This window comes from Hoplias malabaricus, chromosome 14, assembly GCF_029633855.1.
Source record: "Hoplias malabaricus isolate fHopMal1 chromosome 14, fHopMal1.hap1, whole genome shotgun sequence".
NCBI lineage: Eukaryota > Metazoa > Chordata > Actinopteri > Characiformes > Erythrinidae > Hoplias > Hoplias malabaricus.
Genome location: NC_089813.1, coordinates 39,055,139 through 39,125,138, shown reverse-complemented (window position 1 = coordinate 39,125,138; position 70,000 = coordinate 39,055,139). Strand labels below are relative to the sequence as shown.

The following is a 70,000-nucleotide window of genomic DNA, read 5'->3' as shown; positions in this document are numbered from 1 at the left end:
GTGTTTTTAGAGCAAAGAGAAATGATTTTACCTCTGTTCAGCAATGGTGGGACGTAGCCAAAGCCAGTGTTAAATTATTCTGTCAACAGTACACTCTCAATGTCACGAGGGACATTGCTAGGTCACTTAAAGCTCTGGAGATTGGAATAGTGGGGCTCCAGGGTCTTGCGGAGACCACAGGAGATTTAGAGCATATTAGAGCTCTAAACAAAAAGAAGGCTGCTCTGGCTGATATACTGGGTATAACAGCACAGGGGGCGCTGGTCCGCTCACGCTTTCAGTGCGTGAATGAACTGGATGCTCCTTCTAAGTTCTTCTTTAGTCTTGAGCGTAGAAATGGACAGAAGCGGTACACACACGCTGTGCGATCAGAATCAGGGGATCTCCTTAATGATCCTGCTGACATTCGCAAGCGAACAGTCAGCTTTTTCTCAAAGCTGTATGAGAGCGAGCGCACGGCGACGCAGGAGGTGGAGGACAGGTTCTTCAGGAATATGACCAGACTGACACAGTCGGCAGCGGCGCAGCTGGATGCTGAACTCTCTTTGGAGGAGCTGCACGAGGCCCTCAATGGTATGGAGAATGGTCGCGCTCCTGGCATTGATGGCCTACCAGTAGAGTTCTACAAGACTTTCTGGTCGGTCATCGGCCAGGATGTGTTGGAGGTCCTCAGGTGCAGCATACGCGATGGAAAGCTTCCTTTGAGTTGCAGGAGGGCGGTGCTGACGCTGCTGCCGAAAAAGGGGGACCTGTCCGAACTGAAGAACTGGCGCCCCGTGTCTCTGCTGTGCGCCGATTGTAAACTGCTCTCGAAAGCATTGGCCTCGAGACTGGCGAAGGTGATGGAGCAGGTGGTTCACTTTGACCAGTCGTACTGTGTACCCGGTAGGTCTGTCTTTGACAACGTTTTTTTAATTCGTGATGTTTTGGACGTCTCCAGACTATTGGGGTTAAAGACTGGTCTCGTATTTCTAGACCAGGAAAAGGCTTTTGACCGGGTTGAACACGGGTATCTCTGGAAGGTCCTGGAGAGCTTTGGGTTCAACCCTGGTTTTATTGCCATGATCAAGGTTCTGTACGGTGACATTGAGAGTGTGCTGAAAGTTAACGGTGGTTTATGTGCTCCTTTTAAAGTTTTTAGAGGGATCCGACAGGGCTGTTTACTGTCAGGTATGTTGTACTCACTCTCCATTGAGCCCCTGCTCTGTAAGCTGAGGGAGGGACTGGAGGGTTTTTATATTCCAAACTGTACTGCCCCAATACGTGTCTCAGCTTACGCAGATGACCTTGTTGTACTTATCAGTGCTCAAGATGATGTAAATGTTTTAGTTGATGTTTTACATGATTTTAACATTTTATCCTCTGCAAAGGTAAACTGGGCCAAGAGCGAAGCAGTTTTACTCGGGGACTGGGAAGGTGAAGAACCCAGATTCCCTGATGGACTGGCCTGGGGGACGGGCGGGTTTAAATACCTCGGCGTGCATTTGGGGGACAGTGGTGTTGAAGAAAGAAACTGGGATGGTGTGATGGAAAAGGTGAAGGGGAGACTCAACAGATGGATGTGGCTGGTCCCTCAAATGTCATACCGAGGTAGGGTTCTCATTATCAACAACCTGGCTGCGTCCTCCCTATGGCACAAACTGGCGTGTGTCGATCCCCCACCAGGCCTGCTGGCCAGTCTTCAAGCTCTGCTGGTGGATTTTTTTTGGGATCGACTTCACTGGGTTCCTCAGGGAGTCCTTCATCTTCCTAAGGATGAGGGAGGGCAGGGGCTCATTCATTTAGCCAGTAGGGTGGCTGCCTTCCGCCTCCAGTTTATACAAAGACTGCTTACTGGCCCTAAGGAACTGGTTTGGAGGGAGGTAGCCTACAGGATCCTGTATACAGTGGGAGGCCTGGGGATGGACAGGACCCTGTTTTTAATGAACCCAAAGTTACTGGACACTGCTGGTTTACCTGCATTTTATCGTGGGCTTTTTAAAATATGGAGTTTTTTTAAAGTTAAAGGACCAGAGAGTACAACGCTGCACTGGCTGCTGGAGGAACCTCTGCTTCACGGCGCCCGGATGGACATATCAGGCCTGTCGACTCCTGCACTGACCAGAGTCTTGGTTTCTTCGGGGGTCACCACGCTGCGTCAACTGGTGGACACAGCGGGACCTGATCTTTCCGGTGCAGAGCGACTGACTGCACGGTTAGGTCTGAGGTCTCTGCGCATGGTATCTCGATCTCTGAGCAAGTGGAGGACAGTGCTGACCCCTGAGGAACTTAGGATGTTGATAGACTACGGTGCAGGGGTGATTAGATCTGCAGAGGACGACCCCTTTCCTGCTCTCATCCTGGCCCCTGACCTGGAGGACTGCGAGGGGCCCCTGCTGGAGTGTAAGGGGGAGTCCTGCATGAAGTTGGACAGTGCATCTGGGAAGCTGCTGTACAGAGCATGCGTGAAAGCTCTAAACAAAAAGAGACTGAATGGGAGGGTGGACACGCCGTGGAGGGAGGTTCTATCTCTGTGTGATGATGTAAAGCCTGAGTGGAGAGCGTTGTACAAGCCACCGTTAACAAAAAGAGCTGCTGACCTCCAGTGGAGGGTTTTACATGGGATTTTACCTGTCAACTCTTTTATCTCTGTTTTAAACCCTGAGGTTGCACCAGTTTGCCCTTTTTGCACACAGAGGGAAACTGTCTTTCACGCTTTTATGAGATGTTTTAGGCTACGTCCCCTTTTTGATTTTTTACAGACAGTTTTTATGGCTTTTAATGAGATTTTTACCGTGCACACTTTTATCCTGGGTTTTAAATACAAAAAGAAAGATCGGGCCAAGTGCCAATTGTTGAATTTTATCCTTGGTCAAGCGAAACTGGCCATTTACATCAGTCGAAAAAACAAGGTGGAACAGGACACTGACAGTGAGGTCATAAGGGTTTTTATCAGACTGGTGAGATCAAGGATTTTTATTGATTTTAATTTTTATAAGTGCATGAAAACTCTGGAGGTGTTTGAGGAGGTGTGGTGCTGTGGGGGAGGGGTGTGTTCTGTATGTGATGGAGAACTAATTTTTAATCCAGTTTTCATTTAAATGCACTTTTTTTATATATACCCAGGTTTTATAGTGTGAGTGTTGTTTACAAGTAGTTTTTATGTTTCAAAATTGAACTTGGACGAGTCAGTTGAGTCCAGTTGTTGATAATAAAGGACCCTAAAAGTCAAAAGTCTCTCTCTCTCTCTCTCTCTTTCTCTCTCTCTCTCTCTCTCTCTCTCTCTCTCTCTCTCTCTCTCTCTCTCTCTCTCATTTCAGACACCGGAGAGAACTCCAAACGTTTAAAAGCGTGAATCGAAGTGAGGATGTTGGTCTATTCCTCCTCCACAGGTGGCTAATATTGACTTATTTTTGGTGTTTCACTTAATTATCTCCAAACTCGGGAGACCGCTAACTGCATCACAGACAAACTAAACAACTCGAGCTACAAATTAGTTTCTGTGGTAATTCAAACAGTGAATAAAAAACCTCACAGACAAGTTACACCTCAACCACAAACAAACAACAGTCATTATTCTCCCTCAGACACACCGTTCCACCTTAAAACACGCTTAGCTCCAGAATGTAAACAGCCAGAGAGACCAGTGATTGCCCACAAATGTAGACGTTTCCTTTAAATGTAACTGTTGATGCAATGTTTTTATTTCAGCTGCAGCTGAATAACTCTAATGTAGTTATGAGTGTGTTATTTATAGCTTGCTGTTTTACTAATGTTCCCTGTTCATTATGTTGCCTTTAATGAGGACTGTGCTCTTAAAACAGGCACAAAATCGCAGACGATGAATCAGTGGTGCAGTTTTTAACCTGAGAGTGAAGAGAAAGGGCTGGGACTCTTCCTCAGACAAAGCCAAAAGGTAAGCGCCCGTTTCCCGTTATCGTGAGAGGAACAGAGCCACTGCACACTTACAGGAATTTCTATATGAAACACGAGCGAGGCCCTGAGAAATTGAGCTTTAAATAACACTGTGGATGGTCAGCATGGTCGGGAGCCATGAGAGCCCTAAATGTCAAGTTTCTGTTTATAAGCGAGAGAGGGACATGTACTAGAGACTAGCTGTAATTACACAATCTGTGGAGGACGCTGCTGGGCCTGCTCCAGCTCTGAAAAGCAACAGGGAGCAGCAGACCACTGGGAGAACGGGGACGGGACATGTGGGCCGCAGCCAGCTGCTTCTGATAACCACCCTGACTGAAGGAAAATGTAGGGAATTCTGCCTCAATCCAGAACCTGATCCGGAGCGGGTTGGACACGGATCCGGAGTGATTCTGAACTTAAGGAAGGCCTGGGAAATGATTGCATATTTATTTGGAAAACAGCTTTCTTGAGGTTTGTCCTGAATGACCTTAAATCGGGCTCAGATTAAAACCAGCTGATACAGTCCACAGGTGTGTGTGTGTATGACTGGGTGAGTGTGTGTGTGTGTGTGAGTGAGTGAGTGAGTGAGTGAGTGTGTGTGTGAGTGACTCAGTGAGTGTGTGACACTGTCCACAGGTGTGTGTGTGTGAGTGTGTATGTGTGTGTGTGTGTGTGTGTGAGTGAGTGAGTGAATGAGTGAGTGAGTGAGTGTGTTTGTGTGTGTGTGTGTGTGTGTGAGTGACTGTCCACAGGTGAATGACTGGGTGAGTGTGTGAAACTGTGCACAGGTGTGAATGACTGGGTGAGTGCGTGAAACTGTGCACAGGTGTGAATGACTGGGTGAGTGCGTGAAACTGTGCACAGGTGTGATGAATGGGTGAGTGTGTGAAACTGTCCACAGGTGTGAATGACTGGGTGAGTGTGTGAAACTGTGCACAGTTGTGAATGACTGGGTGAGTGCGTGAAACTGTGCACAGTTGTGAATGACTGGGTGAGTGCGTGAAACTGTGCACAGTTGTAAATGACTGGGTGAGTGTGTGACACTGTCCACAGGTGTGAATAACTGGGTGATTGCGTGAAACTGTCCACAGGTGTGAATGACTGGGTGAGTGTGTGAAACTGTCCACAGGTGTAAATGACTGGGTGAGTGTGTGAAACTGTGCACAGGTGTGAATGACTGGGTGAGTGCGTGAAACTGTCCACAGGTGTGAATGACTGGGTGAGTGTGTGAAACTGTCCACAGATGTGAATGACTGGGTGAGTGCGTAAAACTGTGCACAGGTGTGAATGACTGGGTGAGTGTGTGAAACTGTCCACAGATGTGAATGACTGGGTGAGTGCGTAAAACTGTGCACAGGTGTGAATGACTGGGTAAGTGCGTGAAACTGTCCACAGTTGTGAATGACTGGGTGAATGCGTGAAACTCTGCACAGGTGTGAATGACTGGGTGAGTGCGTGAAACTGTGCACAGGTGTGAATGACTGGGTGAGTGTGTGAAACTGTGCACAGGTTTGAATGACTGGGTGAGTGCGTGAAACTGTGCACAGGTGTGAATGACTGGGTGAGTGCGTGAAACTGTGCACAGGTGTGAATGCCTGTGTGAGTGTGTGAAACTCTGCACAGGTGTGAATGACTGGGTGAGTGTGTGAAACTGTGCACAGGTTTGAATGACTGGGTGAGTGTGTGAAACTGTGCACAGGTGTGAATGACTGGGTGAGTGTGTGAAACTGTGCACAGGTGTGAATGACTGGGTGAGTGCGTGAAACTGTGCACAGGTGTGAATGACTGGGTGAGTGCGTGAAACTGTGCACAGGTGTGAATGACTGAGTGAGTGCGTGAAACTGTTCACAGGTGTGAATGACTGGGTGAGTGTGTGAAACTGTGCACAGGTGTGAATGACTGGGTGAGTGTGTGAAACTGTGCACAGGTGTGAATGACTGGGTGAGTGTGTGACACTGTCCACAGGTGTGAATGACTGGGTGAGTGCGTGACATTGCCCACAGGTGTGAATGACTGGGTGAGTGTGTGAAACTGTCCACAGGTGTGAGTTACTGGGTGAGTGTGTGACATTGCCCACAGGTGTGAATTACTGGGTGAGTGCGTGAAACTGTGCACAGGTGTGAATGACTGGGTGAGTGTGTGAAACTGTCCACAGTTGTGAGTGACTGGGTGAGTGTGTGAAACTGTCCACAGGTGTGAATAACTGGGTGAGTGTGTGAAACTGTCCACAGGTGTGAAACTGTCTACAGGTGTGAATGACTGGGTGAGTGTGTGACATTGCCCACAGGTGTGAATGACTGGGTGAGTGTGTGAAACTGTCCACAGGTGTGAATAACTGGGTGAGTGTGTGACATTGCCCACAGGTGTGAATGACTGGGTGAGTGCGTGAAACTGTGCACAGGTGTGAATGACTGGGTGAGTGCGTGAAACTGTCTACAGATGTGAATGACTGGGTGAGTGTGTGAAACTGTCCACAGGTGTGAATGACTGGGTGAGTGTGTGAAACTGTCCACAGGTGTGAATGACTGGGTGAGTGCGTGAAACTGTCCACAGGTGTGAATGACTGGGTGAGTGCGTGAAACTGTCCACAGGTGTGAATGACTGGGTGAGTGCGTGAAACTGTCCACAGGTGTGAATGACTGGGTGAGTGTGTGAAACTGTCTACAGGTGTGAATGACTGGGTGAGTGTGTGAAACTGTCCACAGGTGTGAATGACTGGGTGAGTGTGTGAAACTGTCCACAGGTGTGAATGACTGGGTGAGTGTGTGAAACTGTGCACAGGTGTGAATGACTGGGTGAGTGTGTGAAACTGTGCACAGGTGTGAATGACTGGGTGAGTGTGTGAAACTGTCCACAGGTGTGAATGACTGGGTGAGTGTGTGACATTGCCCACAGGTGTGAATGACTGGGTGAGTGTGTGACATTGCCCACAGGTGTGAATGACTGGGTGAGTGTGTGACATTGCCCACAGGTGTGAATGACTGGGTGAGTGTGTGAAACTGTGCACAGGTGTGAATGACTGGGTGAGTGTGAGAAACTGTCCACAGGTGTGAATGACTGGGTGAGTGCATGAAACTGTGCACAGGTGTGAATGACTGGGTGAGTGTGTGACATTGCCCACAGGTGTGAATGACTGGGTGAATGTGTGACACTGTCCACAGGTGTGAATGACTGAGTGAGTGCGTGAAACTGTCCACAGGTGTGAATGACTGGGTGAGTGTGTGAAACTGTGCACAGGTGTGAATGACTGGGTGAGTGTGTGACACTGTCCACAGTTGTGAGTGACTGGGTGAGTGTGTGACACGGTCCACAGGTGTGAGTGACTGGGTGAGTGTGTGACACTGTCCACAGTTGTGAGTGACTGGGTGAGTGTGTGACACTGTCCCCAGGTATGAGTTTGTTCTTGCCTTGTGCCTAGTGATTTCACGTGGACTGATCAGAAAGAATCATTCACAGAAAATGAATGAATGAATGAATGAATAGATGAAATGTCTACATTAACATGGTGCATAAACATTTCATATTCGCTACTTTTCTCAGTAAGCTGACCTCTGTAAGTAAGTGGACGGTGGGCAGGACGATGTAAACAGTCCAGTTCCCTGCAGAGGATGTGTTCGCTTGTTTTCAAGTTAAAAATCAACATATAATTTGACCTACTTTTGCTTAAAGCTGGAGTCGCATTGTACACAGCCTGTATCCAACAGTAAACCACCGTCCCCTAGGAGGCTGTTCACATGGTCCCTGTTAATAAATACCTGTGTGAGGTGGTGGGCTGTGTGCTGGGGTCAGTGAGTGGTCATTCTCCTTATGTCCATCAAGCTGAACTGCTATCGGAAAATGCGGCCCCAGTTGTAAATTACGGCTCCGCGGCGGTACGTGGAAATGAGTATGTGCCACTGGCCGTGTGATTACCTTAACGTCCCCAACACCGTCCCCAGCGTCTCCACGCTGCTGTGCCCTGGGTGGCAGCCCCAGGCCTGGGCTCTCTCTCGGCTTAACGAGGTAATGGCAGACCACTCGCAGACCCCACCTCCGTCCAACTACAGGCCCCGGCCCAGACGCCAATTAGTGGCCTCGCTAACGGGCAGTGATTACGCCCGCTCTTCAAATTAGGCCGGACCGCAGCTGTAAACGCCGCCGGGGGGCTAACGGCAGCTCCGTGGGCCGCTGGGCTAATTAAAGACCGCCGCTGCGTTTGTTTCTGCCTGATTATGTTTCAGAAAGTTCTGGTGGACTTTTTCGTGGAAACCGAATGCCGCCCATGGACCAGAGTGAGTCAACATGGTCAGGTATCGAGTGACTTCAGGAGGAGCGAAGGCAGAAGGTCCAGCCTCTTCTCCAGATGTGGAGGGCAGGACGTCCAGCTGTGCCTCACCTCTGGAGCAGCAGAAGGATCTGGAGAGGTGAAGAGGAACGAGGATGTCTTCTGTGCTGTTTCGACACAAAGCACCTCATGGAACTGGCTTGTAAATCATTCACTCACTCACTCATTCATTCATTCATAGACATTCTCACTCAAACATAAAAATCTCACTCACCATCTCACTATAACTCACTCACAAACACACAGTGATACTCATTCATTCATATACACACTCACATACTCACCTATTCACTCATACACCCTCGCATACTTGGTCACTCATTCACTCACATATATACAGTATATATTCATTCGGTCACTCACTAATTCACTCACTTGCTCACTCACTCCCTCACATATGTACTTGTTTGGTCACTCATTCTCCTCATTTATATATGGTCATTCACACTATATGTAAATGAGCTGTGTTCTGATTGGCTGCCCTGTTTTGCGTCACATTCAAATGCAGCACGGACTTAAACACTCCTCACAAGGTTGGGCCGGGCACTGCTGTAAGATGAACGGGTGAATATATGCACACGTGTTGCTTGTTTTGTGACATCACATGCCCCAGTGATGTCAAAACATGATGGGGTGAATGTGGGTGTTTCTGATAAAATGGCCAGTGGCTGCGGACCCAGTGTATGTGTTTCCAATAAATCGGCCACTCCCCCCTTAGGCCTGAACTGTCTCCCTCTAGTGGAGGACAGAGGAAATGCCCGGACTCTGCCGTTGCCATGGCTCCTGTACTGGAGTGCATGCACTTGAAGAGATCTAAGGAGCTTCTACTGACCGCAGCGTGAATCAGAGACCACCAAAGTCCTCATGAATATGAAGTTACCACATACTCTCTGCATTTACAAAAATAATAATAAAACCACACAGACTCCATCACAACTCCATCACAAACAAGATTTAATACACACTATATAACAGCAACACTACACTCTCAAAAACACTGTGGTGGGGCCCACTTGGGGAGATTCACTTGCTGTTAACTACGTGTCCGCGTACGCATCATGGATGCCTCGCGTATCCTGCATCCGTTTGCGTGCAGGTGGGGCACATCCTCAAAAAATAAATGCTATACGAAAACAAGGAGCAGTACACGGTACGCAAACACTGCATCAAAGTGGCGGGAACCTTTGTCGAAGGCCATGTCAGAGCCAAATCTGCAAACACCTGCGTCTTTCTCTGGTCTGCCCTCTAGTGGAAGCCTCCAGTTACAACTGTAGTAGCACCTAGGCAAGTATGTGAGCAGTTACGATCTTGACACAGACGGTTATGTACGACCAAACAGCAGGTATACCCTTTACCCTTAGGGTGCTTTCACACATGTATTGTTTGGTCCAGATCTCTGGATTTTCTGTGTGGTTCAAACCAACATAGCACATGTGAAAAGATGACTCAGACTGCGGTCTGAACCCAACACCAAACTGTGGTCCGACTAAAAGAAGTGGTCTATTCCAGTGTGTGTCTATTCACCTTAAAATTACAGCTTCAGAATCATTGTGATGCTCCACTGAGCTGGAAGAGTGAGAACGGGGCCTCTGTCACTGCTATTGATGGCTCAGCACTATGTCACTTTTAGAGTAGAGTAGGAAACATCCTCCCCTCGCTCCCACATTCCCCTTGATCCCCAGTGCTGTAGAAGTGAACTCCACTCTCTAGCTGTAGGGGGAGCCCAAGAGCTAAAATACCAAATCTGACCTAGTGTTCCTTTAAAATGGGCTGCGGATCTGCGTTTTAATGTTTAATGTTATGCTGTGTCACTATAGTAGACATAACAAATAAACAAACACACAAATTAACAAACAAAACTATCAAACCGTCCGCTCACTCCGTTATCTGTAGCTCATTTCACTGGCGCTTTTCCAACAATATGGGCATGTAAGGACACCAACGAAAGGTGTTCAAGAGCCTCTGTAACATGGAGGTAAACAGGGTAAGGACACTCACTTCGCCAGTTTTAGTTGGTGTTAGTTAACGTTAGCTTGACTCGCTAAACTCGGTGTCTCAGATTATACTCGGCTACGTAGCTGCATTACGGAGGTTTATAGTGTCGGATGAATTCGAGTTCGACTTCGATCACATTTACAAGAATAACGGTACCTCTACATTTGAGTTTAGCTTATTGCTAGGCTATTGTCATGAATAATGTTGGTTATTTAGCTAGATACTGTCATAACGGTCAGTCATAACGGTGTTTTACCGCGGCGTTGTTCAGCTGTTGTCCACCAGTGACGTCACGGTCGCGTTCGAGAATTTCCGTAGAGAGCTCGGGTTTTTCCGTCAATTTAATAAAATTGTCAGTTTTAAAGCAAATTAAGCTGTTTTCATTTTAATTCATACTTATATCTGTCAGTAACTACAATAATGTGGAATATTCATGGAGGACCATTAAATGGTGCTTAGCCTTTAAGCGCAGCAGTCAGGAGAGAATGTGCAGAAGAGGAACGTTCACAGCAAATCAGACACAAGGAAACATCTGCAGATGAATCCTCACATAACATCCAGCTGTTTCTAAAATGCAACCGATACAGATTGATTCACAATAACCCATCTGTGTTAACAGGGTACAGAGTGTTTGTGGCTGTGGGAACCAGCAGCGCCTCCTACAGGTTAGTTCCACTGTGAGTTGTGGCACATTGAGAATGATGCTGAATTTTTTCTTTTGAGAAATGTTTTTACATTATTTTGGGTTGTAGTGGGCGGGGCGAGATGTGACATCAGCATTAGCAATACATTTACATACCTCACCTTCATAAAGACACTGCCTTCGGCCCCTGAACTCACCCTCGCTGGGGTTCGAGCCTCTAGAACAGAGATTTTCAAACCGTGACCCACTGATGAGGGAGGGGTAGGAGGTCTCAGATCTTGTTGGGAAATAAATAAATAAAAATGACAGTATTTCCACCTTTAAAAACTGTGATATGTTTATTACCTTAGTTGCAGTTCAAATGTATTATGACCCTTTTCTTCATAACAAGCGTACAACATCACTAGAAGCACACTGCTATCTCAGTAGGAAGCTAGTTCATTTCCAGTTCCACCTTAAATGGCGAATCAATGATATTCTTGCACCTGACATCAGTGCAACATTTAAGGTGGCACTGGAAGTTAAAAAAAAATAGCTGCAGAAAAAGCAGGTGACATTCATTTCATGTCGCAGAAGACTTAGGAGTGGATGAAAACATATGATTATTGAACACTTCAGAAAGTGTATGACGCCTTAAATTTCTCCTATCCCTTCAGACCAGTGCTCTGCCTCATAGAGCAGTGGATCAGACACAGCAGTGCCACTGGAGTTTTTAAACCCTGTGTCCACTCTCTGTCCACTCTGTGAGACACTCCTCCCTCGTTGGTCCACCTTGTAGATGTAGAGTCAGAGACAGTAGCTCATCTGTCGCTGCACAGTGTGTGTCGCTCCTCCTCACAGGACGCTGTCGGCTGGATGTTTTTGGTCGGTGGACTGTTCTCGGTCCAGACACTGAGGGGTTTAAAAACTCCAGCAGCACTGCTGTGTCTGATCCACTCTACACCACCACGTCAGTGTCACTGCAGCGCTGAGAACGATCCACCACCACATCACACCTGCTCTGTGGGGATCCTGAGCGCTGAAGAACAGGGGGAAAGTGAGATGCGAAAGTATGCAGAGCAACAGACGGACTACAGTCTGTAAATGTAGATCTACAAAGTGCTCCTGTGTGGACAGTGGAGCTGAGAGAATGGACAGTGAGTGTCCTGTGGCATATTTTTAAGATTCATTTTTATAAACTTAAAAAAAAGGAGTGAACAGCTGGATTTAAAAGGGGGGGGGGGGTCACATGTGGCAGTGGGATGCTGGCGAAAGCCACTGAGGAGGACAACAGCAGATCATCTTCTGTTCTGGTCTGAAGCAAAGAAACCAAGCTAGAACCGACGTTTAAACACCCCCTGCTGGACAAACGTCAGGCTGCAACACATGCTCCACTACAGCAGCCAGGTCCGGCCCGCGTGCTGATGTTCTGTACCCAGTCTGTAGCTGATTCGATATTAAAGCTAAGCCGTGTTCGGTTTGTCCATTAACGATGTTCGTATGCAGCAGAAGCAGATGTTGTTGAGGACGGAGAACAAAGAGTGAGTGCGCAGAAAAAGCTGGACGTGAATAAAGTGCTGAGGCAGGACTCTTTGCTGACCACAGTGCTCAGCTTCCTCATACTTCTCCATTAGAGTTCATGTCCACAAAGTGTCCTCTGTCCTCTGTCCACTGGCCGGTGAGAGAATGTGCTGTTTCTGACCACAGTGATGCTTGTGTTCTCCATCTTCTCACATCCCTGCGGTCAGCCTCGGACCTGCCCCACAAACACACACGGCGTCAGAACGCCACCATCAGCACAACAACATCCCCTCTCTCCTTCTCTCTCTCTGTGTCTTTCTCTCTCTCTTACCCTTTCTCTCTCTCTCTCTATCTTACTCTCTCCGTCTCTTTATCTCTCTCTGTCTGTCTTTCCCTCTGTTTCACTCTCTCTTGCTCTCTCCCTCTTACCATCTCTCTCTCTCACCCTGTTACCCTCTCTCTCTCTTGCTCTCTCTCTCTCTCTCTCTCTCTTACCCTCTCTCTCTCTCTCTTTCTCTCTCTCTCTCTTACCTTCTCTCTCTCTCTCTCTTGCTCTCACCCTCTCTCTCTCTCTCTCTCTCTATCTTACCCTCTCCCTCTCTCTTACTCTCTCCCTCTCTCTTACCCTCCCTCTCTCTTACCCTCCCTCTCACCCTTCCATCTTTTTTCTCTCTCTCACCCTTCCATCTCTTTCCCTGTCTCTCTCTCTCTCTCTGTTTCTCTCTCTCTCTCTCTCTCTCTCTCTCTCTCTCTCTCCCTCTGTCTCCCTGTCTTTCCCTCTGTCTCTCTCTCTCTCTCTCCCTCTGTCTCCCTGTCTTTCCCTCTGTCTCTCTCTCTCTCTCTTGCTCTCTCTCTCTCTCTCTCTCTCTCTCGTTTTCTCTCTCTCTCTCGCTATTTCTCTCTCTCTCTGTTTCTCTCTCTCTCTCTCTCTGTTTCTCTCTCTCTCTCTCTGTTTCTCTCTCTCTCTCTCTGTTTCTCTCTCTCTCTCTCTCTCTCTCTGTCTGTTTCTCTCTCTCTCTCTCTCTCTCTCTCTCTCTCTCTCTCTCTCTCTCTCTCTCTCTCCTCTTGTACATATATAATTTCTCCTCTGTTTCATTCTCCTAAAGTTTACACTTCACCTTTCCACAGAGTGAAGACCTCCTGCTGTTAACCCCACGCTCCTCAGTCTGAAACAGAGACAAACACAAACACACAATGAGCCACACCTCCGCAAACACACACACACACACACACACACACACACACACACCAATCAGCTAAAACATTAAAATTACCTCCCTGTGTAAACCCTCACTGTCCATTCTCTCAGCACCACTGACCACACAGGGGCACGTTGTAGTTCTGCTGTTACACACTGTAGTCTGTCTGTTGCTCTGCATACTTTTAGTGCTTTTCCACTGCATGGAACCAACTCGACCCCACTCTGCTCCGCTCTGCTCTTTTGTTCTTCCACCGGCCAAATCTGGTCCTGGTCCTGGAACTGGTTACTTTTATAGTCCCTGCTCGTGCCTGGTGTGACACAAGCTGAAGGTACTAAATGGAGACGTGTAAACACTGCAGAGCGCTGATTGGCCAGAGACACCTGTCAGTCACCAGGAAACGCAGAGCTCCAGCACATCTTTCAAGCTTCAGGAGCGATCACGTTTACTTTTCTCCCACTCACAGCGGCAGCTCATAACATTACCGCAAGGTTTTTTGAAGAGGTTCTAACGCGCCTTGGGTCGGTGGCACCGAAAATCTCCTGCCAAAGTCGTGAGGCATGGAGCGGTGTTCAGTCCAAAAAACAACAACACACCAACACACAACGAGTAAACAGCGCCTGACGTTACCTGGCTTTGGGTTTTTAACGCATGTGGATCCTATTAGAGATTCCTATTTAAATGGTAAAGACCCAAACTGGGGAGGTGTGATATGGTGGGGGTTCATTCTCAGTGCTGCAGTGACACTTCAACAACAGCCACACACACACACACACACACACACACACACACACACAGATGTTTCATAGTGAACTAAAACTCACGTCGACGTATCCTGATTGGCCAGAAGATCATGGTGCAGAGACAGAGCCCGGCAATGAGAGCCACGCCCCCTGTTACCGTTACCATGACAACATGGTAGAACCACAAACAGGCAGGGCAGCAAGCCACAGTGCTGTAAATAATAATAATAATAATAATAACAGTTACATTTCATTTATAAAGTACTTTAATGTACAAAACATCTCTGAGATCTTTACAATAAAGGAATACAATTAAACAATAAAAGCAAAGACACATAAGAAAAAGTATTTTTATTAATGACTAGGTCAAAATGCATGGGTTTCCTCCGGGTGACTGTCTGTGAGGAGTGTGATGTGTTCTCCCTGTGTCTGCGTGGGTTTCCTCCGGGTGACTGTCTGTGAGGAGTGTGATGTGTTCTCCCTGTGTCTGCGTGGGTTTCCTCCGGGTGACTGTCTGTGAGGAGTGTGATGTGTTCTCCCTGTGTCTGCGTGGGTTTCCTCCGGGTGACTGTCTGTGAGGAGTGTGGTGTGTTCTCTCTGTATCTGCGTGGGTTTCCTCCGGGTGACTGTCCGTGAGGAGTGTGGTGTGTTCTCTCTGTATCTGCGTGGGTTTCCTCCGGGTGACTGTGAGGAGTGTGGTGTGTTCTCTCTGTATCTGCGTGGGTTTCCTCCGGGTGACTGTCTGTGAGGAGTGTGGTGTGTTCTCTCTGTATCTGCGTGGGTTTCCTCCGGGTGACTGTCCGTGAGGAGTGTGGTGTGTTCTCTCTGTATCTGCGTGGGTTTCCTCCGGGTGACTGTGAGGAGTGTGGTGTGTTCTCTCTGTGTCTGCGTGGGTTTCCTCCGCGTGACTGTCTGTGAGGAGTGTGGTGTGTTCTCCCTGTGTCTGCGTGGGTTTCCTCCGGGTGACTGTCTGTGAGGAGTGTGGTGTGTTCTCCCTTTGTCTGCGTGGGTTTCCTCCGGGTGACTGTCTGTGAGGAGTGTGGTGTGTTCTCCCTGTGTCTGCGTGGGTTTCCTCCGGGTGACTGTCTGTGAGGAGTGTGGTGTGTTCTCTCTGTGTCTGCGTGGGTTTCCTCCAGGTGACTGTCTGTGAGGAGTGTGGTGTGTTCTCTCTGTATCTGCGTGGGTTTCCTCCGGGTGACTGTCTGTGAGGAGTGTGATGTGTTCTCCCTGTGTCTGCGTGGGTTTCCTCCGGGTGACTGTCTGTGAGGAGTGTGGTGTGTTCTCTCTGTATCTGCGTGGGTTTCCTCCGGGTGACTGTCCGTGAGGAGTGTGGTGTGTTCTCTCTGTATCTGCGTGGGTTTCCTCCGGGTGACTGTCTGTGAGGAGTGTGGTGTGTTCTCTCTGTATCTGCGTGGGTTTCCTCCGGGTGACTGTCTGTGAGGAGTGTGGTATGTTCTCTCTGTATCTGCGTGGGTTTCCTCCGGGTGACTGTCTGTGAGGAGTGTGGTGTGTTCTCTCTGTATCTGCGTGGGTTTCCTCCGGGTGACTGTCTGTGAGGAGTGTGGTGTGTTCTCTCTGTATCTGCGTGGGTTTCCTCCGGGTGACTGTCTGTGGGGAGTGTGGTATGTTCTCTCTGTGTCTGCGTGGGTTTCCTCCGGGTGACTGTCTGTGAGGAGTGTGGTGTGTTCTCCCTGTGTCTGCGTGGGTTTCCTCCGGGTGACTGTCTGTGAGGAGTGTGGTGTGTTCTCCCTTTGTCTGCGTGGGTTTCCTCCGGGTGACTGTCTGTGAGGAGTGTGGTGTGTTCTCCCTGTGTCTGCGTGGGTTTCCTCCGGGTGACTGTCTGTGAGGAGTGTGGTGTGTTCTCCCTGTGTCTGCGTGGGTTTCCTCCGGGTGACTGTCTGTGAGGAGTGTGGTGTGTTCTCTCTGTGTCTGCGTGGGTTTCCTCCAGGTGACTGTCTGTGAGGAGTGTGGTGTGTTCTCTCTGTATCTGCGTGGGTTTCCTCCGGGTGACTGTCTGTGAGGAGTGTGATGTGTTCTCCCTGTGTCTGCGTGGGTTTCCTCCGGGTGACTGTCTGTGAGGAGTGTGGTGTGTTCTCTCTGTATCTGCGTGGGTTTCCTCCGGGTGACTGTCTGTGAGGAGTGTGGTGTGTTCTCTCTGTATCTGCGTGGGTTTCCTCCGGGTGACTGTCTGTGAGGAGTGTGGTATGTTCTCTCTGTATCTGCGTGGGTTTCCTCCGGGTGACTGTCTGTGAGGAGTGTGGTGTGTTCTCTCTGTATCTGCGTGGGTTTCCTCCGGGTGACTGTCTGTGAGGAGTGTGGTGTGTTCTCTCTGTATCTGCGTGGGTTTCCTCCGGGTGACTGTCTGTGAGGAGTGTGGTGTGTTCTCCCTGTGTCTGCGTGGGTTTCCTCCGGGTGACTGTCTGTGAGGAGTGTGGTGTGTTCTCCCTTTGTCTGCGTGGGTTTCCTCCGGGTGACTGTCTGTGAGGAGTGTGGTGTGTTCTCCCCGTGTCTGCGTGGGTTTCCTCCGGGTGACTGTCTGTGAGGAGTGTGGTGTGTTCTCCCTGTGTCTGCAAGGGTTTCCTCCGGGTGCTCCAGTTTCCTCCCACACTCCAAAAACACACGTTGGTAGTTGGATTGAAGACTCAAAAGTGTCCGTAGGTGTGAATGTTTGTGTGTGTGTGTCTGTGTTGCCCTGAGAAGGACTGGCGCCCCCTCCAGGGTGTATTCCCGCCTTGTACCCAATGATTCCAGGTAGGCTCTGGACCCACCGCAACCCTGAACTGGATAAGTGCTTACAGATAATGAGTGAATGAATACTACAATATACAATGGACCCCACACATATACACACACACACACACACACACATCCCTGTCCAGTCATCCATAAACACAAAGATGCATCACATTCTAGAGCAGCCACACCACATTTCTGAAATTCAGCGATAATTCCAAGTCTGAATGTCCTTGTCTCCTTGTCAATAAGCTTGTAGTGTGTGTGTGTGTGTGTGTGTGTGTTAAATGTGTGTTACAGCATGTATTATGTATTGTGCATTGTTCACCTGCAGGGATACAGGCCCTGGATCAGCATCACCGCCAGGCCATTCGCCACTTTATCTGTAAAACTCATCGCTCCGTACACAAATGCTCCACTTTGCTGCAAAGAGAGGAAGAAGGTTCTTTCCCGTTACACCCTATGTTTGTACTAACTGTGTAATTACACATTAATAACACGTGTAACAACAGTGCAACTGATGATGTATTCACAGTTAAAGAGAGATCACAGTATTCTTCTGTGCTTCTGTGAGGGCACATATGCTCCAGCTTTATTCTTCCCAAAAGGTGTAAAAACCCCAGAACCATTCCCTACCGTCTGATCTCCGATGAGGTTGGCCGTCATGGACAGAGACATGACCAGGATCACCGCAGAACCGGAGCCCAGCAGAATGGCCGCTCCATAAACCCGACCGCCCATGTGCAGGTCCAGCAGGACCCAGGCGGCGAAGCCCAGGATCGGCACCAGGCCCAGGCAGTACGTCATCTGAGGAAACGACACAAAGACTTCACACCTCTGACACTCACAAACACACGCAGAGACACGTGGGCTGTCCCCGGCACCAAGAAACACAAAGGATGGACTTGTCTTGTCTAGTGAGACGTCACTTCACAAAGAGCAAACTCAGAATGATGGGACTTTCAGGTCGCTCTCACTGCTACGTCATGAACGGACACCTCAGAGTCAAGAGTAAATCTTAGGACTGAAAGGTCGTTCAGGTTCAATTCCCAGGAAAACTGGGGCGGTGGGAATGAAGGAACAGCACTGTCCCTCTCCCTCTGCTCCCAGGGCGCTGTGGATGGCAGCCTGCCGCTCTGGGAGTGTGTTCACAGCCCCTGGTGCACTAGTGTGTGTATGTGTTCACTGCCACAGGGGGGTAATGACAGAATACGAGGATGTGGTTAAATGATAAACACCACATCAGCGCAGTCAGAACAACTGTCGCTGTGGTGGTATTCTACATTTTAAATAGGGATTAATTAAAAAACATTTCCGAGGCTATTTCCCCGCCCTTTGTTTGCTCTCTGGTCAGTTTGCACGCTGGAAACCCTCCCGTGTTTACACACAAAATCTGTACATTTGAAAACCAATCAAGTGGCTCGCTCCGACACTGTGTCACTGCTCTGTGCATCGCTCTCTGAACCACGACAAACCGCCTGGTCCACGGAGGAGCTCTGAACTTTGAAAGGGATCTAAAGAGATGAGAATGTTGGTCTATTTCTGCTCCTTAGGTGGGTACAACTGACTTCCATCCATCCATTATCTGTAACCGCTTATACAATTCAGGGTCACGGTGGGCCCAGAGCCTACCTGGAATCATTGGGTGCAAGGCGGGAATACACCCTGGAGGGGGCGCCAGTCCTTCACAGGGCAACACACACTCACACAGTCACTCACACCCACACATTCACAGGAAACCCACGCAGACACAGGGAGAACACATCAACTCCTCACAGACAGTCACCCGGAGGAAACCCATGCAGACACAGGGAGAACACACCACACTCCTCACAGACAGTCACCTGGAGGAAACCCACGCAGACACAGGGAGAATACACCACACTCCTCACAGACAGTCACCTGGAGGAAACCCACGCAGACACAGGGAGAACACACCACACTCCTCACAGACAGTCACCTGGAGGAAACCCACGCAGACACAGAGAGAACACAGCAACTCCTCACAGACAGTCACCCGGAGGAAACCCACACAGACACAGGGAGAACACACCACACTCCTCACAGACAGTCACCCGGAGGAAACCCACACGGACACAGAGAGAACACACCACACTCCTCACAGACAGTCACCTGGAGGAAACCCACGCAGACACAGAGAGAACACAGCAACTCCTCACAGACAGTCACCCGGAGGAAACCCACACAGACACAGGGAGAACACACCACACTCCTCACAGACAGTCACCCGGAGGAAACCCACGCAGACACAGAGAGAACACAGCAACTCCTCACAGACAGTCACCCAGAGGAAACCCACGCAGACACAGAGAGAACACTGCAACTCCTCACAGACAGTCACCCGGAGGAAACCCACGCAGACACAGAGAGAACACTGCAACTCCTCACAGACAGTCACCCGGGGGAAACCGACACAGACACAGGGAGAACACACCAACACCTCACAGACAGTCACCCGGAGGAAACCCACGCAGACACAGAGAGAATACACCACACTCCTCACAGACAGTCACCCGGAGGAAACCCACGCAGACACAGAGAGAACACAGCAACTCCTCACAGACAGTCACCCGGAGGAAACCCACGCAGACACAGAGAGAACACTGCAACTCCTCACAGACAGTCACCCGGAGGAAACCCACGCAGACACAGAGAGAACACTGCAACTCCTCACAGACAGTCACCCGGGGGAAACCCACACAGACACAGAGAGAACACAGCAACTCCTCACAGACAGTCACCCGGAGGAAACCCACGCAGACACAGAGAGAACACAGCAACTCCTCACAGACAGTCACCCGGAGGAAACCCACACAGACACAGAGAGAACACACCACACTCCTCACAGACAGTCACCTGGAAGAAAACCCACACAGACACAGGGAGAACACACCACAGTCCTCACAGACAGTCACCCGGAGGAAACCCACGCAGACACAGAGAGAACACAGCAACTCCTCACAGACAGTCACCCAGAGGAAACCCACGCAGACACAGAGAGAACACTGCAACTCCTCACAGACAGTCACCCGGAGGAAACCCACGCAGACACAGAGAGAACACTGCAACTCCTCACAGACAGTCACCCGGGGGAAACCCACACAGACACAGAGAGAACACAGCAACTCCTCACAGACAGTCACCCGGAGGAAACCCACGCAGACACAGAGAGAACACAGCAACTCCTCACAGACAGTCACCCGGAGGAAACCCACACAGACACAGAGAGAACACACCACACTCCTCACAGACAGTCACCTGGAAGAAAACCCACACAGACACAGGGAGAACACACCACAGTCCTCACAGACAGTCACCCGGAGGAAACCCACGCAGACACAGGGAGAACACACCACACTCCTCACAGACAGTCACCCGGAGGAAACCCACGCAGACACAGAGAGAACACAGCAACTCCTCACAGACAGTCACCCAGAGGAAACCCACGCAGACACAGAGAGAACACTGCAACTCCTCACAGACAGTCACCCGGAGGAAACCCACGCAGACACAGAGAGAACACTGCAACTCCTCACAGACAGTCACCCGGGGGAAACCGACACAGACACAGGGAGAACACACCAACACCTCACAGACAGTCACCCGGAGGAAACCCACGCAGACACAGAGAGAACACAGCAACTCCTCACAGACAGTCACCCGGAGGAAACCCACGCAGACACAGAGAGAACACTGCAACTCCTCACAGACAGTCACCCGGGGGAAACCCACACAGACACAGAGAGAACACAGCAACTCCTCACAGACAGTCACCCGGAGGAAACCCACGCAGACACAGAGAGAACACAGCAACTCCTCACAGACAGTCACCCGGAGGAAACCCACACAGACACAGAGAGAACACACCACACTCCTCACAGACAGTCACCTGGAAGAAAACCCACACAGACACAGGGAGAACACACCACACTCCTCACAGACAGTCACCCGGAGGAAACCCACGCAGACACAGAGAGAACACAGCAACTCCTCACAGACAGTCACCCAGAGGAAACCCACGCAGACACAGAGAGAACACTGCAACTCCTCACAGACAGTCACCCGGAGGAAACCCACGCAGACACAGAGAGAACACTGCAACTCCTCACAGACAGTCACCCGGGGGAAACCCACACAGACACAGAGAGAACACAGCAACTCCTCACAGACAGTCACCCGGAGGAAACCCACGCAGACACAGAGAGAACACAGCAACTCCTCACAGACAGTCACCCGGAGGAAACCCACACAGACACAGAGAGAACACACCACACTCCTCACAGACAGTCACCTGGAAGAAAACCCACACAGACACAGGGAGAACACACCACAGTCCTCACAGACAGTCACCCGGAGGAAACCCACGCAGACACAGGGAGAACACACCACACTCCTCACAGACAGTCACCCGGAGGAAACCCACGCAGACACAGGGAGAACACACCACACTCCTCACAGACAGTCACCCGGAGCGGGAATCGAACACACAACCTCCAGGCCCCTGGAGCTGTGTGACTGCGACACCTACCTGCTGCGCCACTGTGTCGCCCCTGACTTATCTTTACTGTAGTTATTATTTAAAGTGAAAATGACTCAAATAAGGAAAGGGCAAACTGTATGAAGGTAAACACAGAGCGAAAGTACTACAAAATATAAGAGTTACAAATGAGTTTCTGTAGTGATTCAAACAGTGAATAAAAACTTACAGAAAAGTTATGTTTCAGCCGCAAACAACAGGCGCTTTTTTTCCTTAAAAACACTGTTCCACCTTAAAAGACACAGAGCTATGTTTGTTTTTTTTAACGCAGTTCTATAATGAAAGCTCACAAATATCCCCCTCTCCTTCTGGAGAAGAGAATGAAACACAGCTGGACGTTAACACCACTGCTGTACCTTTTTTTCTGGGAGTGTACCTAGGACATGGGCTTCTGGGGGTTAGGTGTTGAGAGGTAAAGCAGTGTGTGGGTGTGGAGTGTGTTGAGGAGTGTGGCTGTGTCGGAGTGTGTGGACTCACTGTGACTCCGATGTATTTACTGGCCGGTTTCATGGTCAGAGAGGAAAGAAACCCACTGACGTACATCACCAGAGGAATAGTGGCGATGTACCTCTGCAGAAACAGGAGAGAGTTCGGGTCGACAGCCCGGGAGCAAAGGGATGGAGAAACAAGGACGAAAGGGAGGAATGAAAGGAGGGAAGATTTAAAACAAATACAGATCACATTCAATCACCTCATCAGCTTTAATCAGGCATCATTCGTTCATCTTCTGTAACCACTTCATTCAGATGAGGGTCACAGTGGGTCTGGAGCCCACCCAGAAACATTGTGTAGGAACCCACTCTGGACAGAGCACCACACACACATCCAGACCCACACCCTGACACACACACACTCACACCTGTGGACAGCTACACACACTCACCCTGTCACTCACACACTCACCCAGTCACTCACACACTCACCCAGTGGACAGTTTCACACACTCACCCAGTCACTCACACACTCACCCAGTGGATAGTTTCACACACTCACCCAGTCACTCACACACTCACGCACACTCACCCAGTCACTCACACACTCAACCATTCACTCACAAACTCACACCTGTGGACAGTTTCACACACTCACCCAGTCACTCACACACTCACACCTGTGGACAGTTTCACACACTCACCCAGTCACACACACTCTCACACCTGTGGACAGTCACACACTCACCCAGTCACACACACACTCACACCTGTGGACAGTTTAACACACTCACCCATTCACTCACACACTCACCCAGTCACTCACACACTCACCCAGTCACTCACACCTGTGGACAGTTTCACACACTCACCCTGTCACTCAGACATTCACACCTGTGGACAGTTTCACACACTCACCCAGTCACTCACAAACTCACACCTGTGGACAGTTTCACACACTCACCCAGTCACTCACACACTCACCCAGTCACTCACACCTGTGGACAGTCACACACTCACCCAGTCAAACACACACTCACACCTGTGGACAGTTTAACACACTCACCCATTCACTCACAAACTCACACCTGTGGACAGTTTCACACACTCACCCAGTCACTCACACACTCACACCCGTGGATAATTTCACACACTCACCCAGTCACTCACACACTCACACCCGTGGATAATTTCACACACTCACCCAGTCACTCACACACTCACCCAGTCACTCATACCTGTGGACAGTTTCACACACTCACCCAGTCACACACACAATCACCCAGTCACACACACACTCACACCTGTGGACAGTTTCACACACTCACCCAGTCACTCACATACTCATCCAGTCACTCACACACTCACCCAGTGGACAGTTTCACACACTCACCCAGTCACTCACACACTCACCCAGTGGACAGTTTCACACACTCACCCATTCACTCACAAACTCACACCTGTGGACAGTCACACATTCACCCAGTCACACACACACTCACACCTGTGGACAGTTTCACACACTCACCCAGTCACTCACATACTCATCCAGTCACTCACACACTCACCCAGTGGACAGTTTCACACACTCACCCAGTCACTCACACACTCACCCAGTGGACAGTTTCACACACTCACCCATTCACTCACAAACTCACACCTGTGGACAGTCACACACTCACCCTGTCACTCACACACTCACACCCGTGGATAATTTCACACACTCACCCAGTCACACACACAATCAGTTTCACTCAGTCACCAAGTAACCGCCTGTTGTACCACTGTGCTGTGCTTGTTTATATCACACTGAAATTTCAACAATCATGAGCCGTAACAATGAAACCAGACGGACTGATTCAGCTCTGCTCACCTTGGGCAGTAATAAGGAGTTGATCAGGAACATGGCGATGTAGGTCTGAGAGAGGTTGACGATGAGACGTGTGCACATGTACAGAGCAGCCACCTGCAGAACCAAGACAAATCAAAACTGGTGCACTTCCTCCATCTCCTCCTCCTCCTCCTTATCCACCACCTCCTCCTCATCCTCCACCACCTTGTCCAACTCCCCCTCCTCCTCTCCTTTCTCCTCCACTTCCTCCACCACTACCTCCTCCTCTCCTTCTTCCACCTCCTCGTCCTCCACCACCTCATCCACCTCCCCCTCCTCCTCTCCCTTCTCCTCCACCTCCTCCTCCTCCTTATCCACCACCACCCCATCTTACCCTCCTCCTCCACCTCCCCTCTCCTTCTACCTCCACCTCCTCCTCCTTATCCACTAAAACCTCCTCCTCCACCACTTCCTCTCCTTCCTCTTCCACCTCCACCTCATCCACCACCCCTTTCTCCTCATCTTCCACCACTTCCTCTCCTTTCTCTTCCACCTCCACCTCATCCACCACCACTTCCTCCTCATCCTCCACCTCCTCCTCCCTCTTCATCCTCCAACACCACCTCATCCTGAGGAGCAGAAACCTGATAAATTAGTGGAGTAACCTGATAAAAGGACGGCTCTGTGAACCAGTGTTTCCACTGCAGCTGTGTCCTGGTGCTGGAGCTGAGCTCGGGCAGCAGAGGGTGGCGCTCTCCGGTCTCTTCCTGATACTGACTCCTCTCCTTCGTCAGCAGGTGGAAGATGAGTGAGAAAATAGCTCCGATACCCAAAACAATCAGAGCCATGTCCTGAAACGGAGGCAAGAAAAAGTAGAGGGTCAGAGTAGTGGATAACTCCACTTCACACAGCTGTTAGACAAGCTGGTTATGTTACTGTCCCTTTAAAGGAACCCTACGTAAAATGTGTACCTTTAAACTACAGTTTCAAAATCATTGTGATGCTCCACTGAGCTGTTATAGGCAGAATAGAGACTGCACTATGTCATTTTGGAGGCGGATAGGAAAACAGTCATAACAATTATGGAGAAGTTGTGGAGCACATGGAACATGGAAAGAGAACCGAGTGAAAATGGCTAAAAACCAGAGCTTCTGCTCCTCGCTCCTCACTGCTGTGCGCTCGGGGTCGGGGTGAACAGCGAGCGGCTCTTTATCATTTAAAGGAACAGGTGCTGAAAGCGGGCGTTCTGAACAGGGGCTGTTTACACAGGGGGAGAAGGCTGCTGTAGGGGTTTGATCCTTGTGGTGTTTTGATCACTGTGTGCCCTTGTGGAGAATGGGGAGAGTCTCTGGACACAGGCCTTCAACACACTTCTGTTTTGACCAAAGCCAGTTGTCTAAACTCAATGGAAAATGACACGATGTTTACAAACACAAACAAATAAATATGAGTGACTTAAAAGGCCAGGGCACGGAGCTGATCCTGTAATCAGATCACTGGAGAAGGGCAGGAGGCGGAGAGACCCCTCTGGGTCCAGGCCAAGCAGATTTAGGCACTTAATCCAGGTTTTGGCTTTGTGACTAAATTCTTGATGAACTCTGTACGTTCAGAAATCTGGATGAGCCAGGACTACTGCAAATCACACTAATGGAAGGAAGCAGCATTAAACATAGTTTAAATGAAACAAATTCTTCCCCTTCTCCCCAACACAGTTCTCTGACCTGCTTTGGTCAAAACACCACAAGGATTAAACCCCACAGCAGCGTTCTCCCCCTGTGTAAACAGCCTTGTTCAGAAGGGCCAGTTTCAGCACCTGTTCCTTTAAATGATAACGAGCCGCTCGCTGTTCACCCCGACCCCGAGCGCACAGCAGTGAGGAGCGAGGAGCAGAAGCTCTGGTTTTTAGCTGTTTTCGCTCTGTTCTCTTTCTTCTCCATTCTCGTTTTCTCCGTTTTTACCCAGTGCTCTTATTTCTCCGCGCTGGTGTTGATGTGCAGTGCTGTGCTGTTGTAGAGATGCTCTCACCCTGAATATGGGGATGTCCACCTGAGTGAGGTGGTCTGCTATAGAGGGGTCCGCTTGGTGCTGGTAGTGGAAGAGCAGCCAGGCCACGCCGTACACTGTGATATTAGCCACCACGGTGAAAGCGTACCTGACCCACAGAGAAACATCTTTCACTATGTGATCAACAGTCAACAAATACGGCATAACAACACGGTCAGATCAAAACCTCATCTCCACTACTGACACTGTTCTTTTACACCAGACTTTAACACAGAGCCATAATGTCATGACGAATGACCCAATAGAAATAGCCCAAAGTGACTCCGCCCATTAACTTTTCCTCCTGGAGTTTATTTGGAGATACAAGGTTTTGTATCAACCACACGCAGAGACCTCACATGAATATCAACCAAAATACACACCTGGACCCGTCTGTAGTTTTTAATATATATTTACCTCCAAGTTTTTCTTTACGGCAGAGATTCCCAAGTTGACGTATTTGCGCAGTGCATGTTGGGTAATGTAGTCAGAGAGCAACTGTGCCTAAATTATGTATTTGGGAACAATAATATGTACTAAATCACCATTAACATGTAATTTAGATTATGTTAAAGTATTAGGGGAGGGTGATAATTGAATTTGGTGATTACGATATTATTGGCGATATGAACGAAACACGGAAATGGCTATCAATCATATTAAATAAAATATATTTTTACACAATATGATTGGTTATTTTATAACCAAACCACCTCCATATGACTACGGCTCTGCCAACCGCTCCAGGCATGTGTGCTTACTGCCCCCCTAGTGTTCACTAGTGTGTGTGTGTGTAAATGTGTGTTTCACTGCACGGATTGGGTTAAATGCAGAGAACACATTCCTCTGTGTGCAGCACAGTGGCCGATAAAGTGACTCTAATTTTAATTCTGTGCTTAAATTCATTCATTCATTCATTATCTGTAACCCTTATCCAGTTCAGGGTCGCGGTGGGTCCAGAGCCTACCTGGAATCATGCGCCACCATGCTGCCCTTCTGTGCTTAAATGATAAACTAAAAATGGAATAAAATGGATATGTTTTTATTAAAGCGTGACAATTCCATACTCAGTATATATTAAAGGGACTATAATATGATATAAATTACATATTAGATGCGGTTTAGAGACTAAACCATCACTCATTCTATTAAACCTGCTGCCGCTGCGGGGTGCAGGGCTGTGTTACTGAATAAATAATGTCACAAACACTGGTTTTAGGCCAGAACTCTCCTCTAATATCCCCCTTAGTCTCAAAATAATCTCAGTGAAGTTTGAGCCGAGGCTCTGGGCGTTACGCAAGACTGAAGTGGTCCAGCACTGAGGGTCCACGAAGCCAAATCAGGACTTTGTAAAAAGTACATTTGCAAATAAAACGTGGATACACTCCGAACAAAACCCAAATCACACACACGGCCTCAGGCTGGAGGCAGGAAAACGCTGAGGATTTGGCCCAGAACTGCAGTATTACTGTACTAATACCACACTTATATAAATATACAGCACGGTGCAAAAGTTTTAGGTGCCAGAGATTACGAGATTTAAAAGCTATTTACCTGAGCAGTAAATGTTTAAATGCAAAAACAAACAAACAAAATAAACAACAAATAACACCCACCATTAGAATAAACCCAATAACATTACTGCAGTGTGATACTCTCTGTGTGAATGTGTTGGTTTAACGTTTTCTCGTGGAGTCCGTATTATTTGAGGTTATCACTTCCAGTACCTAGTTTTAGTGGTGAATAAATAATAACTTTAAATAACGTGTGCTGCTGATTTAACAAATTCATACAAATCAAGAAGAATCTGAACAAAATATTGTTCTTCAAACTCACGCTCACCTACTCATTCATTCATTATCTGTAACCCTTATCCAGTTCAGGGTCACAGTGGGTCCAGAGCCTACCTGGAAACATTGGGCGCAAGGCGATAAAACACCCTGGAGGGGGCGCCAGTCCTTCACAGGGCAACACAGACACACACACACACCCACACATTCATCACACACTCACACCTACTGACACTTCTGAGTCACCAATCCACCTACCAACGTGTGTTTTTGGACTGTGGGAGGAAACCGGAGCACCCGGAGGAAACCCACACAGACACAGGGAGAACACACCACACTCCTCACAGACAGTTACCCGGAGGAAACCCACACAGACACAGGGAGAACACACCACACTCCTCACAGACAGTCACCCTGAGGAAACCCACACAGACACAGGGAGAACACACCACATTCCTCACAGACAGTCACCCGGAGGAAACCCACACAGACACAGGGAGAACACACCACACTCCTCACAGACAGTCACCCGGAGGAAACCCACGCAGACACAGGAAGAACACACCAACTCCTCACAGACAGTCACCCGGAGGAAACCCACGCAGACACAGGGAGAACACACCAACTCCTCACAGACAGTCACCCGGAGGAAACCCACGCAGACACAGGGAGAACACACCAAGCTCCTCACAGACAGTCACCCGGAGGAAACCCACGCAGACACAGGGAGAACACACCAACTCCTCACAGACAGTCACCCGGAGGAAACCCACGCAGACAAAGGGAGAACACAACAAACTCCTCACAGACAGTCACCCGGAGAAACCCATGCGGACACGGGGAGAACACACCACACTCCTCACAGACAGTCACCCGGAGGAAACCCACGCAGACACAGGGAGAACACACCACACTCCTCACAGACAGTTACCCGGAGGAAACCCACACAGACACAGGGAGAACACACCACACTCCTCACAGACAGTCACCCGGAGGAAACCCACACAGACACAGGGAGAACACACCACACTCCTCACAGACAGTCACCCGGAGGAAACCCACGCAGACACAGGAAGAACACACCAACTCCTCACAGACAGTCACCCGGAGGAAACCCACGCAGACACAGGGAGAACACACCAACTCCTCACAGACAGTCACCCGGACGAAACCCACGCAGACACAGGGAGAACACACCAAACTCCTCACAGACAGTCACCCGGAGGAAACCCACGCAGACACAGGGAGAACACACCAACTCCTCACAGACAGTCACCCGGAGGAAACCCACGCAGACACAGGGAGAACACACCAAACTCCTCACAGACAGTCACCCGGAGAAACCCATGCGGACACAGGGAGAACACACCACACTCCTCACAGACAGTCACCCGGAGAAACCCATGCAGACACAGAGAGAACACACCACACTCCTCACAGACAGTCACCTGGAGGAAACCCACACAGACAAAGGGAGAACACACCACACTCCTCACAGACAGTCACCCGGAGGAAACCCATGTAGACACAGGGAGAACACACCACACTCCTCACAGACAGTCACCCGGAGAAACCCATGCAGACACAGGGAGAACACACCACACTCCTCACAGACAGTCACCCGGAGGAAACCCACACAGACACAGGGAGAACACACCACACTCCTCACAGACACCTGGAGGAAACCCACGCAGACACAGGGAGAACACACCACACTCCTCACAGACAGTCACCCAGAGGAAACCCATGCAGACACAGGGAGAACACACCACACTCCTCACAGACACCTGGAGGAAACCCATGCAGACACAGGGAGAACACACCACACTCCTCACAGACACCTGGAGGAAACCCATGCAGACACAGGGAGAACACACCACACTCCTCACAGACAGTCACCGGGAGAAAACCCATGCAGACACAGGGAGAACACACCACACTCCTCACAGACAGTCACCCGGAGGAAACCCACGCAGACACAGGGAGAACACACCACACTCCTCACAGACAGTCACCCGGAGGAAACCCACGCAGACACAGGGAGAACACCCCACACTCCTCACAGGCAGTCACCAGGAGGAAACCCACGCAGACACAGGGAGAACACACCACACTCCTCACAGACAGTCACCCGGAGGAAACCCACGCAGACACAGGGAGAACACACCACACTCCTCACAGACAGTCACCCGGAGGAAACCCACGCAGACACAGGGAGAACACACCACACTCCTCACAGACAGTTACCCGGAGGAAACCCACACAGACACAGAGAGAACACACCACACTCCTCACAGACAGTCACCCGGAGGAAATCCACGCAGACACAGAGAGAACACACCACACTCCTCACAGACAGTCACCTGGAGGAAACCCACACAGACACAGGGAGAACACACCAACTCCTCACAGACAGTCACCCGGAGGAAACCCACGCAGACACAGGGAGAACACACCAAACTCCTCACAGACACCTGGAGTAAACCCACGCAGACACAGGGAGAACACACCACACTCCTCACAGACAGTCACCCAGAGGAAACCCATGCAGACACAGGGAGAACACACCACACTCCTCACAGACACCTGGAGGAAACCCATGCAGACACAGGGAGAACACACCACACTCCTCACAGACAGTCACCGGGAGGAAACCCACACAGACACAGGGAGAACACACCACACTCCTCACAGACAGTCACCCGGAGGAAACCCACGCAGACACAGAAAGAACACACCAACTCCTCACAGACAGTCACCCGGAGAAAACCCACGCAGACACAGGGAGAACACACCAACTCCTCACAGACAGTTACTGGGACGAAACCCACGCAGACACAGGGAGAACACACCAAACTCCTCACAGACAGTCACCCGGAGGAAACCCACGCAGACACAGGGAGAACACACCAACTCCTCACAGACAGTCACCCGGAGGAAACCCACGCGGACACAGGGAGAACACACCAAACTCCTCACAGACAGTCACCCGGAGAAACCCATGCGGACACAGGGAGAACACACCACACTCCTCACAGACAGTCACCCGGAGAAACCCATGCAGACACAGAGAGAACACACCACACTCCTCACAGACAGTCACCTGGAGGAAACCCACACAGACAAAGGGAGAACACCTCACACTCCTCACAGACAGTCACCCGGAGGAAACCCATGTAGACACAGGGAGAACACACCACACTCCTCACAGACAGTCACCCGGAGAAACCCATGCAGACACAGGGAGAACACACCACACTCCTCACAGACAGTCACCCGGAGGAAACCCACACAGACACAGGGAGAACACACCACACTCCTCACAGACACCTGGAGGAAACCCACGCAGACACAGGGAGAACACACCACACTCCTCACAGACAGTCACCCAGAGGAAACCCATGCAGACACAGGGAGAACACACCACACTCCTCACAGACACCTGGAGGAAACCCATGCAGACACAGGGAGAACACACCACACTCCTCACAGACACCTGGAGGAAACCCATGCAGACACAGGGAGAACACACCACACTCCTCACAGACAGTCACCGGGAGGAAACCCATGCAGACACAGGGAGAACACACCACACTCCTCACAGACAGTCACCCGGAGGAAACCCACGCAGACACAGGGAGAACACACCACACTCCTCACAGACAGTCACCCGGAGGAAACCCACGCAGACACAGGGAGAACACACCACACTCCTCACAGACAGTCACCCGGAGGAAACCCACGCAGACACAGGGAGAACACACCACACTCCTCACAGATAGTCACCCGGAGGAAACCCACGCAGACACAGGGAGAACACACCACACTCCTCACAGACAGTTACCCGGAGGAAACCCACACAGACACAGAGATAACACACCACACTCCTCACAGACAGTCACCTGGAGGAAACCCACACAGACACAGGGAGAACACACCAACTCCTCACAGACAGTCACCCGGAGGAAACCCACGCAGACACAGGGAGAACACACCAAACTCCTCACAGACACCTGGAGGAAACCCACGCAGACACAGGGAGAACACACCACACTCCTCACAGACAGTCACCCAGAGGAAACCCATGCAGACACAGGGAGAACACACCACACTCCTCACAGACAGTCACCCGGAGGAAACCCACGCAGACACAGGGAGAACACACCACACTCCTCACAGACAGTCACCCGGAGGAAACCCACGCAGACACAGGGAGAACACACCACACTCCTCACAGATAGTCACCCGGAGGAAACCCACGCAGACACAGGGAGAACACACCAACTCCTCACAGACAGTCACCCGGAGGAAACCCACGCAGACACAGGGAGAACACACCAAACTCCTCACAGACACCTGGAGGAAACCCACGCAGACACAGGGAGAACACACCACACTCCTCACAGACAGTCACCCAGAGGAAACCCATGCAGACACAGGGAGAACACACCACACTCCTCACAGACACCTGGAGGAAACCCATGCAGACACAGGGAGAACACACCACACTCCTCACAGACAGTCACCCAGAGGAAACCCACACAGACACAGGGAGAACACACCACACTCCTCACAGACAGTCACCCGGAGGAAACCCATGTAGACACAGGGAGAACACACCACACTCCTCACAGACAGTCACCCGGAGAAACCCATGCAGACACAGGGAGAACACACCACACTCCTCACAGACACCTGGAGGAAACCCACGCAGACACAGGGAGAACACACCACACTCCTCACAGACAGTCACCCAGAGGAAACCCATGCAGACACAGGGAGAACACACCACACTCCTCACAGACACCTGGAGGAAACCCATGCAGACACAGGGAGAACACACCACACTCCTCACAGACAGTCACCCGGAGGAAACCCACACAGACACAGGGAGAACACACCACACTCCTCACAGACAGTCACCCGGAGGAAACCCACGCAGACACAGAAAGAACACACCAACTCCTCACAGACAGTCACCCGGAGGAAACCCACGCAGACACAGGGAGAACACACCAACTCCTCACAGACAGTCACCCGGACGAAACCCACGCAGACACAGGGAGAACACACCAAACGCCTCTCAGACAGTCACCCGGAGGAAACCCATGCGGACACAGGGAGAACACACCACACTCCTCACAGACAGTCACCCGGAGGAAACCCACGCAGACACAGGGAGAACACACCAAACTCCTCACAGACAGTCACCCGGAGAAACCCATGCGGACACAGGGAGAACACACCACACTCCTCACAGACAGTCACCCGGAGAAACCCATGCAGACACAGAGAGAACACACCACACTCCTCACAGACAGTCACCTGGAGGAAACCCACACAGACAAAGGGAGAACACACCACACTCCTCACAGACAGTCACCCGGAGGAAACCCATGTAGACACAGGGAGAACACACCAACTCCTCACAGACAGTCACCCGGAGGAAACCCACGCAGACACAGGGAGAACACACCAACTCCTCACAGACAGTCACCCGGAGGAAACCCACGCAGACACAGGGAGAACACACCAAACTCCTCACAGACAGTCACCCGGAGAAACCCATGCGGACACAGGGAGAACACACCACACTCCTCACAGACAGTCACCCGGAGAAACCCATGCAGACACAGAGAGAACACACCACACTCCTCACAGACAGTCACCTGGAGGAAACCCACACAGACAAAGGGAGAACACACCACACTCCTCACAGACAGTCACCCGGAGGAAACCCATGTAGACACAGGGAGAACACACCACACTCCTCACAGACAGTCACCCGGAGAAACCCATGCAGACACAGGGAGAACACACCACACTCCTCACAGACAGTCACCCGGAGGAAACCCACACAGACACAGGGAGAACACACCACACTCCTCACAGACACCTGGAGGAAACCCACGCAGACACAGGGAGAACACACCACACTCCTCACAGACACCTGGAGGAAACCCATGCAGACACAGGGAGAACACACCACACTCCTCACAGACACCTGGAAGAAACCCATGCAGACACAGGGAGAACACACCACACTCCTCACAGACAGTCACCGGGAGGAAACCCATGCAGACACAGGGAGAACACACCACACTCCTCACAGACAGTCACCCGGAGGAAACCCACGCAGACACAGGGAGAACACACCACACTCCTCACAGACAGTCACCCGGAGGAAACCCACGCAGACACAGGGAGAACACACCACACTCCTCACAGGCAGTCACCCGGAGGAAACCCACGCAGACACAGGGAGAACACACCACACTCCTCACAGACAGTCACCCGGAGGAAACCCACGCAGACACAGGGAGAACACACCACACTCCTCACAGACAGTCACCCGGAGGAAACCCACGCAGACACAGGGAGAACACACCACACTCCTCACAGACAGTTACCCGGAGGAAACCCACACAGACACAGAGAGAACACACCACACTCCTCACAGACAGTCACCTGGAGGAAACCCACACAGACACAGGGAGAACACACCAACTCCTCACAGACAGTCACCCGGAGGAAACCCACGCAGACACAGGGAGAACACACCAAACTCCTCACAGACACCTGGAGGAAACCCACGCAGACACAGGGAGAACACACCACACTCCTCACAGACAGTCACCCAGAGGAAACCCATGCAGACACAGGGAGAACACACCACACTCCTCACAGACACCTGGAGGAAACCCATGCAGACACAGGGAGAACACACCACACTCCTCACAGACAGTCACCCGGAGGAAACCCACGCAGACACAGGGAGAACACACCACACTCCTCACAGACAGTCACCCGGAGGAAACCCACGCAGACACAGGGAGAACACACCACACTCCTCACAGGCAGTCACCCGGAGGAAACCCACGCAGACACAGGGAGAACACACCATACTCCTCACAGACAGTCACCCGGAGGAAACCCACGCAGACACAGGGAGAACACACCACACTCCTCACAGACAGTCACCCGGAGGAAACCCACGCAGACACAGGGAGAACACACCACACTCCTCACAGACAGTCACCCGGAGAACACCCACACAGACACAGGGAGAACACACCACACTCCTCACAGACAGTCACCCGGAGGAAACCCACGCAGACACAGGGAGAACACACCAACTCCTCACAGACAGTCACCCGGAGGAAACCCACACAGACACAGGGAGAACACACCACACTCCTCACAGACAGTCACCCGGAGGAAACCCACGCAGACACAGGGAGAACACACCACACTCCTCACAGATAATTGTTTTTATAAAGTAGTAGGTGTGAGTGAATGTGTTGCCCTGTGAAGTACTGGCGCCCCCTCCAGGGTGTTTTATCGCCTTGCGCCCAATGATTCCAGGTAGGCTCTGGACCCACTGTGACCCTGAACTGGATAAGGGTTACAGATAATGAATGAATGAAAGTTATTTATAGGTTTCAAATTATTATTTGCATTTACTGTGATTATATATAACTTTATACCAGCCCCACACTCACTGAGAAGGCATTAGTTTAAATATTTGTAATTACCTTATGTGCCTAAGACTTTGGCACAGTACTCTATGTATGTAACACATCTACAAGGGTTAGGAGTTAAAATAGGTTTTAAAATTAAAATTGTTTATTAATTTTTAAATGTGTGTATTGAAGTGATTCCAACTTTTATTTATTTATTTGTTTTTATTTGCTGGCCCCTGTGCTGCTATAATAATCAAACCTACTGCGACTGTATCTGGCAACCCACATTACTCTGAGTACAGCAGGTGGTCGGACGCTGAGTGGATGTCCTCCTGGTCTCACACAAGTGAGTTTACAGCACTTTCCCCGCCCCTGCTTCTAGTGTGTGTCTCGATTCCTGTTTATTTTCATCTTTTTCTCCCAGGAATCGGATTGAGGAAGGAACATCCTGTTTTTATGTCGTTTTTATCCCAGTTTTGTAACAAAAATCATATGATACATAAATTATAGGTCCTCATCCCTGCCACGCCAGCGCCCAGGGTGGGCATTAAAGAGCCGATCTGCAATCTTCCAGCCGCAGATTTAAAGGAACGATTCACACTAATGAGGTTCCTCTTTACACCACATGACGATATGAGATTATTTGTTCTGATTATTTTGGTACAACCCAGAATTCTTCCTAAAAATACACCATATTTCCACAGGCTTATAGACACCCTTTATTCATTCATTCATTCATTCATTCATCTCCTGTTCTGGCTCAGTCTGGTGCTTTCCTGGAATCCCTGGCTGCGAGGCAGGAGCACACACTGTATAGAGCAACACACACTCACCCAGTCTCTCTCTCTATCTCTCTCTCTCTCTCTCTCTCTCACACACACACACACACACACACACACACAGACACACAAACACACCTGTGGACAATTCCATACACTCAGCCAGTCACTCCCACACTCACCCAGTCATGAGTCGGAGTGGTGTTTGCGATCCACATCTAATCACCCAACGTCCTGACATTACTACTGTTCGTGTCTGCCATCAGACATCTCAGAAGAGCAGACGCTGTAACTGCAGAGTCGTGGGAACAAGCTCCTCATTAACCCTCATCAGAAGTGAGATTCAGACCTGGGCACGGTGAATATTATCCTCAGACTCTGGACACATCTGGGCTGATGTGAACATCTGTGAAGGTTTACCCCAACACACTGCTTTAGACAGATACCGCTTCAGAGTGTGTACTAGACTCCTCTGTTTATAAACACACACAGGCTTCAGGGGCTACATCAAGTGAAGTAAAATGTATTTTTATAGCTTTTTTTTACGTCCCAATGGTGTCACAAACAGCTTTACAGAAGCCCAGACTTAAAGCAAAAACATAATAAATTACCCCATGTGAGGAAGCCAAAGGCAACAGTGGCAAGGGAAAATTCCCTTGAACCTGGAGGAAGAAGCTTTTGGAGAAACCAAGACTCACAAGAGGGACCCACCCACCTCTGGCCAAACTAATGAAGCAGCATCATATAACCCAGGCTTGGTGCATCGGGAGGACGGCTGCCACGGATGTGTGGAGTGGAGAAGGTGCTGATTTAGTTCTCGTGGATAAGGAGGTAGCAAAAGTACCGGTGCGAACAAGCGTTAGTTTAATTTGTTTAAGTGTTAGCTCCTGTCCGATTAAAAACATGTATCTCCCAAAAGAGTAATTTTACAGGAAAAGGAAACACCCTTGGAGCATTTCTATTGATTCAGACATCTAGTATCTATTGATACATGTTTTTAAATGAACAACAATATGTTGATGACCTATTTTTCAAAACGTAAACTAGAAGTAAGTTAAATTAAAAAAATAATTTGAAGGTCAGAAATATGACCAAATGTACTGATAAGATTGATAAAAATGAATGGTAAGGGGAAAGACTGATAAATGACAAGGAAATCTCAAGGAAATAAAAACAGGAAAATGCTCCGTTTGTTCACAAAGTGTGTTCCCCTTCTCTGCTTTTCCCCTTTTTCTCTTCAAGGAGCTTCTCAATGTCTGCTGCTGTGTCTCATGATTATGGGGCAGAAAGGACGTGACTTTGGTTTAAAACCAGATGTTAACATCAGCTGAGGTGTGTCCATAGTGTGAACTCAGTGTCTTTAGTTTATCCCTGGAGCTCTAAAGCTAATATTCACTGTGGCCAGGTCTGAGACTCAGTCCAATATTTCTGCTGAAACAAAGGGGATTAATGTGGAGTTTGTTCCTGTTTTGCTGCAGTTTCAGCTTCTATTCTTCTGAGAAGGCGTCACTGTACACCAGAGGTGATTGCTCTAAAACTGCAAGAGAAGCTCAGCTTCCCCTAAAATGTCAAAAAATAAGTGATCAAATATATACTGTTGTGTACATGTCATTGCATAAATATGCACTACAACGCGCTCAACTTTTGTTCAGAATCAGCTTCTTATCACTGGTAAAGACGAGGCTTTCCTCTTAATCATTCACGCAGCTTCACAGTGCTTTAAACAGTGAGGACGCTGAGCATCCACAGAGTTCAATAGCGAAGCAGCGAAACGAGACGAGTCGTTGGATAAATGCTGGGCTTTGTCCCGCCCATCGGACGCTCAGCGTCTCTGGGGGTCTATGGGGCAGTGGGCGGGACTCGGCTGGCCCGGACGCTCAGCTTCTGCATGATGATTGGATGATCTGTCTGAGGCTGAATCCCTTTTTGATTGACAGCGAAATGAGCGAATCAGCGATCCTTTGGTGTAAAGATCCTAGGGAGCATTACATTTTCATTCTGTTCTGAGTTGAACCGGAGACTTTCTTAATCCTCTTAGTGGCATTTTCTTTGTTAAAAACGACTAGCGACAAATCGAGCTTCTTTTGGGTTTTTTGTAGCTGCTTGTGTTTGGAGACTGACTTCTATCACTCTTTCTGACTTCTATCGCAGTTTCTGTCCAGCGGGTGCTGCTGAGCCCCTCCACCGTCACAAAGCACTCACAGGCGGACACACTTCACATGGGCCAAGGCCGTTTAAGCAGCCTAGCTCTGCTGGCCATTGAGAGGACACTAGTCAAGTCCCTGGAAAAGACGCCTTGATGGTACGACAGGGTCACAGATCATTTTCTTGAAAAGGAACGGAGGGTAGAATTTACGTATAAATAAACCCACACATTTTATGATGTAGGCCGAAATTGAGCTTCCCCTCCTTGAAAGACCAGCACCCGCCACTGCTGTAGATGTTGGAACATTGCTGTGAAGATCTGATGGCAGAGACACGAGCCTTGGTGAGCTGAGCTACTGATGTGGGACGATTCGTTTTGGACAGCTTCACTCCAACTCATCTCAAGCACTGCAGGTAGCTTCATAACTCCGGAGAACTGACCGAGTCTACTCATTACGACTTGTGCTAAAATAATCAGATCAGATGGTAATCAAAGGTAAGGGCAGAGGTTAATCCCTGTACTTTCGCCCAAATCCTTCTTACAGCAGCCCCAACACTGCAGAGCTGGTAGGGGCATATTTTGACAGGCTGTGGAGGGGTTGTTTTAATGGAGAAACCCCCGGCACCTGTTCAAACCCATAGTTTACTGTGGTGCTGCTCCCTGAACATCATCTTTGTTTTAAAGATGTTATGAAAATTAATCAACCTGAGCTCAAACTTGAGTTTAAACAGTTTTTATAAGAGGTACCTGTAGGCAGTGAGCTCCACCTTGGCATGCTCGCAGCTGACCAGCTCTGGGATGAGGGACAGGTGAGAGATCTGAGTGGCAGCCCATCCGAACTGGAAGATGATGATGAAGGGCATGAAGTAGATGATCCCCACCCACTGAGGGGTGCCCGCTCCGCAGCCCAGACACGGGTTAAAGACGAAGGGAAAAGACACTAGGACGCTGACTGTCCCTGAAAAGCACAAACAGCACAGAGTTTATAACAATGTCATGAACCCGAGGGGGTACTGAGCCTGAGGAACACCACACTCTCCTATTTAATGCCTTGTGTCAAACACTGCTGTGCTGGTTTGCTTTAGGTCATTTAGGAGGTTCCACAAATACAGGTACAAACTCTCATATTACTGTCAATCAGTGGTGGCCAACCCATGGCTCGAGAGCTGCCTGTAGCTTTTTTCTTGTACATGTGAGGATCCTGAATTCATAATAAAAAACATAGCCTTTGTGTCCATGTGGCTTTGGGCCATTCACGTTTAATTCTGAAATAGGAAAATTTAGAAGAGAAACAGCATGTTCCTGATTTGTAAACAAAAAAACTGCAGGGAAATAAAACAGGAAAATGCTCTGATTGTTTCTGGAGAAAACTGTCCTCCTCTGTTCTATTTTTCTGTTTCAAGTCCCGCTCTGAGTGATTCTCTGTGAGGAGTGGGGTGTGTTCTCTCTGTGTCTGCGTGGGTTTCCTCCGGTTGACTGTCTGTGAGGAGTGTGGTGTGTTCTCCCTGTGTCTGCGTGGGTTTCCTCCGGGTGACTGTCTGTGAGGAGTGTGGTGTGTTCTCCCTGTGTCTGCGTGGGTTTCCTCCGGGTGACTGTCTATGAGGAGTGTGGTGTGTCCTCCCTGTGTCTGCGTGGGTTTCCTCCGGGTGACTGTCTGTGAGGAGTGTGGTGTGTTCTCCCTGTGTCTGCGTGGGTTTCCACCGGGTGACTGTCTGTGAAGAGTGTGGTGTGTCCTCCCTGTGTCCGCGTGGGTTTTCTCCGGGTAACTGTCTGTGAGGAGTGTGGTGTGTTCTCCCTGTGTCTGCGTGGGTTTCCTCCGGGTGACTGTCTGTGAGGAGTGTGGTGTGTTCTCCCTGTGTCTGTGTGGGTTTCCTCCGGGTGACTGTCTGTGAGGAGTGTGGTGTGTTCTCCCTGTGTCTGTGTGGGTTTCCTCCAGGTGACTGTCTGTGAGGAGTGTGGTGTGTTCTCCCTGTGTCTGCGTGGGTTTCCCCCAGGTGACTGTCTGTGAGGAGTGTGGTGTGTTCTCCCTGTGTCTGCGTGGGTTTCCCCCGGGTGACTGTCTGTGAGGAGTGTGGTGTGTTCTCCCTGTGTCTGCGTGGGTTTCCTCCGGGTGACTGTCTGTGAGGAGTGTGGTGTGTTCTCCCTGTGTCTGCGTGGGTTTCCTCCGGGTGACTGTCTGTGAGGAGTGTGGTGTGTTCTCCCTGTGTCTGCGTGGGTTTCCTCCGGGTGACTGTCTGTGAGGAGTGTGGTGTGTTCTCCCTGTGTCTGCGTGGGTTTCCTCCGGGTGACTGTCTGTGAGGAGTGTGGTGTGTTCTCCCTGTGTCTGCGTGGGTTTCCTCCGGGTGACTGTCTGTGAGGAGTGTGGTGTGTTCTCCCTGTGTCTGCGTGGGTTTCCTCCGGGTGACTGTCTGTGAGGAGTGTGGTGTGTTCTCCCTGTGTCTGCGTGGGTTTCCTCCGGGTGACTGTCTGTGAGGAGTGTGGTGTGTTCTCCCTATGTCTGCATGGGTTTCCTCCGGGTGACTGTCTGTGAGGAGTGTGGTGTGTTCTCCCTATGTCTGCATGGGTTTCCTCCGGGTGCTCCAGTTTCCTCCCACAGTCAAAAACACACGTTGGTAGGTGGATTGGCAACTCGAGAGTGTCCGTAGGTGTGAGTGTGTGAGTGTGTGTGATGCCCTGTGAAGGACTGGCGCCCCCTCAAGGGTGTGCTCCTGCCTTGCGCCCATTTAATTTGTGTAGGCTCTGGTCCCACCGCAACCCTGAACTGGATAAGCGCTTACAGATAATGAATGAATGAATGAATTTTACTGAAGTAATTTAATGACATCTAAACATTTCATTTTTACAGAATGTCAAATTAAAAAAAATAGTCAGAAGAAAACAAAAAAAGTCCATAAACAACACTTTCTTTTCACTGATATGATGCCAGTATCACTGTCTGCAGCCACAGCACCTTTACACCAGAACAGTCGTAGGTGTCGGTTGGAAGCAGTGTTGGTGGGGCCACCAGGGGGCGCTTCCACTGTGTGCTGTGTGAGTCCAATGACAGTGACACTGTACTGAATAAACAACGCTGGCCTTCACATGAGGCCTAAAACTGAGGTCCTGACCCTGAGGTCATTACAGACCTCAGGTCAGAGTTGGGGTGTAACCACAACATACTAAATCTACCACTATGGTCACTTCTGGCCTCCTATTCATCTCTATGACATCTCTTCAACAAACCAGCTCGGTCACTCCCTGTCCTCTCCTCTCGCTCTAACAGATGGTGTGTGGTGAGGATCGACCGGTGGATGCTGCACATTGCTGGTAGTTAGAGGCACTCCTTCATTTCCCAAAGAACACAAAGTGCTGTGAGTGTCTAGAAATTAGGTGCAGAAACGTAACTCCTACGCATTCCTTGAGATAAAAAGAATCCTACCAGATCAATACACAACAATAACAACTACACAAACATGCTTCAATGTTTATATTTATTGGGTATTAAAGAATAAACCTGTGCTTTGTGTCCAATCAGAAACCTCAGTTATGTAACAATGACCTCTGACCGCACCCTGATCCACACTCAATGCTTTCCTCTGGCAAACAAGAAATATCCAGGAGTCCAATCCTGCAGCTGGACGTCCACCAAATCAACTCCACTGAGTCCAGGCAGGACGGGGGACGTCTGAATATTACAGGAACGATAGTTCTGAAATAACAGGTTTGTATCTGACACACAAGCAGCAGCACACTGAAACGACTAATAAATACAACTCTGCATTGGTTCCAGTTTGCAGTTGCTGCTTTAGCTGCCACAAATGCCTTTTCATGAACAACAAGGCAATGAGGGTGATAAGTGTCATAACAGGACCTGTGTCTGCGCAAGCTGAGGGGTGTGTCCAGTGAGGGGAATGAATGCTGCATATGAAATAAGTCTCGAAATCACTTACAAAGACTTAGAGTCGAGAAAAACTCAAATGTGAAAAAGGTAAACATTCTCTTTAAAGGGCGGGTGCAGCAGGTACTGTCTCTGTCACAGCTCACAGGGACCCGGCTCGCCCTCCAGGGTGTATTTCCGCTTTGCGCCCAATGATTCCAGGTAGGCTCTGGACCCACCGTCGCCCTGAACTGGATAAGGGTTACAGATAATGAATGAATGAATGAATAATGATGCTTTAGAGGGCTGTGGTCAGCAGTTTGTTTAGTTTATATTTGTTTATAACACCTTTAACCGTGGTCACACTGGGTTTTTGCGTTTCTCCTCGCCTGGTGAAAAGGGTGTGGCTGTGAGCCTGGCCTGGGATCAGTTCCTCACTTTTGGTTCAGGAGTTATAAATCTGTACAGTGCATGTGAGAAGGAAACCCACACAGACACAGGGAGAACACACCACACTCCTCACAGACAGTCACCCGGAGGAAACCCACGCAGACACAGAGAGAACACACCACACTCCTCACAGACAGTCACCCGGAGGAAACCCACGCAGACACAGAGAGAACACACCACACTCCTCACAGACAGTCACCCGGAGGAATCCCACGCAGACACAGGGAGAACACACCACACTCCCCACAGACAGTCACCCGGAGGAATCCCACGCAGACACAGGAAGAACACACCACACTCCTCACAGATAGTCAATCGGAGGAAACCCACACAGACACAGAGAGAACACACCACACTCCTCACAGATAGTCAATCGGAGGAAACCCACACAGACACAGAGAGAACACACCACACTCCTCACAGACAGTCACCCGGAGCAGGACTCGAACCCACAACCTCTAGGTCCCTGGAGCTGTGACAGAGACACTACCTGCTGCTCCTCCGTGCCAGACATCTCTAAAATGTAATTATAGTACTGAGCGGAAGGTGGATTTCTTTTCAAATGAAATGTTTTTATTAATTTCCCAAATTAAAATGAGTGAACACACTCCCCTCAGAGAGAGAGCAAATCTGAAACAACAAGTCATCTGTGAAATGTATGAAAATGTGGCAAATGTATGTTAATTCCAGATGTTAAATAATGAACAAAGTTTGTGTGGTGAATTGTGCAGAGAATACGGACGCATTCCCACTCTGAAAACACATATTAATGGAACTTTGGCAGTCGTCTGAACGTCCCGACCCCTGGTTACCTTCACCACCACTTTAAGAAAATGTACAGTAACACATTTCAGATCAAAACTGTCCTGAGCACCGTGTTCACGCCCCAGGGGCTGATTTATGAAGGGAATTTGAAACACGGGTGGAGTTCCCCTTTAACGCTGTCATGCTCTTACCGACGAGATGCCAAGTTTTCCTCTTGCCGTAGTTGCCGCAGCCGCGCGTGCGGTCCGACTGGCAGCCGAGCAACGGCGTCGCGAGCCCGTCCGCTATCTGCCCCGCGAGCAGCAGCAGCCCCGCGGCCGCGTCCTGGAACCCGAGCACCGAGTCGTAGTAAATCAGCAGGTAGGAGAACCACATACAGGCGCACAGGTCGTTCAGAAAGTGTCCGACGGAGTAGGCGAGCCGCCGGGACAAAGGTAGAGTGGAGTCCGCCATCAGGAACCGGAGGGTCAATATTCTCTCTCTCTCTCTCTCTCTCTCTCTCACTTACTCACACTCTCTCTCTCTCTCTCTCTCTCTCTCTTTCTCTCTCTCACTCACACTCTCTCTCTCTTTCTTTCTCTCTCTCTCTCTCTCATAATAAAGTGCCTCCAAACATCCCAGATGTCACTTTTAAGAAAAGCGCCCCTTACGTCACCAGGTGGGGTGTGCAAGCCGACCAATCAGGACGAGAATACCGCTTGGAGGCGTGGCTTGTTTCCCAGAGCAACAGACCGCAAAGAGTTTATAGATCATACACTGAGATGCATGACCTGTATCGATGCAGACAGAGGAACGCAGACAGACAGACAGAGACGCAGACAGACAGACAGCGACTCACAGATAGACAGGCAGAATGAATGACAGACGCAGAAAGACAGAGAGACAGATAGAGATATAGACAGACAGACAGACAGATAGACAGACAGCGACTGACAGACAGACAGATAGTGACTGACAGACAGACAGACAGAGATATAGACAGACAGACAGACAGCGACTGACAGACAGACAGCCACTGACAGACAGACAGAGAAAGACAGACACAGTGACAGACAGACTGACAGACAGACAGACAGACAGAGAGAGATATAAACACACAGACAGACAGCCACTGACAGACAGACAGATAGTGACTGACAGACAGACAGACAGAGATATGGACAGACAGACAGATAGTGACTGACAGACAGACAGACAGACAGAGATATAGACAGACAGACAGACAGACAGACAGAGATATAGACAGACAGACAGACAGACAGAGATATGGACAGATAGACAGATAGTGACTGACAGACAGACAGACAGAGATATAGACAGACAGACAGATAGTGACTGACAGACAGAGAGACAGAGATATGGAGAGACAGACAGATAGTGACTGACAGACAGACAGACAGACAGAGATATAGACAGACAGACAAGCAGACAGACAGACAGGGAGAGATATAGACAGACAGACAGCGACTGACAGACAGACAAAGAAAGACAGACACAGTGACAGACAGACAGATAAGGCTTTGTACAGCCCCTCTTCTGAACGAAGAGAGTGTTCTCCTCTGAAAAGATTAAACACTACACGCTGGAACATGGCTGTGAGGATCTGACTGCATTCAGTCCCATAAACCCCAGTGAGGTCAGGTGCTGATGTTAGTTCTGATTCAGAAACTCTGCTCCAACTCGTCCCAGAGGAACTGGCTAGAGCTCAGTCCAGAGGACACAGTGTGGTCCAGGTGCCCGCCGCCCTCAGGGGGTCCGTGTGGTTACAGGGGGTCTGGGGGTAAACAGGCGGAGCGATGTGGTGGAGGTGAACCCGGGTGGAGACGGACACTCCGTCCTGCAGCTGTGAAACAGGTAGTGACCGCTTGGCGTGAAGCCGTGGAGCTTTTGCTTTTATTTTCAAGAAGAAGTGTCCACTGCTGACCGCCACGTCTCTGATTACAGCAGCGAGAAACAGACGCTGCAAAGAGATCAGTCACAACCCCCCCCCCCACCACCACCACCACACACCCCCTTAGGGTGGTCCTGTACAAACCCCTGTATAAAGGAAGGGGGAAGGGGGGGGGTAATTTCTGCAGAGTAAACATATACCCACCCCCACCCCTCCATCATCCCAGAAATGTATTTAGAGACATGACACCGAGCTCAGGTTTGAAATCACCTGATGATTGAATAATGTCCACAGGCTCCTTATCTGGGTCTGTCAGAGGTGAATAATGAACACATTAAGAACATCACTCATCCACCACAGGGTTTATTCTTGGCTTTAGACACTTGTCTCTTGGTCATTTCAGAAGTTACGTCTAACAAATTCTAACAAACAGTAGGGGCTACTGGGGTCCATCCCCTCTTCCAGTAGTTACATAGTGCAGTTTCTGCAGTGCTTCTGCTAATCAAAACACGGTACAAATGCAGCAATATGCCACAACGTTGCTATGATAGCGATATGCTAATATACACTAGCCAGAATAGTTCAATCTTCTGGAGACAACGGTGCACATCATCTGTGACTATTTCTAATCAGAAATGATTAAACTTATAAATTATATTTGTGCAGAAACTTGTGGCCAGACTGTAGAGTGCTGCTGACTGCAATGACGCACAGGATCATGGGAAATATACAGCAGCGAAGGATACATCTATGTTACCTTCATCATGCAGCTTTTTATACAAACACTTGATTCGGACCCGACTCTCCTCCTTCCTCCTCAGAGCAGTGTTTAGGACGTTTCAGACGCCACCAAAGTTAGTGTTCTCCTCTGAACGTGTTGAAGCTAGACCACATCCACCCAGATCTGTTTAATTTTAGAAACTGTACTCACGAAAACTGTGCTTTACGACATTGAAAATGGAGGCTTTTAAAACACTCTTTAAGGTGGAGATTTTTGAAAACGTCACTGTCTCTGTTTTCGAAAAAAAGCTGATATTTTTCGAAAGCGAGCCTGTCCCTGGCTGAAATTCAAATGCTTCCTTGTTCCCGCTGTAGTGAAGTACATCAGTCATTAAACTACACTGTACACACAGCTAGCACCAGAGTTCAGATTCCCACATATTCAAGGATTAATGTAAGAATAAATATAAATCCACCTAACCCTAACATGTTGCAGGTGGATTGGCGACTCAAAAGTGTCCGTAGGTGTGAGTGTGTGAGTGAATGTGTGTGTGTCTGTGTTTCCCTGTGAAGGACTGGCGCCCCCTCCAGGGTGTATTCCCGCCTTGCGCCCGATGATTCCAGGTAGGCTCTGGACCCCCCGCGACCCTAACATTGGATAAGCGGTTACAGATAATGGATGGAATGGATGGATAAATATAAATGATGCTGTAGTCGAACGGTACGGTGGTGCAGCAGGTAACGTCTCTGTCACAGCTCCAGGGACCTGGAGGTTGTGGGTTCGAGTCACGCTCCAGGTGACTGTCTGTGAGGAGTGTGGTGTGTTTTCTCTGTGTCTGCGTGGGTTTCCTCCGGGTGACTGTCTGTGAGGAGTGTGGTGTGTTCTCCCCCTGTCTGCGTGGGTTTCCTCCGGTTGACTGTCTGTGAGGAGTGTGGTGTGTTCTCCCCCTGTCTGCGTGGGTTTCCTCCGGGTGACTGTCTGTGAGGAGTGTGGTGTGTTCTCTCTGTGTCTGCGTGGGTTTCCTCCGGGTGACTGTCTGTGAGGAGTGTGGCGTGTTCTCTCTGTGTCTGCGTGGGTTTCCTCCCGGTGACTGTCTGTGAGGAGTTGGTGTGTTCTCTCTGTGTCTGCGTGGGTTTCCTCCGGGTGACTGTCTGTGAGGAGTTGGTGTGCTCTCTCTGTGTCTGCGTGGGTTTCCTCCGGGTGACTGTCTGTGAGGAGTGTGGTGTGTTCTCTCTGTGTCTGCGTGGGTTTCCTCCGGGTGACTGTCTGTGAGGAGTTGGTGTGTTCTCTCTGTGTCTGCGTGGGTTTCCTCCGAGTGACTGTCTGTGAGGAGTGTGGTGTGTTCTCTCTGTGTCTGCATGGGTTTCCTCCGGGTGACTGTCTGTGAGGAGTGTGGTGTGTTCTCCCTTTGTCTGCGTGGGTTTCCTCCGAGTGACTGTCTGTGAGGAGTGTGGTGTGTTCTCTCTGTGTCTGCGTGGGTATCCTCCGGGTGACTGTCTGTGAGGAGTGTGGTGTGTTCTCCCTGTGTCTGCGTGGGTTTCCTCCGAGTGACTGTCTGTGAGGAGTGTGGTGTGTTCTCTCTGTGTCTGCGTGGGTATCCTCCGGGTGACTGTCTGTGGGGAGTGTGGCGACACAAAAGTGTCTGTAGGTGTGAGTGTGTGAGTGAATGTGTGTGTGTGTGTTGCCCTGTGAAGGACTGGCGCCCCCTCCAGGTTGTGTTCCTGCCTTGCACTCAATGATTCCAGGTAGGCTCCGGACCCACTGCGACCCTGAACTGGATTAGGGTTATAGACAATGAATGAATGAATGAATGTAGTAGAAATATTACTACATTACTAATATAAAAATTTTCTGGTGAAACCCTGTGACTCCCCCAGATAGAAGGCCCATTTGGGCCGAATATCTCGCGCTCTCACAAATATGGGCCATAAGAAACCTGCAGATGTGCCACATTTGGGCCAAACGTTCCTTGATCTGAGTTTGGATCTGCTTTATCAGCATCTCTCCTGAAAACCAGGAACCATCAGGACCTGGTGACCTCAGTGGACACAGTCTGTTTCTAAACAGGGATCAAGTCTTTATATATTTACTGGAGCATCTCCTCTCACTCTGTCAGGTGACAGCACGCATGAAAACACTCGCATGACCTGCGACACAGTGTGTGTGACGGCTGTATCACAGAGTTCAGTCAGGTTTCACTTCCCCTATCAGCTGTAGCTGGGGCTATGTCTCAGCAATGTCCCCTTGGGCTGAGAGTGAAGACTGATTCTTTCCCTGGCTTACAGATCTGGGGACACTTCCTGGCTTTATTAGAAACCTATCCCTTGGTGTACAGCTGTGTACAGCTACACACTTAATATGATGGTTCTGCAAGGGTTCTTTAGTAAAGGAAATGGTTCTGTATAGAACCCTGGACATAGAGGGTTTAGAACCTTTTGCACGAGTAGTGTTCTCTGCATCAATTGATGGAGAATGTGCTATAGATGGCTATATCACCTTTTAGAACAGGGTTCTGTATGGCACCAGGAACAGTTCCCCTATTGTAACAAGCTTGAGGAACCCTTTTCTAAAAGGTGCTGTATAAATCCATACATAGCACATTCTCCATCAACCTGAAGAACCTATGTATGATGCTAAGAACACTTTAATCATGTAAAAGTGTTCAGGGTTCTATACAGAACCATTTCCTTGAATAAAGAACCCTTGTGGAACCATCATTTTAAGTGTGTCGAGTGAGCCGTGCCCCCACCCACCACACCGTACTGTGTCTGTGGGCCCTGTTCCAGTGGAACTAGACGCCTACAGAGCTGTGCAAACGTCAGAGAGCAGTTAAGACTTCAATACACTACACAACTTTTAAAGCTTTATTATAGTTTTAAAAGTTATATAAAGACGATGTAATTATATTATATTATTATAATATTGTGACTCAAAAGTGTCCGTAGGTGTGAGTGTGTGAGTGAATGTGTGAGTGTGTGTCGCCCTGTGAAGGACTGGCGCCCCCTCCAGGGTGTGTTCCCTCCTTGCACTCTTGCGCCTTGGCTCCGGACTCACTGAGTTGGATAAGTGGTTTCAGACAATGAATGAATGAATATATATATATGCATTCATTCATTCATTCATTCATTCATTGTCTGAAACCACTTATCCATATATATTTTACATATATATAAAGATTATAGACGGACTGGGGGTCTCAAACCTCATGACTGTTATTTTGCCGATTTTTATGGAGACTGTAAAAATGTCAGGTACACACTACACAACGGGGTATAACACACTACACGACCCAAAACTCCCAGACCATACACGTGACTCCCGTTTCCTAGGAGACACAGATAAACAGGAATTTGCTGTGTTTATTGTTTGTGCTGCTACTTGAGTGGAACCCAAAAGAAAGAAAGAAAGAAGACGTGGTCAGTGCGGTCTCTTCACACTGAAAAGGAAGCTGGAGATTAGTAGAATAGCACACGCTAGAGGCTACGTTCCACCTTAAATCGTTCAGAAGTATCAGACATGCATCAGGGTGAATTATTTAAGGTGGAATGGAAAATTAGAATAAAGTTGTGATAAATGTGAGATATGTGGCCCACTGTGTTGTTTCTGTTACAGGTAATACTGGTTATCCGGGGACCTGTGCAGCTAACACCGTGTAATGTCTTGTATATTTGCTATAGTTTGAGTGTGGATACATTGTTTTCTGTAGATACTGCCGGTGTTTACTCTCTGTGCTTGGTTCCCATTGGCTGTTGATGGGACTCGCTCAGGTTTGAGTTGGTGAGGAGTTTACGCTTCAACAGTGGATCTCAGATCTTTAGAACAAGCACCACCCATTATCCAATCAAACTTCCAGGTGTCACCTTAGGGACTAAGTGAGTGAGCTTTAAAAACAGATTTGGCTCAGCCTCCATTTTGTCACGGTATTTGGTCTTGGTCGTGTCGTCTCTTTGGCAAGTGGTAAACAAAGTTCTTCACCAGCTTTGTATGAATTTACCTGCTTTTGCAAATCTACAAACTAGTGTTGTAGGATGTTGCTGGGGCTCTGATGGCAGTATTCTTTATTGTGGATGTGCACTGCTTCAGATCTTTAAGTCGCTATTTACTAATGAAAATCGCAACTTAATTTTGTTTAAGGAGAATTATGAAACATCAGAGACATTGTGCGATTTCCACATGAAAACTTTAGATGTTCAGTTATTCTATAAGCCCTTTTCAGTGAGTGTGTTAAACAAACCTCAGATGCCATGTGTCGTACCACCTCAGGGTGCTTCACACACCACAGTTCGAGAAACAATGCGACTGGTCTGAAACATGATCTGGAGGCAAAAGATCGGAGTCAGAGTCCTGGATCTGGCAAATTTGTGCACAGCTTGTGACTTTACTGAGATCTCCATTAAAACTCAAGAGGAGACACGTGAGATTGCTGAGGTCTTAATCTCAGGAGACACTTTTGAGCAGCAGGAGATGTAGGGTAAAGTCTGCTTTGTATTTCCATCTGATCTCATTCACTTGTTTTGTTTTACTACTGTGGGAATTCAACAATTTTTCTGGGGGGGGTTTTGTGATAAATGAACACAAACAGTTCTCCCAGTGTATGTGTGGGTTTCCTCCGGGTGACTGTCTGTGAGGAGTGTGGTGTGTTCTCCCTGTGTCTGTGTGGGTTTCCTCCAGGTGACTGTCTGTGAGGAGTGTGGTGTGTTCTCCCTGTGTCTGTGTGGGTTTCCTCCGGGTGACTGTCTGTGAGGAGTGTGGTGTGTTCTCTCTGTGTCTGTGTAGGTTTCCTCCGGGTGACTGTCTGTGAGGAGTGTGGTGTGTTCTCTCTGTGTCTGCGTGGGTTTCCTCCGGGTGACTGTCTGTGAGGAGTGTGGTGTGTTCTCTCTGTGTCTGCGTGGGTTTCCTCCGGGTGACTGTCTGTGAGGAGTGTGGTGTGTTCTCTCTGTGTCTGCGTGGGTTTCCTCTGGGTGACTGTCTGTGAGGAGTGTGGTGTGTTCTCTCTGTGTCTGCGTGGGTTTCCTCCGGTTGACTGTCTGTGAGGAGTGTGGTGTGTTCTCCCTGTGTCTGCGTGGGTTTCCTCCGGGTGACTGTCTGTGAGGAGTGTGGTGTGTTCTCCCTGTGTCTGTGTGGGTTTCCTCCAGGTTACTGTCTGTGAGGAGTGTGGTGTGTTCTCCCTGTGTCTGTGTGGGTTTCCTCCAGGTTACTGTCTGTGAGGAATGTGGTGTGTTCTCTCTGTGTCTGTGTAGGTTTCCTCCGGGTGACTGTCTGTGAGGAGTGTGGTGTGTTCTCTCTGTGTCTGCGTGGGTTTCCTCCGGGTGACTGTCTGTGAGGAGTGTGGTGTGTTCTCTCTGTGTCTGCGTGGGTTTCCTCCGGGTGACTGTCTGTGAGGAGTGTGGTGTGTTCTCTCTGTGTCTGCGTGGGTTTCCTCTGGGTGACTGTCTGTGAGGAGTGTGGTGTGTTCTCTCTGTGTCTGCGTGGGTTTCCTCCGGTTGACTGTCTGTGAGGAGTGTGGTGTGTTCTCCCTGTGTCTGCGTGGGTTTCCTCCTGGTGACTGTCTGTGAGGAGTGTGGTGTGTTCTCTCTGTGTTTGTGTAGGTTTCCTCCGGGTGACTGTCAGTGAGGAGTGTGGTGTGTTCTCTCTGTGTTTGTGTAGGTTTCCTCCGGGTGACTGTCAGTGAGGAGTGTGGTGTGTTCTCTCTGTGTCTGCGTGGGTTTCCTCCGGGTGACTGTCTGTGAGGAGTGTGGTGTGTTCTCTCTGTGTTTGTGTAGGTTTCCTCCGGGTGACTGTCAGCGAGGAGTGTGGTGTGTTCTCTCTGTGTCTGCGTGGGTTTCCTCCGGGTGACTGTCTGTGAGGAGTGTGGTGTGTTCTCTCTGTGTCTGCGTGGGTTTCCTCCGGGTGACTGTCAGTGAGGAGTGTGGTGTGTTCTCTCTGTGTCTGCGTGGGTTTCCTCCGGGTGACTGTCAGTGAGGAGTGTGGTGTGTTCTCTCTGTGTCTGCGTGGGTTTCCTCCGGGTGACTGTCTATGAGGAGTGTGGTGTGTTCTCTCTGTGTCTGCGTGGGTTTCCTCCGGATGACTGTCTGTGAGGAGTGTGGTGTGTTCTCCCTGTGTCTGTGTGGGTTTCCTCCGGGTGACTGTCAGTGAGGAGTGTGGTGTGTTCTCCCTGTGTCTGTGTGGGTTTCCTCCGGATGACTGTCTGTGAGGAGTGTGGTGTGTTCTCCCTGTGTCTGTGTGGGTTTCCTCCGGGTGACTGTCTGTGAGGAGTGTGGTGTGTTCTCTCTGTGTCTGTGTGGGTTTCCTCCGGATGACTGTCTGTGAGGAGTGTGGTGTGTTCTCTCTGTGTCTGTGTGGGTTTCGTCCGGATGACTGTCTGTGAGGAATGTGGTGTGTTCTCTCTGTGTCTGTGTAGGTTTCCTCCGGTTGACTGTCTGTGAGGGGTGTGGTGTGTTCTCCCTGTGTCTGCGTGGGTTTCCTCCTGGTGACTGTCTGTGAGGAGTATGGTGTGTTCTCTCTGTGTTTGTGTAGGTTTCCTCCGGGTGACTGTCAGTGAGGAGTGTGGTGTGTTCTTTCTGTGTCTGCGTGGGTTTCCTCCGGGTGACTGTCTGTGAGGAGTGTAGTGTGTTCTCTCTGTGTCTGCGTGGGTTTCCTCCGGGTGATTATCAGTGAGGAGTGTGGTGTGTTCTCCCTGTGTCTGCGTGGGTTTCCTCCGGATGACTGTCTGTGAGGAGTGTGGTGTGTTCTCCCTGTGTCTGCGTGGGTTTCCTCCGGGTGACTGTCTGTGAGGAGTGTGGTGCGTTCTCTCTCTGTCTGCGTGGGTTTCCTCTGGGTGACTGTCTGTGAGGAGTGTGGTGTGTTCTCCCTGTGTCTGCGTGGGTTTCCTCTGGGTGCTGGGATTTCCTCCAATGCTCCAAAAACAGGTGGATTAGGTGGATTGTTAGGTGGATTAGCGACCTAAAAGTGTCCGTAGGTGTGAGTGTGTGTCGCCCCTGTGAAGGACTGGTGCCCCCTCCAGGGTGTATTCCCACCTTGCGCCCAATGATTCCAGGTAGGCTCTGGACCCACCGCGACCCTGAACTGGATAAGGGTTACAAACAATGAATGAATGAATGATTGAACACAAACAGTTTAAACAGATTAACATTAAAAACATAACAGTAAACAAACTTTGTTTACATTGTTCCTCCAAAGGTCCTCGGCAGTGAACACACACACATTGTTTTAATGAAGTAATGCATTAAGTAAGTTCCCGTTTTTGGTTTCTATTGTGTTATTTTTACTTCTTTTACTCAGTGTCTCTGAAGTACAGCGTCTATAAACACCTACAGGACAGAGTCAGAGGACGAGAATCACACTGTGAGCTCAGAACCATCTCACACTCACATGTCTGTGGCACTCCCACTCTTCTGAGGGGTCAGTCTTACACACAGAAGAGAAAAAAACAGACCCCAACTCTTTTACATTTTGCCAAAAAGAAAATAAAAGATTAATTACAAAATGTATTGATATTTACGAAATACAATCACATTGTGCAAATAATCATGACTTCACACCACACCAGAACACAACACCTCACACCACACCACAATACCTCACAGCACAATACCTTACACCACACCAGAACACAACACCTCACACCACAGCACAACACCTCACACCATACAAGAACACAACACCTCACACCACACCAGAACACAATACCTCACAACACCTCACACCACACCACAATACCTCACAGCACAATACCTTACACCACACCAGAACACAACACCTCACACCACAGCACAACACCTCACACCATACAAGAACACAACACCTCACACCACACCAGAACACAATACCTCACAGCACAACACCTCACACCATACAAGAACACAACACCTCACACCACACCAGAACACAATACCTCACAGCACAACACCTCACACCAGAACACAACACCTCACACCACATCACCTCACACCAGAACACAACACCTCACACCACAACACCTCACACCACAAAACCTCACACCACACCAGAACACATCACCTCACACCACACCAGAACACCTCACACCACAACACCTCACACCACAACACCTCACACCACACCAGAACACAATACCTCACACCACACCACAATAACTCACAGTACAATACCTCACATCACACCACAATACCTCACAGCACAACACCTCACAGCACAGCACAATACCTTACACCACACCAGAACACAACACCTCACACCAGAACACAAAACCTCACAGCACACCACCTCACACTACAACACCTCACAGCACACCACAATATCTCACAGCACAATACCTCACACCATACCACAATACCTCATAGGACAATACCTCACACCACAACACCTCACAGCACAATACCTCACAGCACACCACAATACCTCATAACACAATACCTCACACCACAACACCTCACAGCACAATACCTCACAGCACACCACAATACCTCATAACACAATACCTCACAGCAAAATACCTCACAATGCCTCACACCACAACACCTCACAGCACAACACCTCACAGCACAGCACACCACAATACCTCACAGCACAGCACACCACACCACACCACAATACCTCACAGCACAGCACAACACCTCCCAGCACAACACCTCACAACACAACACCTCACAGTGCACCACACCACAACACCTCACATCACAACTTCTCACACCACACCACAACACCTCATATCACACCACAAGACCTCACATCACAACACACCACAATACCTCACAGCACAGCACAACACTTCACAGCACAACACCTCACAGCACAGCACACCAGAACACCTCACAGTACACCACAAGACCTCACACCACACCACAACACCTCACACCACAATACCTCACACCACACCACAATACCTCACACCACAACACAACACCTCACACCACACCACAATACCTCATAGCACAATACCTCACACCACACCACAATACATCACAGCAAAATACCTCACAAAACCTCACAATACCTCACAGCACAACACCTCAAAGCACAGAACAACACCTCCCAGCACAACACCTCAAACCACAACACCTCACACCACACCACAACACCTCACAGCACAGCACCTCACAGCACAACACCCAACCTCACACCACAATACCTCACAGCACAGCACAACACCTCACAGCACACCACACCAGAACACCTCACAGTACACCACAACACCTCACACCACAACACAACACCCCACCTCACACCACAACACCTCACATCACACCAGAACACAACACCTCACAGTACACCACGAGACCTCACACCACACACACTACCTCACACCACACCACAACACCTCACAACACAATACCTCACAGCACACCACAATATCTCATAGCACAATACCTCATACCACACCACAATACCTCACACCACAACACCTCACAGCACACCACAATACCTCATAGCACAATACCTCACACCACACCACAATACCTCACAGCAAAATACCTCACAACACCTCACAGCACAACACAATGCCTCACAGCACAACACACCACAACACCTCACAGCACACCACAATACAGCACAGCACACCACAATACCTCACAGCACAACACCTCACAACACAACACCTCACAGTGCACCACACACCACAATACCTCAAACCACAACACCTCACACCACACCACAACACCTCATATCACACCACAAGACCTCACAGCACAGCACCTCACAGCACAACACAATACCTCACAGCACAGCACAACACTTCACAGCACAACAGCTCACAGCACAGCACACCACCTCACACCACACACACTACCTCACACCACACCACCTCACAGCACAATACCTCACAGCACACCACAATATCTCACAGCACAATACCTCACACCACACCACAATATCTCACAGCACAATACCTCACAGCACACCACAATACCTCACAGCACAGCACACCACAATACCTCACAGCACAACACAACACCTCACAGTGCACCACACCACAATACCTCAAACCACAACACCTCACATCACAACTTCTCATACCACACCACAACACCTCATATCACACCACAACACCTCACAGCACAACACCCAACCTCACACCACAATACCTCACAGCACAGCACAACACCTCACAGCACACCACACCAGAACACCTCACAGTACACCACAACACCTCACACCACAACACAACACCCCACCTCACACCACAACACCTCACATCACACCAGAACACAACACCTCACACCACACACACTACCTCACACCACACCACAACACCTCACAACACAATACCTCACAGCACACCACAATACCTCACAGCACAGCACACCACAATACCTCACAGCACAACACAACACCTCACAGTGCACCACACCACAATACCTCACAGCACAGCACACCACAATACCTCACAGCACAACACAACACCTCACAGTGCACCACACCACAATACCTCAAACCACAACACCTCACATCACAACTTCTCATACCACACCACAACACCTCATATCACACCACAACACCTCACAGCACAACACCCAACCTCACACCACAATACCTCACAGCACAGCACAACACCTCACAGCACACCACACCAGAACACCTCACAGTACACCACGAGACCTCACACCACACACACTACCTCACACCACACCACAACACAATACCTCACAGCACACCACAATATCTCATAGCACAATACCTCATACCACACCACAATACCTCACACCACAACACCTCACAGCACACCACAATACCTCATAGCACAATACCTCACACCACACCACAATACCTCACAGCAAAATACCTCACAACACCTCACAGCACAACACAATACCTCACAGCACAATACCTCACAGCACAACACCTCACAGCACAACACACCACAACACCTCACAGCACACCACAATACCTCACAGCACAGCACACCACAATACCTCACAGCACAGCACACCACAATACCTCACAGCACAACACCTCACAACACAACACCTCACAGTGCACCACACACCACAATACCTCAAACCACAACACCTCATATCACACCACAAGACCTCACAGCACAGCACCTCACAGCACAGCACCTCACAGCACAGCACAACACTTCACAGCACAACAGCTCACAGCACAGCACACCACCTCACACCACAATACCTCACAGCACAACACCTCACACCACACCACACACACTACCTCACACCACACCACCTCACAGCACAATACCTCACACCACAATACCTCACAGCACAACACAACACCTCACAGTGCACCACACCACAATACCTCAAACCACAACACCTCACATCACAACTTCTCATACCACACCACAACACCTCATATCACAAGACCTCACACCACAACACCCCACCTCACACCACAAGACCTCACAGCACAGCACACCAGAACACCTCACAGTACACCACAACACCTCACCTCACAGCACAACACAACACCCCACCTCACAGCACAACACCTCACATCACACCAGAACACAACACCACACACAATACCTCACACCACACCACACACACAATACCTCACACCACACCGCAACACCTCATAGCACAACACAACACCTCACAGGGAAGTGAAGGAGAGCAGCATTCTTGAAGAAGGTGGCTGAGAGGTGGAAGGGGGGTTTGCAAAAGTAAAACCTTTTATTTTCACACTGATGTTTTAAATTTTTTTTGTACAAATTTTTGACTAATTCACTAACACTGATTTATTTTATTTTCATAATAAAGAGCCAACACTAGAGTCAGGTGAGGAATGCATCATCATGGAATTTCAGCTGCTGCTGAACCCCTGGACGAGGAGACCCCGGGAGCACGTTCCCTCCGTGTCGGGGGCAGGGGGTGAACTGGGGCCTTGGTTCCCCCGCTGTTTGTTTGTAAATAGGCTTTTCCTAAGAGTTTCAGCCGAAAACCCTCTGAAATGTGATGAATTCAGCAAAATGTGAAACTGTTACGTAACACAAGGAAACAGAGCGAGTGCCCTTCACAAACTGGCTTAGAAAGGAATACAATTACAAATCAAGGCTGGATTTAACAGCAAAACAATCAAAGACCTGTAAACAATAGAGCCATAATCCCTTCACCTTCCAGAGGGCTTCATTACAGCCACGGGTCTCAGCTCACGTTAAAGGGTGTGTACCATTTAATAAAAATCATCTTGTTTTAAGGTGGGGATCTGGAGTCCACCAACACACACACTGTGAAACAAGACCACCAGTCACTTTTCTGTGCGCTGCCAAAGTCAGAAAACACAGGATAAAACGAGCCGTTCTGATTCTGCTCCGCTTCTGACGTCAAGTGCAGACACTTTCGAATGGCCCCGCCCCCTCGTCTGAGTCTGTCCAATCACAGCGCTGGACCCGTGTTTATGTGAAAGCGCAAAGACGAGGTTAAACAGAATACAAAAGGTTAATGTTATAAAATTATAAACGCAACATGAAATAGCAATAAAAACAAACAAAAACAAACTAACAAACAGAGGATCAGGAGTGGAGACAGTGACCCAACAGTTTCCCTGGTGATCAACACTTGAGTTTTTCTTTCATCTTAAACTTATGGGGTGTACAAATAAATGTTCTTTGTGTAATGTATAATTTGTTGTTGTGGGTTCCCTCCAGGGAGCTTTGTGCCCAGTGATTCCGGGTGGACTCCGGACCCACCGCGACCCTGAACTGAATAAACGTTTACAGACAAGACAGACTGTATGTGACACAAAAATAAACACTTTAAAACTTATTTGTACACGTGATGTAACATTATTATTGATCTTTCTCCCTACTGCAGGTTTTGGCCGAGGCTTTTTTATTATTATTATTTAAATAATGATAAAATGATGGAGGACTACATCACGTGAAATAACCGTAATGAATTAACCCACTGTTTCTTTAACCTAGGGTCGCAGCAGACTTTGCCTAGACCCTGGTGTGCTGTCTGTAAAAGGACTTGTGATACCGCACCTCCAGAGACACACAGTCTTTGTCCTGAATACGCACAAGGATCCTAGTGTCCTCCTTCATCTCGACAGCTTTCAGCAACTGGCCCTAAATAAACGAGAGAGGGGGTTTGTTTTATTTATTACTGCATAATGCTGCGTCTCAGACACTTCAACTCTCCGCAGCTTCTGTAGTATTTTAATTCATTGGCTGGAAGGACACTTCATTTCTCTGTTTGCTGGGTTTTTAAGCACCGTGGTACGCACCAGCAGTAACTCAGTGCTCATATTTCTGTCTTATTTTAGAGCTTTTAGCACTTTTTGAACTCATTGCACTTCTGTTTGTAGAAAACTGTGTAAACATATATTTATTTATATTCCAGCGTATATGTTAAACTATACTTACTTTAGTGCTCGGTTTATACCGTCTGTATTTTTTTAGAACGGTCTCTGTTACATGTTATGGGCTCTTTTTTATTCATTCATTCATTATCTGTAACCCTTATCCAGTTCAGGGTCGCGATGGGTCCAGAGCCTACCTGGAATCATTGGGCGCAAGGTGGGAACACACCCTGGAGAAGTGTGGTGCGTTCTCTCTGTGTCTGTGTGGGTTTCCTCCGGGTGACTGTCTGTGAGGAGTGTGGTGCGTTCTCCCTGTGTCTGCGTGGGTTTCCTGCGGGTGACTGTCTGTGAGGAGTGTGGTGCGTTCTCCCTGTGTCTGCGTGGGTTTCCTGCGGGTGACTGTCTGTGAGGAGTGTGGTGCGTTCTCTCTGTGTCTGCGTGGGTTTCCTGCGGGTGACTGTCTGTGAGGAGTGTGTTGCGTTCTCCCTGTGTCTGCGTGGGTTTTCTCCGGGTGACTGTCTGTGAGGAGTGTGTTGCGTTCTCCCTGTGTCTGCGTGGGTTTCCTCCGGGTGACTGTCTGTGAGGAGTGTGTTGCGTTCTCCCTGTGTCTGCGTGGGTTTCCTCCGGGTGACTGTCTGTGAGGAGTGTGTTGCGTTCTCTCTGTGTCTGCGTGGGTTTTCTCCGGGTGACTGTCTGTGAGGAGTGTGTTGTGTTCTCCCTGTGTCTGCGTGGGTTTTCTCCAGGTGACTGTCTGTGAGGAGTGTGTTGTGTTCTCTCTGTGTCTGCGTGGGTTTTCTCCGGGTGACTGTCTGTGAGGAGTGTGGTGCGTTCTCCCTGTGTCTGCGTGGGTTTCCTCCGGGTGACTGTCTGTGAGGAGAGTGGTGTGTTCTCCCTGTGTCTGCGTGGGTTTCCTCCGGGTGACTGTCTGTGAGGAGTGTGGTGCGTTCTCCCTGTGTCTGCGTGGGTTTCCTCCGGGTGACTGTCTGTGAGGAGAGTGGTGTGTTCTCCCTGTGTCTGCGTGGGTTTCCTCCGGGTGACTGTCTGTGAGGAGTGTGGTGCGTTCTCCCTGTGTCTGCGTGGGTTTCCTCCGGGTGACTGTCTGTGAGGAGAGTGGTGTGTTCTCCCTGTGTCTGCGTGGGTTTCCTCCGGGTGACTGTCTGTGAGGAGTGTGGTGTGTTCTCCCTGTGTCTGCGTGGGTTTTCTCCGGGTGACTGTCTGTGAGGAGAGTGGTGCGTTCTCCCTGTGTCTGCGTGGGTTTTCTCCGGGTGACTGTCTGTGAGGAGTGTGTTGTGTTCTCTCTGTGTCTGCGTGGGTTTTCTCCGGGTGACTGTCTGTGAGGAGTGTGTTGTGTTCTCTCTGTGTCTGCGTGGGTTTCCTCCGGGTGACTGTCTGTGAGGAGTGTGGTGCGTTCTCCCTGTGTCTGCGTGGGTTTTCTCCGGGTGACTGTCTGTGAGGAGAGTGGTGCGTTCTCCCTGTGTCTGCGTGGGTTTTCTCCGGGTGACTGTCTGTGAGGAGTGTGTTGTGTTCTCTCTGTGTCTGCGTGGGTTTTCTCCGGGTGACTGTCTGTGAGGAGTGTGTTGTGTTCTCTCTGTGTCTGCGTGGGTTTTCTCCGGGTGACTGGGTGACTGTCTGTGAGGAGTGTGTTGCGTTCTCCCTGTGTCTGCGTGGGTTTTCTCCGGGTGACTGTCTGTGAGGAGTGTGTTGCGTTCTCCCTGTGTCTGCGTGGGTTTCCTCCGGGTGACTGTCTGTGAGGAGTGTGGTGTGTTCTCCCTGTGTCTGCGTGGGTTTCCTGCGGGTGACTGTCTGTGAGGAGTGTGGTGCGTTCTCTCTGTGTCTGCGTGGGTTTCCTGCGGGTGACTGTCTGTGAGGAGTGTGTTGCGTTCTCCCTGTGTCTGCGTGGGTTTCCTCCGGGTGACTGTCTGTGAGGAGTGTGTTGCGTTCTCCCTGTGTCTGCGTGGGTTTCCTCTGGGTGACTGTCTGTGAGGAGTGTGTTGCGTTCTCCCTGTGTCTGCGTGGGTTTCCTCCGGGTGACTGTCTGTGAGGAGTGTGTTGCGTTCTCTCTGTGTCTGCGTGGGTTTTCTCCGGGTGACTGTCTGTGAGGAGTGTGTTGTGTTCTCCCTGTGTCTGCGTGGGTTTTCTCCGGGTGACTGTCTGTGAGGAGTGTGTTGTGTTCTCTCTGTGTCTGCGTGGGTTTTCTCCGGGTGACTGGGTGACTGTCTGTGAGGAGTGTGTTGTGTTCTCCCTGTGTCTGCGTGGGTTTCCTCCGGGTGACTGTCTGTGAGGAGTGTGGTGCGTTCTCCCTGTGTCTGCGTGGGTTTCCTCCGGGTGACTGTCTGTGAGGAGAGTGGTGTGTTCTCCCTGTGTCTGCGTGGGTTTCCTCCGGGTGACTGTCTGTGAGGAGTGTGGTGCGTTCTCCCTGTGTCTGCGTGGGTTTCCTCCGGGTGACTGTCTGTGAGGAGAGTGGTGTGTTCTCCCTGTGTCTGCGTGGGTTTCCTCCGGGTGACTGTCTGTGAGGAGTGTGGTGTGTTCTCCCTGTGTCTGCGTGGGTTTTCTCCGGGTGACTGTCTGTGAGGAGAGTGGTGCGTTCTCCCTGTGTCTGCGTGGGTTTTCTCCGGGTGACTGTCTGTGAGGAGTGTGTTGTGTTCTCTCTGTGTCTGCGTGGGTTTTCTCCGGGTGACTGTCTGTGAGGAGTGTGTTGTGTTCTCTCTGTGTCTGCGTGGGTTTTCTCCGGGTGACTGGGTGACTGTCTGTGAGGAGTGTGTTGCGTTCTCCCTGTGTCTGCGTGGGTTTTCTCCGGGTGACTGTCTGTGAGGAGTGTGTTGCGTTCTCCCTGTGTCTGCGTGGGTTTCCTCCGGGTGACTGTCCGTGAGGAGAGTGGTGCGTTCTCCCTTTGTCTGCGTGGGTTTTCTCCGGGTGACTGTCTGTGAGGAGTGTGTTGTGTTCTCCCTGTGTCTGCATGGGTTTTCTCCGGGTGACTGTCTGTGAGGAGTGTGTTGTGTTCTCCCTGTGTCTGCGTGGGTTTTCTCCGGGTGACTGTCTGTGAGGAGTGTGTTGTGTTCTCTCTGTGTCTGCGTGGGTTTTCTCCGGGTGACTGGGTGACTGTCTGTGAGGAGTGTGTTGTGTTCTCCCTGTGTCTGCGTGGGTTTCCTCCGGGTGACTGTCTGTGAGGAGAGTGGTGTGTTCTCCCTGTGTCTGCGTGGGTTTCCTCCGGGTGACTGTCTGTGAGGAGAGTGGTGTGTTCTCCCTGTGTCTGCGTGGGTTTTCTCCGGGTGAATGTCTGTGAGGAGTGTGGTGTGTTCTCACTGTGTCTGCGTGGGTTTTCTCCGGGTGACTGTCTGTGAGGAGTGTGTTGTGTTCTCTCTGTGTCTGCGTGGGTTTTCTCCGGGTGACTGGGTGACTGTCTGTGAGGAGTGTGGTGCGTTCTCTCTGTGTCTGCGTGGGTTTCCTCCGGGTGACTGTCTGTGAGGAGTGTGGTGCGTTCTCCCTGTGTCTGCGTGGGTTTCCTCCGGGTGACTGTCTGTGAGGAGAGTGGTGTGTTCTCCCTGTGTCTGCGTGGGTTTTCTCCGGGTGACTGTCTGTGAGGAGTGTGGTGTGTTCTCACTGTGTCTGCGTGGGTTTTCTCTGGGTGACTGTCTGTGAGGAGTGTGGTGTGTTCTCTCTGTGTCTGCGTGGGTTTCCTCCGGGTGACTGTCTGTGAGGAGAGTGGTGTGTTCTCCCTGTGTCTGCGTGGGTTTTCTCCGGGTGACTGTCTGTGAGGAGTGTGGTGTGTTCTCACTGTGTCTGCGTGGGTTTTCTCCGGGTGCTCTGGTTTTCTCCCACGCTCCAAAAACACACGTTGGTAGGTGGATTGGCAAGTGTTCGTAGGTGTAAGTGTGTGAGTGAATGTGTGAGTCGCCCCCTGAAGGACTGGCCCAGGGACGTAACGTACCTTTAAGAAACTAAACTGATCTTTAAAACCACTGCTTTACCTTTAAAAGGTACATTTACTTTATTTGTACCTTTTAGTGACAACAATATACCTCTACCGTTCCTTTTTTCTGAGAGTGTAGGTGGGTAGTATTGACCGTTATAGTTACATTACCTGAGGAACAGACTCCAACCACTAACTTTCCTTGAAAGTAAACACAGTTTGCGTTACAAATGACATTCTGTGGAAAATTAAACAGTGAATCAAATCTTCAGCCGTGTATAAATGACAGTGGCTTCTTACTCGGGCACACCGCTCCACCTTAAAAGATGCAGAGCTCCTGGGTAAACACAAATGTGAGGGGGACTTGGATTTGCTGTGAGAAGCTGAAGACAAGGGCAAAGAACAGCTGGCTTTTCAACACTCGTTATTTTCTCCCAGACCAAGGGGTGTGTGTGTGTGATTTTCCTTAATTACATCCATTACTGTAAAAGTTAAGAGAAACCTTTGGGAACAATAGTGAGTGAAAGACACTGTACTTGTCCGTTTTCTTGCGTAATGCACAGAAAGCTGGAGGCACAGGACCAGCACCAACTTCAAAGTCACTTTGTTGCACAGTCTCTACTTGAGAAAGTACAGGAGGACACAGACTACCCTCTGTTCGCATCCTGAGCTTGAGGACAGTGCGTGACCCGTGTCTCTGCCACTTCCAAGCGCTTTTTGTCTGTGAAAGGCCTGTAGCGAGAGTGGTGTAATCCTGCATCTTCAGGAACATCATCAAACTCTACTTCTATACAAGGTATATATTGTAGCGTCTCAGAAGAAGAGGTGGGAAACACGGCAGTGCAGCTTAAGGGTATTGTTTATGACCAACAGGGCATAAGTGTATGAGGGAGCAGAGCACAGGCAGCCTTCTGTGTGCGGAGAGGACATTCACTCATTCATCCACATTTGCGTTGGCTAAGCTAACAATGCTGAGGGAGTTTAAACTGAACAGCCACTGGGTTTGGAACCTACCTTGTTTCTACGCTCGCTGTCCATTCCCTCAGCTCCACTTTGTACAATTACAGACTGTCGTCCACCTGTTGCTCTGCATACTTTACCCCATTTCACTCTGTTCTTTCCTGGTCAGGACCCCCACATTCTCAGTGCTGCAGTGGCGTTAACTGATGGTGATGGTGGTAAACGGAAATGTGCAATGATTTGTCAATGTACAACGAAAATGTGGCTTCTGTATTTAACCCCTCTATGGCTGTGAACACACACACTCAGAACAGCGAGCAGCCATCCCCAGCGTCCCGGGGGAGCAGTTACGGGTTCGGTGCTTCGCAGTGAGCCGTGGATTGAGGGAAGAGGACAGTGCTGTTCCTTCACTCCCACCGGCCCCAATTTCCTGCCTGTTGAGGGAATCGAACCAACGACCTTTCAGTCCTAAGCCCTCGTCTAACCGTGTGTGTGTTGTGCTGGTGCGGGTGGATCAGACACAGCAGTGCTGCTGGAGTTTTTAAAGCCCTCAGTGTCTGGACTGAGAACAGACCGTGACACCAACAGTGTGCTGTGTCCACTGCTAAAGAACTAGAGGACAATTCTAAGGCCCTGTGACTGACAGGGGCCCTAAAAAGTTCATGTTGGGGCCCAGAGAAGCGCTGACACCAAATGGAGCGGCGCTGAAGAATGAGAAACATACACAGGTGAGACCTTTAATGGCCTTGATCTCTGGCCTCTCTGTGACTCTGAACAGGAAGAAGCTGTTGCCGTACACAAATGAACCTCATGAAACATAAGATCAGAGGAACAAACCCTCAGACCAAACACCCAGCTCTCACCTGTCGGGCAGCTTCCAAAACGGAGCCCTCACAGCCTCCAAGTCTCCCAGAGACTGTGGAGCACAGAGAGGTGCTGCCCCCTTGAGGTGATGTAAGGGCTGTATTCTACAACACTGGAAAGTGTCAGGAGCCTGGAGTGTTCTCCCTGACACTGGTATGTGTTCCTCAGCGCTCAGGACCCCCACAGAGCAGGTGTGATGTGGTGGTGGATCGTTCTCAGCGCTGCAGTGACACTGACGTGGTGGTGGTGTGTTAGTGTGTGTTGTGCTGGTGTAGAGTGGATCAGACACAGCAGTGCTGCTGGAGTTTTTAAACCCCTCAGTGTCTGGACTGAGAACAGTCCACCGACCAAAAACACCCAGCCGACAGCGTCCTGTGTCACTGATGAAGGACTAGAGGACGAGCGACACACACTGTGCAGCGACAGATGAGCTACTGTCTCTGACTCTACATCTACAAGGTGGACCAACGAGGGAGGAGTGTGAGGGTTATAACAGATGACACTGTGAGGAGGTCACACATGGGCCTCAAGGCGTTTAGAGGTGTCGTAATGTGATGTACATTTGCTTCTCAGGTTTGTCTAGGGTGACCAGATCTGAGATGATGAAAAAGAGGACACGGAGGGGGCTGAACCTACCTTTATTTGCTACACGAAACATCCGAGAACTTATTTACGTTTCGGCATAGCTGCTCGAGATGAGGGTGGGTACAGGAGCTTTGCCTGACATAAACAAGGACTACTGACGTGCAGACTGACCAATTAAATGTTTACAGAGAAGGTTATCGACCAATAACGGTAGCTCTACAGTCAGACCGTCCAATCAGAAGATTCTAGGCTACTTCACCACGCCCCCTTCTCACTCAAGCGAACCAATCGGAGTAGGGGAGGGCGGGACTAGTTTGTGAACGAAACGTTTCTCGAAATTCTGTGTGAGCTCTAGACGTTGGTGAAATTCCGCACGGACATTTTTTTACGTCTAAAAAAAGAGGACGTCTGGTCACCCTAGGTTTAACAGCATTACCCACAATGCAATACCATTACCGATAAACAAAGGTCAACACTGGGGAGTCGATACAGAGCAGGAAAGGAGTACAGGGGAATAATGTAGATTTGTTATTAACAGGAGACACTCGTTAAATAAGGACACGTGCGCTTTAACTTTAAACATTTTACTTGGAAAGGCACAAACTATGATTTCCTGGTAAATAATTCTGATGTGAAACATAAAAGAGGAGGACGTATTGTTTTTCTCTTCTTGACTTTCACCTCCGCCCCCGGTGCAGATCTCACTTTCGCGCGGGAATCGTCCCGGGGCCGACTTTGTTTTCCGTTTTCTGCTCGGCTGTTGCGTCTTTCTGTCCCCCCCCCCCCCCCCCCCAAAAAGTGCAATAATAAGCAGAGAGCTCCGAGTGCGTTCGTCTCTCCGTCGTCCACAGAACCTGAGACCAGTCACTGTGCTACAGAGTCCACGTCAACTGAACAACAAGAACAAAACAAACGAAAGAAAGAGGGGAAGCAAAAGAACTTAAAAAATAATTCCAGGTCACTACAACGTAAAATATGAAGGTTCCAGGCGTTCAGTTCCGAAGAACGACCGAAAGGTTTCCTTACGGATGACAAAAAATATATAATATTCTTCCACGTCTGCGATGAACCGGCCTTCGGTTTCTTGCTCCGCAGTCCTCCGCTCCGAACAAATAAAGAACTATAGCTAATGAAAACGCAATTCATCCAATCCATCACCGTATCGTCCTCAGATCATCAACACGTTCTGTGTGGAATCTAGAACACAGCTGTTTCAAACAGCTTCTTTTAGTTTTCAAATTCACATCACGGTGTTCGTTTATCGTTATTGTTTTTATACACAGCTCTCCGTCGTCTCGCTATCGGTGTTCGATTTTCTTTACACATTTTCTTACATTTATTTTCTGATTTTAAAGGAAGAGTCCGTCGTGCAGCCGACGACGTTCCTTTAGCGCTCCAACAGAACAGGAGCCTCGGTGCAGGGCTTCGAGCGACTAAACGGGAGGAAGAGAGGGGAGAGAAGAGGACATGAAAATAGAGTAGAAGAGAAGAGGAGGAGATAGTAGAAGAAAGGGAGAGAGAAGAGAAGAAAAGAGAAGAGAGAGCAGTGTAATTGCTTCCATTTAAAACTCGACAGTGATCAGAATGTTTCAAGTCCTCTTCAGTGAGTGCTCTTCACTTGTGTCTCTGGAGAGCTTTCCTCTTTCTCCGTTTGAAGAAACAGCAGCACCTGCAGAGAGAGAGAGAGAGAAAGGCAGAAAGAGCAAGAGAGAGCGAGAGAGAAAAAGCAAGAAAAAGACAGAAAGAAAGCAAGAGTGAGAGGGAGTGCAAGAGAGAAAGAGCGAGTGAGCACAAGAAAGAAAGAGCAAGAGTGAGAGAGCGAGAGCGCGCAAGAGAGAAAGCACGAGAAAGAAAGAGCAAAAGCAAAAGAGAGCAAGAGAGAAAAAGAAAGAGTGAGAGAGGAAGAGCAAGTGAGAGAGAGAGAGCAAAAGAATGAGAAAGAGAAAAAGAGCGAGAGACAGAAAGAGCAAGAGTGCGCAAGAGAGAGAGAGCGCGCAAGAGCGAGAGAAAGAGCAAAAGAGAGAGAGCAACAAAGACAAAAAGAAAGTGAGAGAGGAAGAGTGAGCGAGAGAGAGACAGAGAAAGCGTGAGACAGAAAGAAAGAAGGAGAGAGAAGGGAACATGATTAGAAGAACAAACATTACAGGAACTTACAGGTTTTTAGAGAGGGACAAAATGGAGGTTTATCTCGTCACAGACCGTATCAGCGCTGACCAAAGAAAACCAATGTCTTCATTCGTTATAAATATTCAGGTGAAACCACGAGCTGTTCTTCGCTATAAACAGCTGCACCAACGAAAAGAACACTGTATAACAACGGCTTCACCGTCTAAGAGCGTATTTTCCCTCCGCTGTAACATTTTCACTTTGGTGATTTCTGGAATCACATCCTGGACGTTTAGGTGCTGTTCCCGCTAGAGATCAGGAGGGTGTCTTACAAAGCAGGAATGTTTAGGGGTGTATGCATCAGGGGGAGCGAAGGAGCATTGCTTTCTCCTCCCTCAATATCCACGCCTTGAGCAGGGCACCTAACCGATGTCCACTGCCCTTAATTACATCCGTGTGCGTGGGTTACTGCCATGAATGAGTTAAACGTGGAGCACAAATATGGCTGTTAAAGTATGTTTCACATTTTTTCCATGTATTCACATTCACAGCTGACACTATGTGTTACTTTATAACTCTTAAGTAAAATAATAAAATGATATACAACTGCTGTACAAGAAAAAAAACACATTTCCTATCCAGGTCCAGAAGGGGGCGCTGCCTTACTTTGTGTCGTCTGCCACCTCCACCTCAGTGGCAGCTGTGATGGGAGCGTTGGAGTGTCCGGCCGTGGGGTCGTCTGTGTTCAGCTCTCCATTGGTCGAGCTCATTACCTGCACAGGGGCATAACCAATCAGCACCAAGGAACCAGAGGGGAACTTCACAGAGCAGGCTCTCCCTCTGTTAGCCGGCTAAATCCTTCCACATTAAACATTCAAAACAGTCCACAGCAGTTTCACAACTTAAAGATACAATGCACGCTTTAACCATTGCTTTGTTTTCTAGAAACTGAAATGTTATTCTAGGCTTCTGAACTGCAATGACAAACGCTGACACTAGGTGGCGGAAAGCCTCACCAAAAACCTATAATTTAACATTATTTTTTTTAAAAAATGTCCAAAGCAGTGGCACCAAAAAGACACATTAAAGAAACTCCTCAGTGTTTCATACCAGCACCACACCAGCAGTCATCAGATGTTATCTGACCTGAGAACCTTTCCCAGTCTCTCTCTCTGCGGTCCGTTAGAAGCTTTACGCAGCTGACAAAGAGCTGCAGGTGTTAAATTTGCTGGCAGACAGGAAGCAAGAATCAACACTTACAGCCGCACACACTCATACGGAAACACAGACTCTCGCAGAGCAGGGCTGCACAATAATCAACACAGAGATATCAACGTCTGTCACAGGGACATTTCCTCAGTTTCTGACCTAGAGCTGGACGATACGGTTGAGATTTATATCACAATATATTTCTTAATTTCGGTCGATACGATATAATTCAGATAACGATATGAACGATAAATAAGTCACTGAAGAACTGCCAAGAGCTAAAAGAAACATGACATCAGCTCAAACAACAACCTCTTGGATCAATATTAATATTTTTAAACTAACTTTAATACTGAGTGCCATGTGATGACCGTCAGTGACAGATGCTGTAAATAATGTACAGGGGGTCCTCGGGTTACGTCAGTCCCGAGTTACGATGTTTCGTGGTTACGACACATCTCCCATTTACTGTATAAAGCCTTGTTTCGACTTACGACGTTTACGCCGCAAAACCACTTAACGTGAACTTCGTGTTTGGTGTGCGTGGCGCGGTGGAAGAAAACACGGTTACGCGGCTCGGGACCGAGGAGGATAGGTGTAAGGATAGGATAAGTGTTAACAGTATGTTATTTACGTACAGTATGTACGTATGCTCCGACTTACGACGCTGATCAGTTCCTACGTCGCGTCGTAAACCGATTTTCGGTGTAAGTCTAGGACCCCCTGTATATTGAAATATTGAAAACATATTTTTTATTGTTATCAAAACATTTTATATTGCGATATATATCGATATTGAATTATTGTCCAGCCCCAGTGACGCCTGTTGAATTTACTGCCGTGTTTGTTTACGTAAGAATGAGCGTCACCTGCTCTGTTTTGGTCTCTGGTCGTCTCTATTCTGTTATTTGGATTTGTCTGAAAATAGTGTAATTTATTTTTTACTTATTAGTAGGTTTTATTATATTTAAGTACATACACACACACACACACACACACAGGGGGTCCTCGACTTATGACGTTGATCTGTTCCTACGGAACATACGTACATACTGTACGTAAATAACATACTGTAAGCACTTATCGTATCCTAACACCTATCCTCCTCGGTCCCGAGCCGCGTAACCGTGTATTCTTCCGCCGCGCCGCGCACACCACACACGAAGTTCACGTTACGACGTTTACGACACAAAACCACTTAAGTCGAAACAAGGCTTTATACAGTAAATGGAGATGTGTCGTAACCAAGAAACATCGTAACTCAGGACTGACGTAACCCGAGGACCTCCTGTGTATATATTTTTTTAACCTCTAAAGGATAAAGATTACAATTTTTGTTACACATTAATAGCTTGAGAAGTGAAGT

The 70,000-nt window shown here is 49.3% G+C and overlaps 2 protein-coding genes across 2 annotated transcripts in view; both read right to left on the bottom strand.

Annotated features, from left to right (window-relative positions):
* Positions 1-11,217: 11,217 nt before the first annotated feature.
* On the bottom strand, positions 11,218-43,707 carry mfsd12b (major facilitator superfamily domain containing 12b). The gene is made up of 11 exons (XM_066644593.1): positions 43,338-43,707; positions 38,823-39,033; positions 25,880-26,006; positions 24,520-24,705; positions 23,897-23,989; positions 22,070-22,162; positions 17,671-17,841; positions 17,363-17,457; positions 14,383-14,513; positions 13,478-13,525; positions 11,218-12,594 (listed from the first exon to the last, which is right to left on the bottom strand). Exons 1-10 carry the CDS (start codon positions 43,597-43,599, stop codon positions 13,521-13,523), a joined length of 1,374 nt encoding a protein of 457 aa, XP_066500690.1. The 5' UTR covers positions 43,600-43,707; the 3' UTR covers positions 11,218-12,594; positions 13,478-13,520.
* Positions 43,708-65,868: 22,161 nt separating this feature from the next.
* The window catches only part of csnk1g2b (casein kinase 1, gamma 2b), a 56,060-nt gene continuing 51,928 nt past the window's right edge, over positions 65,869-70,000 (bottom strand). Inside the window, exons 10-11 of the mRNA XM_066643520.1 lie at positions 68,092-68,198; positions 65,869-66,988 (exon numbers count right to left, since the gene is read on the bottom strand). Coding sequence (XP_066499617.1) covers positions 66,934-66,988; positions 68,092-68,198 — 162 coding nt within the window. The 3' untranslated portion in view covers positions 65,869-66,933. The remainder of the gene's footprint in view (positions 66,989-68,091; positions 68,199-70,000) is intronic.

Bases quoted from the DNA above. Each gene is read 5' to 3' on its own strand.
- mfsd12b (XM_066644593.1), bottom strand. From the start codon at position 43,599: ATGGCGGACTCCACTCTACCTTTGTCCCGGCGGCTCGCCTACTCCGTC. The intron at 17,842-22,069 runs GTGAGTCCACAC...TCGTTTCCTCAG, and splicing joins GTAAATACATCGGAGTCACA to ATGACGTACTGCCTGGGCCT. The intron at 17,458-17,670 runs GTAGGGAATGGT...CTCTCTTTGCAG, and splicing joins ACCTCATCGGAGATCAGACG to CAAAGTGGAGCATTTGTGTA.